We start from the raw sequence: 72,089 nt of genomic DNA on the forward strand, positions 1-72,089 counted from the left end.
TCGGATGCGGATCCTGACATAAGCATACGATAACCACTACGGTCCAGGAAGAGACTCGCGTCCTCTACAGTGATGGACGTGCAGTCACCGCGCTGTTCGCTCCCCGTAGGGTTGCAAATCGACACCCCTGTCCGACACGCCGCCCACGGGGGCGGGACGGGACATGACCACTTGCTGATCAAGTAAGAGTGTGGCCTCATCAACGCACAGATGTGACCACTTGCCTTCGAAGGGGCTTCTTGGCCTCTGGTTTTTCTCCTTTCTCCGATATGTAATCCCTGTCTCCTCTTGGTCTATAAAAGGGAAGGCAGGGCACCCCACTAAGAGGACGAAAAAACTGACAAAGAGATTGATGGACCAATCCTACACACCACGCACCACGTAACACACAGCTGAGCAGCAACCGAGCTCTCAGCGCCCGTTCGACCTTTCCATCTAAGACTTGGGACCTGTCCCTCTCTCGACCGTTTGTACCCCCTACTACGAACCTTTTCAGTGCTAATAACACGAGCAGCAGCAGCAAACTAGACGTAGGGACATTCTGCCCGAACCAGTATAAACCTTGTATCTTTTAGCACACCATCTGAGCCTAACGCGCAACAAATATAAATTTACTAGTTGGTGCTTACTCGAAACACCGACACTTATCATGAGCTGTGTATATATAATAAAACCAATAATAAAGGCACCAATGAAACTGAGTATAAATAAACGGCGCTTCATAAATAAATCTCCTCCTGCTTCGTGAACTCTGATTATGATAGTAACAGTAATTCCTTGACTCACAAAGAATAGCCAACGAATCTAATAATCTATGATCTCACGGATGTAGCCTCGTGCAGAGCAGACGTTGCTCTGGGTCGCTTCGTTCTCTTATGCTATGATGTACTCATGGTGTCTAGTTCTTGCTTTTTACCCTTGCATTGCAGTTGCAGGTGAGGGAAGTTTCAGCTTGGGCGTGTACGTCCTTCTTTCTGCTGGATTCATCGCTGGTGACGGTGACGAGTTGCTGCTGTTGCTCCTCCTCCTCCATTGGATGTCAGTCAGTGGCCTAAGAGCGAGGAGCAGAGACGCCCAAGCAGCCGTGGAAAGCGACCTGTTAATTAATTATATATATAAAGAAATCATGAAAGCTCGCCCAGTAAAAAAGACGGCATCTATCGATATAATTGTAATATAGTAATAATTCCTTGACACACAAAGAATAGCCAACGAATAATCTATGCATGTATGATATGATCCACAGCATATTCTTGTCCTGCGTCGCTTCTCGTTCTTGCTTTTGGCCTTGCAGATGAGGAAGGTTCAGCTTCAGCGTGTGCGTGTCCTGCTGCTGGATTCATCGCTGGTGGCGAGTTGCTGCTGTTGCTCCTCCTCCACTGGATGTCAGTCAGTGGCCTAAGAGCGAGGAGCAGAGACGCCCAAGCAGCCGTGGAAAGCGACCTGTTAATTAATTATATATATAAATAAATCATCAAAGCTCGCCCAATAAAACTTCAAATAGGAGTATATATATATAATATGCTAATAATCCGGTCAGACTCTGCTTTTCTGTTGTCAACAGCCTGTATACATTTGATCCAATTCTAAACACACAATTCAACTCATGGTGTGGGAAGTGAGAACAGAGAGTCCATGCGTATATGAAAACTCTAGGGAAAAATGCTCGAAGGATAAAGCGAGCAGCAGAGAGGTAGAGATGCCCAGGCAGCCATGGAGAACACAAGAGCGATATATATATATATATATATATATATATATATATATATATATATATATATATATATATATATATATATATATATATATATATATGTCAAAGAATCGTCGAAATCCAATAAGATTTCAAAAATACATATATCTGCTGCTTCGGTCAAAATTAGCACATAGTAGTAAGCGTTGAGATTTGAAATGACAGGGCAAACATGTATATATGGCGGCGTGTCCACCAAACAAAAAATGGACAGTGGCAGACACGCAAACACAAGATTTATACATGCAACCATATAAGGGAAAAATTGGTGCGTACCTTCAAGACGAGAATCTAGATACGTATCTTCCACGGGGCCGCTGTCCAGTCGCTGCTGCAGAGCCGAAGGGAGCGATTTTATACCTGGGCATCCCCAAATTCTTGTGGTTCTGGCCCACTGGGCAAGGATGCCAGGCTTTTGCAACCCTGCAGATCGAGGTCTTCCAGTGCTGAGAGATCTATGATGCATAATGATTCTAGTGATAGCAACTCTGGGCAGTAGTAAATTCGCAGCTCTTTGAGTGCATCCAGCTGGCCTGATATGAACCGTAGTTTGGAGCAACAATAAATATGTATTTCCCTGAGGGACGAGGGAAGATTGACAACCTCTAACAACCCGTCACAGCTCTCTATTGTTAGAGATTCTAGAGATGATGGAAGGAGCTTATCCGGGTCCGCCGATGGTGACAGCTTCTCCTCAACAGGTGTGGATGCTGCCACGTCATGGGTACTACTAGCCTCTTGATTCAACTGTTGCCTGCCGTATAGGGACTCAAGCTTACAACATGCTTCAACACTTATCCTCTTGAGAGCAGGGGAGTTGAAGACCTCTACGAGACTTCCACACCGAAATATTTGCAGAGACTCAAGATGGGGCAAAAGTCGGCTCCTTCCTGATGTTGCCTGCTCAGGAGCATTTGCCGCTGCGTATCCAATTAGATTATCGCACTTGCTAATCCGTAGCCTCCGCAAGGAAATCAAGCTTTGGAATACTTTCTCCGGCCAGTACACAAGCTCATCGCAGCTAAAAATTGTCAGATCTTGCAGCTGCCCATAGCAAACCCACAGTGCTAGTGCACGTGGTTGGAAGAACAAACTGCAGCTGAATAGTTTCATATCTACCACAGACGACGGATGGTCCCATTCCTCCTTATCATCCAGCTTGACGCCCTTCAAATACAAACTGGACAATGACGTCATATATCTGATTCCTCCTAGAGAAATCTGTCGATTTGCTTCATGCAAAACCAGTTCTTTGACCTTTGGTGCCCTAGGCAGAGTTGTTAACTTTTGGAATTTCTTGATAACAAGAATCTCAAGCAAAGGGAACAGTGCATGTTCTTCTTCAATTTCAAAGGCAGACTCCCATCTCTCAAAGCTATTTAAATCTTCCAAATTGAGCTTCTTCAGTTCTGGAAATGCTGAGCGGGCCACTGTGTAATCTCCACCACCATACGGTTCTCTGAGCACCGATGCTTCTGGTAATGCTGCCAAATTTTTACAGCCTTCAATGTGCAATATCTCAAGCTGAGGAAATGCTACGGTGCCTCCATGTGTTGCCTCCCAAAATCTATCAAAAACCTGAAGATTAACTAGCTTAAGATCCTTAAGCTTTCCAAATGTGGAGGATGTACAGCTGCTACACAGGAATTGCAATTTTCCCAATCCTTCCAAATGAAGGACTTGTAGTTCTGCTAGCTGTTCCAATTCAGGAAGCTGATCCGCTTTACTACAATTAGATAACCGAAGCTCAACCATGTTTTTCAACATACCCATCCATGATGGGAAACTGGTGCCTTGGTAGGAATATATTTCGAGAGCCAGCAGTCCATCGTGAGCTTCAAGACTCTGTAGCACCTCATGACATTGTTGTTCATCCTCCTTACCACTTGTCCACTCTAGTGACAGTTGTCTCAGATCCTTCTTATTCTCAAGGTTGGCTGCTTTTGCATTTCTTCTCACTGTCACATTTTCGAGCTGCTTTAGCATTAATGAACCACCAATATTTAAATCCTTTAGCTCTCCAAGACTGCTACAATTCAAGCCACTTCCCACTACAAACCATGTAATTGTTCGAAGCGAGGTGATTCGTCCAAGCTTAGGAGGCATGCACTCCAGCTTCGTGCACCCATCTGTGTATAGATGACGAAGGCTACTCATGTGCTTCATTTGCTCAGGAAGTCTTTTGAGACTGCTGCAGTTAGAAAGTTTTAGTGTCTGGAGACTATATAGGATGCTTATATCATCTGGAAGTGCTTCGATGCCAGCATTATCTGAGAGATCAAGGTACCTAAGGTGGCATTGGTGCTTTGGTTTTATTGACAAATGAGCCTTTGGTCTTGGCATAGAAAGTACTCTGAGAGAACTAAATTTTGATAAATGATGCAGCAGATCTTCATGGTGATAAAATATATCAAACATCATTGTTTGTATAGGTGGAAACTTTTCCTTCGTAGTACCAAATAAAAAATTTAATCTCTTTTTGTCCATGCTTGTTTGAAATTGTATATGCCGAGCAGCACTAGGAACCATCTCACCACTTCGAACGAATTCAACAGTTATACAAACACACTCCTTCTCTGAAGCAGAAAGTGCAACTTCATGCATGAGGTCATGGATCTTCACAAAAGTTGTAGAACTATACCCAATCCTTCTTTGCTCCTCATACTGGAAGAATGACCTTGAAACCATCTCATTGACAATCCGTTTACCCATGGTCTCAGCAGGTACCTTGTTTTGATCTGAGATATAACCATTGGCCATCCATAGTTGGATAAGCTCTTCAACATCAATTTGATAATCCTTTGGATACATAGCACAAAAGGCAAAGCATTGCTTCATGTCAGTTGGCAAGTCATTATAGCTGAGCTTGAGTATAGGTAAAATCCCGGTCTCATCATCGCATATCCTGCTTCGATGTAATATGTCCTCCCATTCTTCCTTAGTGGTCTTGTTACACAATACAGACCCCAATGCTTTGGCTGCCAATGGAGATCCAACACATCTCTCTGCAATCGGGCCAACCAACTTAACTAGCTCCTCTGGCTTAGTCTTCTGCAAACCGAAAGCTCTTGTTTCAATAATTTCATGTATGAATTCTATGTCCAAAATTGCCACATCATGGTATTTATTTTTCCATGATGAGTTGTTAGCTACTGTACCCATGAATTCAGCTATTTCTTTATCACGAGTCGTCGTCAATATGGCACTACCGACACCGCCTTGGTTAAGACATGCCTTCAACTTTCCCCATTTGTCAACATCCTTATTCCATACGTCATCCAATACCAGAAGATACCTATTAGGAACATTTTTTCTGTTAGTACCTTTCTATGTGCATGGCCCTAAATCAAGCATAGAGCCTATGTTGCAATGGAAGTTGTTATATACTGTAGACTGCAGACCTCTAGAAAAAAAAATTAGATAGAGTTAATGCCATGTTTGGATGTGCGTGGGTTGGGGTGGCTATATAATGTTCTTGGTCAATAACTCAAGCTTCCATTTTGGAGCCATGCTGTACTTTTATGGGATTGCATTGTGGTAGAACACAGTAGTAAATATTTCTTACATGTGACTATGCCCAGAAAACATGACTGAGATAATTAGACCTGTCTACTTTATTTTACAACCCACGCACAAACTTATGTTATCTAAATATTACATAGGGGTACACAATACATGACATGACGTACTGAGTGTTCAGCAAGAATAAATAAAACATAAAAGCATGATAGAAGGTGAGAGTTGAGTTAGCAATAATAAGCTCTAGCAATAATACCTCTTTCCCCTAAGATGTTCCTGAAGCTTGTTGAGTGCCTTTTCAAGGGTTGTCTCTGACTCATTACATATCTCGTTGGCAAGATTACAGACATTGAAATCCTCTGAGACACATACCCACTTTAGTAGCTGGAACTGCTCTTGGACTCGAGGGTCATTGTAGATGAGTTGAGCGAGGGTGGTCTTGCCCAATCCTCCCATTCCAACGATGGGAAGAACTAAGAGATCACCACTGCTAGCTTGATGGCTGAGCAATACCTCAATAATTTTCTCCCTCTCCTTATCTCTAGATCTGCTAACAATATTTTCGGGGTCGACGATAATGGAATCTGTCTGACGCCACTCCTTCCATGCTGGTGCCTCGGGCTGAAGCTTGTCGAATCCAAAATCTTTCATTTCCTCCACAAGCGGCCTGTTCGCTGATTGGTTTCTGGGCTGATTTGAGCTGGCTGGTGCTGGTTTGTTGTGAGAGGAAAACACTGTTGGCTGGCTGGTTTGGGCTGGCTGAAACCAACAAGCGAACATGGTGAAGGACCTTGATGGCCTCAACAATGCTGCTAAGCTTGTTTCCCATCCTGCTACGGAATGCGACACGGTTGTGAGTAGGGAAGAGTTTTACTCCAGCCATGCCGAGCTTGGTGATGTGCCCATTCTTCTTGGCTCGACGGCGGAGTGCCTCGTACTCGAACTCGTCAAAGACGTCGTTCGCTTTGTACACCACCGTCTTGAGCGCCTCAAGCCATGCCTTTACTCCTCCTCGGCGAGACGCCTGCTTCTCGGCATCGGCCATGATGTCGAGGATGGCAGGCAGCTTGCGCTTGAGGATCTCGTGCTGCTTCGCCATGCCCTCCATCACGTTGTACTGGTCCAGTAGAGAGCTGGACACCTTCTTTAGCAAGGACACCAGCGGCCCAACCACCAGGCTGGCCGCTAGTTCAGCCATTGGAGCACTCAGATCTCCCGAGAACGCACGCTCAGAGCACGAAGGGGAACACAATTGGCTGAGCGGAGAAGGAATGGTAGTCTGGGAAGGCGCCCGGCCACTTTTGAGGAAAATAAAGGGGTTCCTTCATCTCGACATCCTAGCTTGGGGCCAAGTGGCCAAGTGGATGTACACAGCCACATAGACAAAAAGTACGGCCGGTAGATCTGGGTTTATACGGTAAGCATAGTCCACGGAAAATCGGAAAATCGTCCTTCCAGCTCGCAACAGCTCAGCACCGGAAATCTTTTTGGACCTGACGCAGTAACACGGAGTAGTAAATATTTAGCTCAGCCCGTCGGCAGGGTATCTTGATTTTTTTATTTTCGGGTGCAGGGCATCTTGATTGATTGTTGTCAGCAGGGCAATAATGGAGGGCCAGGGGGTCCTGTGCTCGTCCTGTGCGTGTGGTCGCGTCGACGTTGGCAATCATGGAGGGCCAGGGGGACAAGGTCACATGGCCGGCAGCCAGCCACCCTTGACTGACTGCTATCCACTGTCACTCCGCCAGCGATGCATGGCTTAGAGACTGTCGCTGCGGGCCTTAGATGCCATTTAAATTCCGAAGTTTTTTCACTCTCTTCGTCACATTAATTTTTAGCCGCTTGTATGGAGTATTAAATGTAGATAAAAAAATAACTGATTACACAGTTTAGTTGGAAATCATGAGATGAATCTTTTGAGCCTAGTTGGTCCACGATTGAACAATATTTACCAAATAAGACGAAAATGGTACTATTCATCAGGTTCAAAAAAAAAAAAAATTGCAAAGTGAACCAGGCCTGAGATGCTCCGTCACCCGAACAATCACCGCAGTGAGGAAACTAGAGCCTTATTTAGATTGCAAAATTTTGTAATCAGGACATTGTAGCATGTTTCGTTTTTATTTGACAAACTTTGTTCGATCATGGACTAACTAGGCTCAAAAGATTCGTCTCGTGATTTACAACCAAACTGTGCAATTAGTTATTTTTTTTACCTACATTTAATGCTCCATGCATGCGTCCAAAAATTGATGTGATGGAGAGAGAGTGAAAAAACTTGGAATTTAGAGGTGATCTAAACAAGGCCTAGCTCAATTATTCATCAAATTCTCGCTATGGCCTTGTTTAGATTGCAAATTTTTGCAATCTGGACACTGTAGCACGTTTCGTTTGTATTTGACAAACTTTGTTCGATCATGGACTAACTAGGATCAAAAGATTCGTCTCGTGATTTACAACTAAACTGTATAATTAGTTTTTTTTTACCTACATTTAATAATTTATACATGCATCTAAAAATTGATGTGATGAAGAAAGAGTGAAAAAACTTAGAATTTTAAGGCCATCTAAACAAGGCCTATGTGTGGTTCCCGAAACAACAATCTCTTCCTCCCCAAAACTCCTTTTCGATCGCGGTATCCTTGCTGTCCTCTTGTCCGTAGTTTTTCTTTAGACAAACGGCCCGTGGTTTCTGGCCGGTTTGGATTGGTCGGTGCTGGTTTATTATGAGAGGAAAATACGGTTGATTGGCTGATTTGGGCTGGCTGAAACCAACAAACGAACAGACTGAAAGTCAATTCAACCATTTTTCTTGTTTTGTTTTGCCAGCACCTCGCCTGTTTGGAACACAGAAATTTATTTCTATTTCTGTGTTTTTTCCATCCGTCAATTAGCTATCACGTTCAAGGTACCAGCTGCGGGGTTCTAACAAATCGATGACACCGGGATCCAACGATTCATCACATAAGTCACCCTTGTGGGAATGAAAACAGATCAGAGCGGAGCTGATAACGTCTATCTCACTTTCTAATCCACTTTTCTTGGTCGGATAAGAATTGGAGCGAATAATATACGCATATTGTTGATGCTGATTCGAGCCACACACAAGCAAGGGTTAGCACACCCAGACCTAGCACACAGTGTGAACGCACTAGAATAGCAAGGCTGACCGGCAAGACAGAACACCTTCCGGGAACACGTCGAGGTTCTTCTATGGTCGACAAGATCATCTAGAACACCAATGAATCTCGTTGAGAGACACGCTGAATAGTAGAGGTTGAAAAAAGCTCAAGGTAGAAAATTAGGGTAGCGTCCCACTAAGGGCATCGGTTCATCACATATCGGATCAATGCATCGCGCATGGCACATCACACCACAAGAGATCAATCAACCGATAAGATCTAGCAGTAGAAGCATCGAGCAATCGAACCACAGAGACTTGTAAGCTCCTCCCTCTCTCGCCAGTTTGTAACCCCCCTACTACAAACTCAGTGCTAGTAACACGAGCAGCCCAAAACTGGACGTAGGGACATTCGGCCCGAACCAGTATAATTCTTGTATCCTCTTAGCACACCATCCGGGTCAGACGCGCAATATACAAATTTACTTGTTGGTGTTTACTCGAAACACCGACAGTAGCAGATTAGCTTTTGTCGATTGTGTGTTGGATTACCTCAATCGGTCGTGATCCTTTGGTATATATAGAGGGAGTGGCTTACGTAATAGGAAACCCTTTCCAAATGAAAATTTACAAGTCCCCACGACATTGGACTGAAAATTTACAAGTCCCCACGACATTGGACGAGTTCACATCGAATCTTACTTCTTATCTTACTATTGCTAATTACAGGCCCCAACAGAGGCACCATGTTAATTCTTACCAGACACACTAAGAAAAAAGATAAATCCTATAAGTTCTCATAATAATCAGAAACAACTGACATTTGATTTGGTAGACTCTAACTATCATCACCGATAATAGCCATTGAATCTATTGTAATTTATTAAAAAATTACCCACCACTGCCATTATGAAAAATACATAAAGTAACCCCTTATTTTGCATGTAAATTACCCAACTCTGCCATTACAAAAGATAATTTCAAAATAGCCCCCTATATATTTGTATATAAATTATCCACATCTGTCATTATGAAAATAATTCAAAATAACTACCTAAATTTGCATCTAAATTACCCATCTTGGTCATATAAAATATAATCTAAAATAACCCCTAGCGTTGCATTCAAATTAATCGGCTTGGTCACTGTGAATGATAATTTAAAATAGTCCTCTAATTTTGTACTGGTCCAGGAGGTAATTGGACTGTCCTTCAGCAGGGACACCAGCGGCCCAACCAGTAGGCTGGCCACTAGTTCAGCCATTGGAGCGAGCACTCAGCGCTCAGCAGAGTTGTTGAGAACACACAATGGTAGAGTGTGGACAAGCTGAGAGGTCTCTTTGGTAACTCGTCCTCCTATGTACTTAAGCATGAGAATCCTCCTTTTGACGATTCCCTCTCGAAAAGAACGTGTACCTAACCACTCGGAATTATTGCTTCCAAATGGTTTGGTAGCACACCGCTCTCTCGTGCTCGTCCTGTGCCTGTGGTCGCGTCGACGTCGGCAATAATGGATGGACAGGGCCAGGGCCAGGGGGAAAGGGTTCCGTTCGCTTAAAGGAATCTAGATAAATTTAAAGAAATTTATGAAAGAAAAATACTATTTTAGATGAAAAAAGAAGCGAATGAAACTAGATTTAAGGACACGCAAACGTGACAAAGGTCACATGGCCGGGAGCCAGCCACCCTTACTGCTATCCACTGTCACTCCGCCAGCGATGCACGGCTAAGGGACTGTCGCAGTGCCGCTGCGGACTGAGCTGCTCCATCACACGAACAATCACTGCAGTGAGCAAACTAGCTCAATTATTCATCAAATTCTCGCTATGTGTGGTCAATCTCTTCCTCCCCAAAACTCCTTTTCGATCGCGGTATCCTTGCTGTACTCTTGTCCATAGTTTTTCTTTAGACAAAGTCGATTCAACCATTTTCTTGTTTTGTTTTGCCAGCACCTGGTGGAACACAGAAATTTATTTGTATTTGTGTGTTTTTTCCATCCGTCAATTAGCTATCATGTTCAAGGTACCAGCTGCTGGGTTCTAATAAATCGATGACACCGGGATCCAACGATTCATCACATAAGTCACCCTGGTGGGAATGAAAACAGATCAGAGCAGGGAATGAAAACAGATCAGAGCGGAGCTGATAACGTCTATCTCACTTTCTAATCCACTTTTCTTGGTTGGATAAGAATTGGAGCGAATAATATACGCATATTGTTGATGCTGATTCGAGCCACACACAAGCAAGGGTTAGCACACCCAAGGCCATACACAACCTAGCACGCAGTGTGAACGCACTAGAATAGCAAGGCTGACCGGCAAGTCAAAACACCTTCCGGGAACACGTCGAGGTTGTTCTATGTTCGACAAGACCATCTAGAACACCAATGAATCTCGTTGAGAGACACGCTGAATAGCAGGGGTTGAAAAATCTCAAGGTAGAAAAATAGGGTAGCTGTCAGATATCTATACCTGGGTATCCGAGCCAAAGGATTAATGAACGTCACGACGGCTCATCTGATGGTTAAGGACGCAACTGCGACCTCGTCCGACCCCGAGGACTAGGTTTCCTTCTCGTCCGACCCCCAGGGGGCATGCCACGCCTCGTCCGACTACGAGGACGAGGTTTCCAACTCGTCCGACCCCCAGGGGCCGGGCCACGCCTCGACCGACTCTGAGGACGAGGTTTCCGCCTAGTCCGACCCCCAGGGGCCGGTGCCATGCCTCGTCCGACTTCGGGGATGAGGTTTCCGCCTCGTCCAACCCCATGGCGTGGGCTCCGACTCGTCCGGTCCCACGGGGAGGGCTCCACCTCGTCCGACCCCCGAGGGCCAGATTCCGTCTCGCTCGTCCCCCAGGGCAGGATTTTCGCCTCGTTCGTTCCCTGAGTGTCGGATTTGCTACCGGACAAAAGCGGTGGCCCCAGGGTGGGACCTGAACCGCTTCAACCACTACGGCATGGAGACGCACGCCCGGGAACACGTCTCGGGCGTGTCCTGATGTGACTGGCGGTCCCATCAGTCCATGCTGGGAGACTCACGTCGCCCATCGCGTCAACAGGCCGGCACTGTGCTGCCAACTCCCTGCTTGACCACCATCTAACGTCAGTCAACCAGCGTCAGTTGACTGGCACTGTACCGCCAGCCCTCCGCATGGCCTCTATCAGGGGACCCTTTGACCATTTCGTCCGCTCAGATGGGATGGAAGACAAGAACGACGCACAACGCCCGCACATATGCTGCAGCGGCCAACAGGACCCCGGTACGACGCCGCTGCCACCACGATCTACAAGGTCAGCGGGACCCACGCGAAGAGGAGGATGGCACACCTCTAGGAGCCTTATTTCTCTTTCCTTTTTTCCCTCTTCTCTTTCGTTGTAACCCCTGCTTTCCCTTGGCCTATAAAAGAGAAAGCAGGGCGTCCCACTAAGGGCATCGGTTCATCACATATCGGATCACTGCATCGCGCATGGCACATCACACCATAGGAGATCAATCGACCGATAAGATCTAGCAGTAGAAGCACCGAGCAATCGAACCACAGAGACTTGGGAGCTCCTCCCTCTCTCGCCAATTTGTAACCCTCTACTACAAACTCAGTGCTAGTAACACGAGCAGCCCAAAACTAGACGTAGGGACATTCGACCCGAACCAATATAATCCTTGTGTCCTCTTAGCACACCATCTAGGTCAGACGCGCAATATACAAATTTACTCATTGGTGTTTACTCGAAACACCGACAATTGGCGCGCTAGGTAGGGGCCTTTTGCGCATCACGACATCAACACCAAGCCTCGGATGGCTAATCGCAATGACAGCTGGGTCCCGGGCGCGCGCTTCGGGGACCTAAACTTCATCACCACGGCGAAAGGGGAGGTGGCGCGGGCTCCTGCCGCCGTCCAGCCTCTCCACTCCACCGGTCTCATCGCAATCGCCGAGGTGCCGGAGGAGCTGCAGCTGCACGCACTGGAGATCCGCACCGCCGGAGGCGACCAGCTCCTCAACTTTGACTATGGGAGGCTAGAGCGCCTTCCTGGGATCCCGACCGTCCCGAGAGGGCTTGCGCCACCTCACTTTTTTGCTCACCAACATCATGACGCGGCTTGCCAGAGGAGAGCCGCTCTCTCCAGAATACCTTGTCTGAAGCGCCCCGACCACGCTCCCATATGGGCCGCACACCGCGGTTCCGGTGCATGAGCGCCTCGGCCCCCACTGTGACAAACCCGACACCCTCAACGCCCACAGGCGTGACGCGCCCTTAGAATAACCTGATGAGGACGTGTCGATCCACTAGGCATAGCAAGGCAGCAGGCCACGCGTCGCGGTTCCAGTGCATGAACATCTTGGCCTCCACCATGACACACGTGACATCCTCAATGCCCGTAGGCGTACCTATGGTGAGGCAAAGGAGGGGGCGAGCCGCGGCTACCACCCACGTCGTGGCGGACGCTACGACAGCGACGAGGACCGAAGCCCGAGCCCTAACTTACTGAGACCTCCGGCCTTTGGCCAATGCATCCTCAAAGGCAAGGCGAAGCGGGACGAGGACGCCGGCAAAGGCGCCTCCAACCGTCCCATCAAGAAGAAGAACAAACAACGACGCAAGGGCTTGCTCGTGGCCAACGCCAACCGCAAGGGGGGCCGAAAGCCCACGGAAGGTACCTCAAACCACTTTGAGAAGCTGCTTGAAAGGCCATTCCCGAACCATGCTTTCCCCGTCAAGCACCTGTACAAAGACTGTGTCCTTTTGAAGCGGTTCTTGTCCGGGGGCTCCAACAGGGAAGAGCACATGAAAGAGACTAGCTAGATGAAGCGCGCAATGTCGTCCTCCTCCGCTCGGCCAAGTACCAGCAAGCATTGCGCCGGTACCATGGCCGTCGAGTGCGAGATCGGGTCTTCAACATCGGGGACCTACCACTCCACTTCGTCCAGAACAACAAGAACAGTCACAAGTTCTCTCCACCATAGGAGGGACCGCACGTTGTTGCGAGGGTGCTCCGACCAGGCACCTACTAGCACAATGCCACCGATGGCAAAGTTTTTGTCAATGCCTGTAGCATCGAGCAGCTACGTCACTTTCTACCCTTAATATACACATACTTTCTCTTATCAGTTTCGTTATCAATGCCCCGGTCTTTAGGTGACACTCGACCCCAGCAACGGTGGGGGATCGAGCCTCACTCGGGGACTAATAAGAGCATATCTATCCGGTAGACAGTCTCTACATCTGACCCTTTCTCACGATTAAGACCCAAAAGCAAAGTTTGCGGAAATAAACCCTGAGTAAAACTGGTCGGACTGCGAGAAACATACGCCGCAGTGGCTACGACTCCTTTGCTCGCCAGCATAATCAGAGTTTCTTTTCCGCACTCAGGGCCTTTTGGCCTCAGCCATGGAAAGGGTCGGTACGTGTTTAAGAGTTTATATGCCTAGCAAACATTCTCTATGCCCGACCCCCTTTCACATTAATACCTAGGAGCTAGGTTTGCGGGAACAAGCTCTGTGTATAACTGGTCAGACTACGGGAAACCTACGCCCCAGCGGGTACGGCGTCTTTGCTCACCAGCGTGATCAGAATTGGCGCACCCGCACCCCGAGCTTTTATGACCTTAACGATGTAAAGGGTCGAAATGCACTAACCTTTTTATACAAAAAGGGGAGAAGAGCTAAAAAAGTTGTTTGATATAACGAAATTTAAGAGCTTGTCCATTTATTACAAGATCTCTACCTAGCTTATCTGCATAACTAAAATCTTGCACGGGATGTTCTCATCCTTTATCTCCGCAGGAAAGTCTTGTCTCAGCAGGTAACACAAGTCGATCAGACGGCTGGGCCACTGTACGAAAATAGGTAGGGAGCAACTAGATGCCCCGCGTGGATTATGCTGACCCCATCAAGAATGACGGACCCAGATCCTGCTCGATCATGTCTGGTAAGGGCTCCCCGAACCCATCACTCTTACCATCAAGTTAAATCCTATACCCAGGTCAATGGAACGGCTCCAGGCCGCTGCCGAGAGACAAGCGCATGCCTACCCAAATCTTCCCCGCCAAAGAACCGTCGAGCAATGGTTCACCTTCAAAAGCTATGGGCCACCGTAGGTAAGTAGGATACGGAGCTGAAAATGCTCCTACTGCCCATTAACGCCTAGGAGTTCGAAGGCTGGCCCACCAGTGGGTTCATGGCCGCTCTAGGGCACCATAGAGTGAGGAGAGGTTAAGGATGGGCCTGCTAGCGGCCAATACCTGAGGCGTGCGAAGCACCACGGGCATCCTGTTCCTCATTTCGAGTCTTAGATGATGCAAGGTCCATGGTTTTTCCCTGAAGAAAGGCATCGAGCCCTCGGACCGGTCGAACGGATCCGAGAACTATATGGACCGGCCACCAAGAATCTAGAGTCAGTCACCAGCTGATCTCGAACCGGCCCCCCGCAAAGAGGATGCCAGGGCTCCACTCAAACAAGCCCGTTAACAACTCATCGAGCACCGTGCTCCATCCAGCGAGGAAAGCACGGCACGGCTCAGCCCCTCCATTCTAGCAAATGGACGCATGAGGGATGACGATCACAAGACAAACTGACCCCCGACTGGACCCCTGCTATGCGCGGAGGCTCGGGGGCTCAGCATCGCAAAGAGACCGAACACGCGGTCGTAGACAAACAACGAGTCGCCCCCGGTTACGGAAACCATGGACGGAGTGATGCAAGAAACCAGGCAACCAACCCCGACTGGCCCTTAGTGGCTTAGGGGCTCGAGCCGCCCGACCCTAAAATAGGGAGACTGGGGTTGCGCGCCACACTGAAATCCTACAGCATTGCATCCCCACTGAGTAGGGGAAGGACTTGCTGGAAGACATCCATGGAGGGGTCTATGGGCATCATGCCGCACCTAGAACCTTGGACGAAAACACATTCCGGCAAAGTTTCTACTGGCCAACCGCGGTGGCTCACGTCGAGCAGGTCGTACGCACCTATAAAGGATGCCAGTACTACGCTCAGCAAACTCACCTGTCGGCCAAAGCGCTCCAGACGATCCTCATCACGTGGTCATTCGCGGTCTGGGGCCTCGACCTGGTAGGGCGCCCGAGGGCTTCACGCACTTACTTGTCGCCGTGGACAAGTTCGCAAAGTGGATAGAGGCTTGGCCGATCACCGTGATCAAATCCGAGCAGGTCGTGTTGTTCTTCACGGACATCACCCACCGATTCAAAGTCCCAAACTCCATCATAACCGACAACGGCACATAGTTCACAGGGAAGAAATTCCTCCGGTTCTGCGATGATCACCACATCCGCGTTGATTGGGCTGCCGTAGCGCACCCCTGCACAAACGGGCAGGTCAAGCGTGCAAATGGCATGGTCCTCCAAGGCCTCAAGCCTAGGATCTTCAACCGGCTCAACAAAGTTGGCGGACGGTGGGTCGTGGAGCTCCCCTCGGTAATCTGGAGCCTAAGGACATCCACCAGCCGACCAACCGGTTACACGGCATTTTTCATGGTCTACGGCTCTGAAGTCATCTTCCTGACTAACCTCGACTACGAAGCACCGAGGGTTAAGGACTACAACGAGCAGGGAAATGAAGCATCTTGTCACACCCAATTTTAAGGATAAAATTGAATGCACAAAACTCGTGTGTGCCCAGGAATCAATCACACACACAAGCTGACAAATTACAAATAGTATCATCATGGTGTCTCATACATCAGAGTTATAATAAAACTTAGTCTTATACATCACAGCGGAATAATAAAAAGATAATAAACTCTCGTGGCCGTCATCACAGGGAAGGTCAACTGGTTGACCACAAGCCTAATAATCCTCCGGGAAATCCTCATACCCGTTGTCATCTGTTACCCATCCGGGATTTTTATCCAAGTAAAGAAAATAAACAAGTGTAAGTACATTCCGTACTTAGCAAGCTAACATGGGGTTATGAAGCTCAAAAAAGATAGACTCTGGTTTACTGCAGTTAGCATTTTTAATAGGTCAAACTTTTATTCTCAAGTATTATCAAGTTATGCTTAAGCTCTCATTTAAACCCATAAGAACATATATCAAGGTCAGGTTTACCATATTTCATCATAGAACAACTTAATTGATCATCATCAAGTATCCAGTTATTCTGTGAGTTTTCTGGGCCGCTCGTAACCGCGAGCACGGCTGTTATAACAGTTTGTTACCCTCTGCAGAGGTGGTGCACATTCACCGTGAGTCGTGATCCCCATATGCCCGGGTTAATTACTCCCATGTCACTACCAAGGTGAGCGGGCAGGGTACACTATGAAGCCATTTCATAGGTTTCCCTAACAAGTTAGGGCCGCTAGGTTTCCTTGGCAGGCAGATGTAGGGACCCCCCTTTCCTATGGCACAAATCCATCGCGGCTATACTCATAGGAACAGAGGCAGCCCTATACCCAAAGTGGCAAGCCCCATTTGCGCCAAAAAGGTAACCTCTAACCAGCTAGGAAAGGTCCTATTACTGAGCTAAAGTCAGAGCCATATGACTCTCCCGGTTGCACTGTTAGTCCCAGCTTTTGCCGACAGATAAGTCCTTATGGAGGGCCGGGAGCAATATGAACAAAGGTCATTTGCACTTTCGCCCTATGGAACAGTTGTTATAAATCATGTTACTCACTTTGTTCCATAGTATCGTTCATCAACATGTATGTCAAGTTCAGTTAGAGCACTAGCAATCTACCCATATGCATTTAACCCATAGGAGACAAGGAACAGGATAACAATCACTAGGATGTCCTTACGGGTATCAAAATTAGACACATGCAAATGAGTAATTGATTAAAGTGAAATAGGACATCAAGGAAGGCCCATGTTATACTTGCCTTGGTTCACAAACTCGTGCTGGTCCTGCTGGTCGTCGAAGAGTTCTTGGTCTCCAACGTTTTCCTCACCGTCTGAACGCGACCAACACGGCAACATACAACATTCCAAAAGCATTCATGCAAAGCAAACATTCCTATCATTAGAACAGTACACCAATAGTATTGAAATCAAGATAAAATGTTTGTAAAACGAATCTACGTTTCGCTACGATCACGTCAACGCGAAGTTCACGAAAAAAGGAGCTAAAATGCGAAAGTTATGATTTAAACGGGTTTTCCTATAGCCATATATTTAATTAAATCTAATCATGAAATTAAAAAGTTCCAAACTTGACTAACAGTAGCTCCAACATGTAGCTTATGAAATTACGAAGCTAACGCGATTTGAATGGATCAATTCGGAGTTAAAACGACAATTTTATAAGCGATATAGTTCGAATGGCATTTCTGTAAATACTGAAAGCGTACTTTTGACCTAAGCCGTGGAGTTTACGCTTTCTAATCGAGATTGCGCATTCGGGGAAATACGTTTTGGACTGCGGGTTAGGACTTAGAAAAGTCCAGGGGCTCTTATGCAAAATCACCCGCGAAGGGGTATCTTTCACTGGTGGCCGTTGATCTCGCGATGGACGGTTTGGATTAGACGTGGGGGGGGAGAGAGAAGGTTTGGCGGCCGGAACAGTGGCTCCGGCGAGGCTCAGCCATGGCCGGCGGCAAAGAACACGCCGGCGAGCTCGGTTAGGGGGGCTAGGGTTCGCCAAACAGGAAACCGAGTGAACCGGGAGACGCGGGGGGAGAAGGGGGTCGCGGCCATGCCGTTTCGGTGGCCGGAAACGGGGGCTAGCGCGGTGGCCGGCATGGCCGGCGACCATGGCCCGCGGAGCTCACGGCCAAGGCTCGGGAAGCCAACAAAAACGAGAAAAAGAGCTACCAGGAGATAGAGGGGAGGACGGCGAAGCTCACCAAGGTTGAAAAGGAGTCGGAGGCAGCTCAGAGGAGGCTGTCCGCGCGGAGGGGCGGTCAACGGAGCTTGGAGATCCCGGGGCAACGGCTGCGGCCTTCTTCGGTGCTCGGCAAACGCGAAAATGAGAGCGGGGGCAGCAGGGAGGGGCGGTGACGGCTCGGGGCCGATTTAAAGCAGCCGAGGCGCGATGGGGGGCACGCTCCCACGACGCGGAGTGGGGCGGCGGTTGCGGCCTCACGACTGGACCGACGCGGAGTGAGCGGGAGGTTGGGGGCGGCGCCGACAGGTGGGGCCAGGCGTCAGCGGCAGGGCGCGGGCGGTTGCCTGGTGCGGGCGCAAGCGCGGCTGCTGGGCTGGCGACGCCGAGGCGCGCGGCTGGGCTGCGGTGCCGGGCTGGGCGCGGCTGCTGGGCCGAGCAGCTGGCGGGCCGAGCGGGGAAGAGGGAGAGGAGAGTGAGCGGGCCACGCGGGAAAAAGGGCCTGCAGGCCGAAACCGAGGATGGGAGTGGAGAGAAGAAATTTCCTTTTTTCTTTTTATAAATAAATTTTTCAAATCTCATTTTCAAGGTAAATTTGAATTCAATTCAAATTTTAGTCAAAGTTAATCACTACAAAAACAATGTACAGCAGCATGAATGCCTCAACTTGTATCTATTCCTTATTATTTATTTTAATTTCACCAAAAATATTATTTTTCCTATATTTGAGTGCTCACTTAATAACATAATAAGTCAAATTTACTTATTTAAAAGAATGAAAAATTTGGGTGCTACACATCTTTGGAAGACGCCATGGACCTGCTTGACGAAGCACGTGATGTTGCTCTGCTCCGTTCGGCACAATACCAGCAGGCGCTGCGATGGTACCATAGCCGACGCGTGCGGGGTCGCTCCTTCGGTGTAGGTGATTTAGTCCTTCGCCGCATCCAGAGCAACAAAAACTGCCACAAGCTTTCGGCACCGTGGGAAGGACCGTACATCATCACAGAAGTACTCTGACCCGGCACCTACAAGCTCAAGACTGATGACGGCAAAGCCATCGCCAACACCTGGAACATCGAACAGCTACGTCTCTTTTACCCCTAGCTTTTCTGTTTCGAAGCTTTCAATATGCTTATCAAACTAAGCAATGTTTCTACAAAAAACCAAAAAATGTTACCTCCTATCGGATTCGCTTATGATCTAATCGGTCTTCAGTAAACACCCGCCCCGGCAACTACTTGGGGTCAGGTTTAGTCGGGGGCTAATAGGAGTACATTTACTCAGGAACATTTTCCCCATCCGACCCTCCTTTTTTATGATGAGACCTAGAAATAAGAGTTGCTGAAACTAACGACGAGTAAAATTGGTTGGAATGCAAAAAGCCTACGCCCCGACGGCTACGGCATCGCTTGCTCACCAGCGTGATCATTACTTAGTCAATCGCAACTTAAGTTTCTAATGCCTTAACATAAAACAACGGTCGGATCGCAACAAACTTTATATGTATATAGAGAGAGAGGCCAAACAATGTTTCCGGCCATCATAAAAGTCTTTACAAAAGACTGATGCCTGACTCAGCTATCTAACTAAACACTCTTGGGTAGGATTTCTTCTTTGACCTTCTCTGCCAAGTCCTTCACCGGGCAAGCCGCTTCCTTCTCAATTTTGTCTAGCTCAGTGTCAGTGTAGCCAGGCGCGAAGCCCTCACTGATCATCGGCAGGTCAATGTCGATGTAGTGGGAGTGGGCGATGGCGATCGTGTGATGGACGCCGGTGTACAGGGCCTCCCTTGCGAGCGCGCGCACCCGATCCATGATCTGGGTAACCCGGACTACGAGCGAGCTTGTCTCCACGGTCGGGGCGACCTTGAGGTCATCGAAGACCAACCCGACAGAAAGCACGCAAGGCGTCATGGTCGTCGCTCTCTGACTAGAGTAGACCCCGCACCTCAGAGAGTTGCCTTTGTAGGGATGCCCAAGCCAAACACCAAAGAGCATCAGAAAATCGACTGCAAACATCAAGTAAACAGGTAACCAGAGCCTCACCTTTCACTTGCTCCTCGAGGACCGTCTTCTCCCTCTAGAACTCACCAACATCCCCGGCCAACGTGGTGGCCAGGCCCTTGGCTTCTTCCTTTGACTTCTGCTTGTTTTCGAGCACGCACCGAGCAAGGTCGAGGGCCGGGCGGAGTCGTCCAAGCTCCGCGGCATCTTCCCTGGCCTTGGTGACCACAACCTTGAGCTTGTCCTCGGCCTCGTCAGCGTGTTGATGGGCTTCTCGTTCTTTGGTCTAGAGGCTCGCCACTTCCTCCTGTAGCCACGATACTTTGGCAGCAAGCCCCCAGACCTCCCTCTTGTAATGGAGGAATAGGGACTTCTCTCGGCTACACATCGCAAGGGATTGTGAAAAATCAGGTTAGAATTATATAAACATCGCTTGAAAATAGAAAATGTGAAGACACGACAAACCTAGCCGGCCGGGGCGATGTCATCCTTCAACACCCCCATTGCGCCGGTCAGAGAGTGGACTATAGACTCAAGTCCCGAACGCACGCTCGTCTAGTCCTTCTCCTCCGCCGGGTCATCAAGGGTGAACACCGATTCGCTCGGGTCCAGCCGCCTGGCCCAGTGGAGCTGGTTTCCTCCCCACGCGAGTGGATTGTCGCCTGGCTAGACTAGGGACTGGGAGCTTCTAGCCCCAACCAAGGGGTTGGCCATGGCAACCGTCGGGGTCGGGCCGATGGGGGCCAATGGTACCCCCTTCGTCACCGGTGCTCCGACGGGAGTGGACCCTCCGATGGCAGAGGAGGCTCATAGCTCGAGCTTCGAAGTCTGAGCCATCACTGCGTCTGTAGGGGACACCTCGGTCACGCCTCCTCCTGTCTGCCCCACCTCGACCACATCGACCGGCGCAGGCGCCGATTCCATGAGTGCCTCCCCCGGCATAATCGGCGCCTCCGCCTCCGCCGCTTCCTCAGGCGGTGCTGTGTCCTCCTTAGCACCATCACGGCATGCCCCCGGCACCACACGTGCCAGGATTTTCTGCGGCGCCAATGTCTGGGATCTACGGGGGCCGGTCCTGTGGAAAGCACCAACGTCACACAACGAAATTCAAGAACACAATGAGAGGACGAAAAAGTCATTAACTCACCTCGACGCCATTACCTGATATCATTTCGGGGGCTGGCTGCTTGACTTCGACTCCACCACGTCGGTAATTGGCCGCTTCGATCCCCTAGTGGGGTCGGTCGGAGTGGGGCAGACTTGCTCTACCAACCTTAGGGGCGCGTCCTCTCCTGCTGATCTTGGAGGCGCATCCTCTTCGGTTTGCGTTGGGGCGTGCTGCAGAATCGGGGTCAAGTTGACTTGCCCCACGTCGGCCTACTCATCCTCGGGCGCAAGCACGCCCCATGGGATGTTGGGGTCAGACTCATCCTCCTCCTCTTCCTCCTCCTCGTCGTTGTCGCTCTCCTCCAAGCCTTGCCGGCGCCTTCCACGCTGGAGCTTTGCTCGCTCCTTCTTCTGCTCCTTATTCACCTTCACCGCGGCACGATTCACCACCCTCCACGCCGCGTCCTCTGGCAGTGGTGGGTTAGAATCACGGGTGATGAGGCCGGGCTGCCAACCCCGACGGTTAGAATATGAGAACTAAGGAGGGTTGGCCAAAGAAAGAAACACGAAGGCTTACTAGTTCGATGAAACCCATGTCCGACCGCATGGCGGGATGCCCTAGGACCGGGTACACCGGGGTGAGATCCACCAATGGATCCGCCAGGCACTCCATCGCTTCCTTGATGCGCTGTGCCATTTCACCGATGCTTAAGGCCTCGCCGGCGACCATCACCGTCCCTTTGGGCATGGAATCCGGCGTCATCTTATACATCAGAAGAGCATGCGCCATCAGTAGTGCTAGCCTCCTAACATGGTATGCTCCGATGACGCCGGTCCCACGAAGACCGCAGTGCTTCAGAGTCACGATGGCCTTGAGAAGGTCGCTGAGCCTCTTCTACTCCTTCCCGATGGGCCCGCACCTCCACACGTCCGACGCCTCCTCGATCAAGCGGCCGGTGAAGATCGACAGGGGGTGGCGTTGTCATTCCTCAGGTAGAACCAGAGCTTATGCCACCCCTTGTTAGACTTCGACAATGGGATGGACACATACTCCGATGCTTGGCTGCCCCACAGACGAATGCTCACGCATCCCATCGGCACTGCCAGGTCTGGCTTCTTCTTCTTCTCCTTCTTCTGCAGCTCGACTGCAAAGATGTACTTCCATAGCTTGAATTGGGGCTCGATCCCCAGATACCCCTCGCATAGCGTGACGAAGGCCGAGATGTGCTGAATCCTATTGGGATTCAGATGCTGTAGCTCAATCCCATAGTAGTGCAGCAGCCCTCAGAGGAATCGGTGGGGAGGAGTCGTGAACCCGCGCTCATGGAGGGGGACGAAGGAGACGATGTAGCAGTCGTGCGGCGATGGCTCATCTTCGCCACCAGGTATGATCCACTCCATCGCCGCGGTCCTTGCGCAGAGAAGGCCCTTCTTAACTAGACCCTCCATGCGCGCGTGGAGAACATCGGAGCGATGCCACGGCTCCATCGAGGAAAGGGGATGGCAATGCAGAAGATCCGTCAGTGGCATAGGGCTGGAGAGTGAGAACTTCGCCGATGGTGAAGCAAAAATAGGGGAACAAAGGCCGGAACTCGAGAGCGAAAGGTAGAAAAGATTGGAGGGGCAAGGATGCGACTGCGCGTACGGAAGTTGGGGAGAAATGGCTCCGTTTATAAGGTAAGGGTGGAACGGGCGAGGGGCGAACCGTCCACCTAAATTAACATGTCCCACGCCTCGCTAGATCCGTTTCCTTCGGGGCTCGCGCCCTTATTATTTCACGCTGCATCAGTCGCATCGCTGCCTCGAGAGACGAACGCATGCCTATCCAAATCTTCCCCGTGAAGGATCCACCGGGCGATGGTTTGCCTTCAAAGGCTACGGGCCACCGAAGGTAAGTGGGATACGGAGCTGAAAACGCTCCTACAGCCCATTAACGCCTAGGAGTTCGAAGGCTGGCCCACCAGTGAGTTCATGGCCACTCCAGGGCACCCTAGAGTGAGGGGAGGTTAAGGACGGGCCCCCTAGCGGCCAATACCCGAGGTGCGCGAAGCGCCAAGGGCGTCCTGACCCTCATTTTGAGTCTTCGATGATAGAAGGTCCATGGTTTTTCCTAGAAGAAAGGCATCAAGCCCTCAGACCAGTCGAACAGATCTGAGAACTATATGAATTGGCCGCCAAGAATCTAGAGTCAGTAACCAGCTGATCTCGAACCAGGCTCCCGTGAATGGGATGTCGGGGCTCCACTCGAATAAGCCCATTAACAACTCACTGAGCATGGAGCTTCGTCCAGTGAGGAAAGCACGGCATGGCTCAACCCCTCCGTTCTAGCGAATGGACGCATGAGGGACGACGATCACAAGATGAATCGACCCCCCGAACGGACCCCTGCAATGCACGGGGGCTCGGCATCGCAAAGAGACCGAACACGTGGTCGCAGACAAATGATGAGTCACCTCCGATTGCGCCCTCAATAGACAAATCGCCAAAAGCGTTTTGCAGGAGTGTCTCACTCCTACAAAAGGTTCGGGGGCTACACCCACCGGGTGCACTCATGCGCACCCATTGTCGAATTGAAAAATCCCCCAGGCGATTCTACCCAAATCGCCCGGGGCTCGGGGGCTACTGTCGGATATGTATACCCAGGTATCCGAGCTAAAGGATTAATGAGCGTCACGTGAGCTCATCCGATGGTTAAGGATGCCACTGCGACGTCGTCTGACCCCGAGGACTAGGTTTCTGCGTCGTCCGACCCCCATGGGCCAGGCCACGCCTCATTCGACTCCGAGGATGAGGTTTCCGCCTCGTCCGACCCCCAGGGGCCGGGCCACGCCTCGACCGACTTCGAGGATGAGGTTTTCGCCTCGTTTGACCCCTAGGGGCCGGTGCCACACCTTCTCTGACTCCGGGGATGAGATTTCCGCCTCCTCTACCCCCAAGGCGTGGGCTCTGACTCGTCCGGGGATGGCTCTGCCTCATCTGACCCCCGAGGGCCAGATTCCGTCTCTCCCGGCCCCTAGGGTAGTATTTCTGCGTCGCTCATTCCCTAGGGGTCGGATTTGCTACCGGACAAAAGCGGTGGCCCCAGGGAGGGACCCAAACCGCTTCAACCACTACGGCGTGGAGGCGCACGCCTGGGAGCACATCTCGAGCACGTCCTAATGCAACTGGCGGTCCCATCAGGCCATGTTATTAGACTCATGTCGCCCATCGCGTCAACAGGCCGGCACTATGCTGCCAACTCTCTGCCTGACCACCGTCCAACGTCAGTCAACCAGCGTCAGTTGACTGGCACTGTACCACGAGCCTCCCGCATGGCCTCTGTCAGGGGACCCTTTGACCATTCCGTTCGCTCAGACAAGAATGACGCACGACGCCTGCACGTATGCTGCAGCGGCCAACAGGACCCTGGTATGATGCCACTGCCACCATGATCTATAGGGTCAGCGGGACCCACGTGAAGAGGAGGACGGCACACCTCCGGGAGCCTTATTTCTCTTTCTTTTTTTCCCTCTTCCCTTCCATTGTAACCCCTGCTTTCCCTTGGCCTATAAAAGGGAAAGCAGGGTGTCCCACTAAGGGCATCGGTTCATCACATATCGGATCACTGCATCGCGCATGGCACATCACACCACAGGAGATCAATCGACCGATAAGATCTAGCAGTAGAAGCATCGAGCAATCGAACCACAGAGACTTGGGAGCTCCTCCCTCTCTCGTCAGTTTGTAACCCCCTACTACAAACTCAGTGCTAGTAACACGACCAGCCCAATACTGGACGTAGGGACATTCGGCCCGAACCCGTATAATCCTTGTATCCTCTTAGCACACCATCCGGGTCAGACGCGCAATATACAAATTTACTCGTTGGTGTTTACTCAAAACACTGACAGTGGCAGATTAGCTTTTGTCGATTGTGTGTTGGATTACCTCAATCGGACGTGATCCTTTGGTATATATAGAGGGAGTGGCTTACATAATAGGAAACCCTTTCCAAATGAAAATTTACAAGTTCCCACGACATTGGATGAGTTCACATCGAATCTTACTTCTTATCTTACTATTACTAATTAGAGGCCCCAACAGAGGCACCACGTTAATTCTTACCGGACACACTAAGAAAAAGGATAAATCCTAGAAATTCTCATAATAATCAGAAACATCTTACCTTTGATTTGGTAGACTCTAACCATCATCATCGATAATAGCCAGTGGATCTATTGTAATTTATTAAAAAATTACCCACCACTGCCATTATGAAAAATACATAAAGTAACCCCCATATTTTCCATGTAAATTACTCGCCTATGCTATTACAAAAGATAATTTCAAAATAGCCCCCTATATATTTGTATATAAATTATCCACATCTGTCATTATGAAAATAATTCAAAATAACTACCTAAATTTGCATCTAAATTACCCACCTTAGTCATATAAAATATAATCTAAAATAACTCCTAGCATTGCATTCAAATTAATCGGCTTGGTCACTATGAATGATAATTTAAAATAGTCCTCTAATTTTGTACTGGTCCAGGAGGTAATTGGACACCTTGTCCTTCAGCCGGGACACCAGCGGCCCAACCAGCAGGCTGGCCGCTAGTTCAGCCATTGGAGCGAGCGCTCAGCAGAGTTGTCGAGAACACACAATGGTAGGGTGTGGACAATCTGAGAGGTCTCTTTGGTAACTCGTCCTCCTATGTACTTAAAGCATGAGAAACCTCCTTTCGACGATTCCCTCTCGAAAAGATCATGTACGTAACCACTCGGAATTATTGCTTCCAAATGGTTTGGTAGCACGCCGCTCTCTCGTGCTCGTCCTGTGCCTATGGTCGCGTCGACGTCAGCAATAATGGAGGGACAGGGCCTGGGCCAGGGGGACAAGGTCACATGGCCGGGAACCAGCCACCCTTGACTGACTGCTATCCACTGTCACTCCGCCAGCGATGCATGGCTAAGGGACTGTCGCTGCGGACTGAGCTGCTCCATCACCCGAACAATCACCGCAGCGAGGAAACTAGCTCAATTATTCATCAAATTCTCGCTATGTGTGGCCAATCTCTTCCTCCCCAAAACTCCTTTTCGATCGCGGTATCCTTGCTGTCCTCTTGTCCATTGTTTTTCTTTAGACAAAGTCGATTCAACCATTTTCTTGTTTTGTTTTGCCAGCACCTGTCCTGTTTGGAACGCTGAAATTCATTTCTATTTCTGTGTTTTTCCCATCCGACAATTAGCTATCACGTTAAAGGTACGAGCTGCTGGGTTCTAATAAATCGATGACACCGGGATCCAACGATTCATCACATAAGTCACCCTGGTGGGAATGAAAACAGATCAGAGCGGAGCTCATAACGTCTATCTCACTTTCTAATCCTCTTTTCTTGGTCGGATGAGAATTGGAGCGAATAATATACGCATATTGTTGATGCTGATTCGAGCCACACCCAAGCAAGGGTTAGCACACCCAAGGCCATTCACAACCTAGCACGCAGTGTGAACGCACTAGAATAGCAAGGCTGATCGGCAAGTCAGAACACCTTTCGGGAACACGTCGATGTTGATCTATGGTCGACAAGACCATCTAGAACACCAATGAATCTCGTTGAGAGACACGCTGAATAGCAGGGGTTGAAAAATCTCAAGGTAGAAAAATAGGGTAGCTGTCAGATATCTATACCTGGGTATCCGAGCCAAAGGATTAATGAACGTCACGACGGCTCATCTGATGGTTAAGGACGCAACTGCGACCTCGTCCGACCCCGAGGACTAGGTTTCCTCCTCGTCCGACCCCCGGGGGGCATGCCACGCCTCGTCCATTGTAATTTATTAAAAAATTACCCACCATTGCCATTATGAAAAATACATAAAGTAACCACCTTATTTTGCATGTAAATTACCCACCGCTGTCATGACAAAAGATAATTTCAAAATAGCCCCCTATATATTTGTATATAAATTACCCACATCCATCATTATGAAAATAATTCAAAATAACTCCCTAAATTTGCATCTAAATTACCCACCTTGGTCATATAAAACATAATCTAAAAGAGCCCCTAGCATTGCATTCAAATTAACCCACTTGGTCACTATGAATGATAATTTAAAATAGTCCTCTAATTTTGTATCTAGATTACCCACGTCTACCATGAAAGATAATTTCCAATACCTCCTAATGATTTTATAAATTATCCACCTTTATTATTATGAAAGATAATGTAAAGTAATATTCTAAGTTTGCATTTAACATATTCATATATGTCGTTGTGAAAGATAATATAAGGTATTACCTTTATATTTGTATGTACCATAGCCATTATAAAAATAAACAAAAAAGTATCTAAAATCTACACATGAAAAAATAAATATTTCATAAAGTACGCTAGAATCATGAAGTACGATACATATATTATTACAAAAAAATTAATCAATATCCATAAGTACGATATATATATATATTTCTAAAGACTTCTATAATCATGAAATAAAATAACTATAATGCTATATTCCATCACGTATATTAGATAAACATGTATAATAAATATTTATTTTAACAACCTACAAAACGTAAAAACGTTCACTTAACAAACCACATAGTAATAACACTTTATGTTAATACTCCATGATAATAAATTTTAAAAGTTATTATTTTAAATAAGTTTATACGCCTTTACTAAAACAATATGCCATACCAATATTATTAATTTAATTTTATGCACTCTATGATATATAAATAATAGTTAATTTTATGCACTCTATGATATATAAATAATAGTTCACATATATTCCTGTGATATAACACATTCAACATGTTTAGTGTCGGATGCAATCCGAGTTTCAACTTATGTGGAAAACAATACTACTAGGACCTAGACTCTTTTTAACAAAAACAATTTTTGAATAAAATATAAAGAATACTAGAAATTCTACTTAACATGTGCAAAAATTGCAACAACTTGATTAAAATTTAAAAGATAAACTATAAATTTACGAAGTCGAAAAAGGATTGTATCAAGAGTTTATATATCTTAAGACTAGATTTCAACTAAATAGATACGCGTATCACACTAAAAATAGATAAATACTAGAAATTCTAACAAAAGGTCACCACTGGATCCTGCATGTTAACCCTCTCAAGACTTGACAGAAAAATAAAAGATAGACCTTAGAAATTTTCATAAAAATTAGAAACATTTTACCATCAATTAGGTATAACCTAATCACCATTGATAATAATAATAGCTATTAGATCTATTTTATTTTCTAAATAATTATCTACTTTTTCTATTGTGTAAAACAATATAAACTAACTTATGACTCTAATTTATATTACATGCATATGTCATTAAGAAACATGATCTAAAGTAGACCTAGATTTGCATTTAATTGCCGACGTCCTCTTATTATGATCGATTACATAACTCAATTTTCATCTCATTATTAGAAAAATTAATTACCCCCTCAAACCTACATCTAAATTATCAACATCTCCTATTACGAAAAATTTCTTTAGATAACAAGAGCATATATATGTTTCTAAATTACCCCACCTGTATCAGTATTAATATAGTAAGTTTTAATTAAAGTAAATATACTCGTTGTGCCAACATATATGAGCAATAAAATACATATGTTTTGTTTCATCACATAAAAACTATTTTCTTAACAACTCAATATTAATGATGCTAACAAATTATTTAAAACCATATTAGTAACCATAACATATAATCTATATAGATTGTTACTTTAGATATATTTATGTATTTTACCTAAAATGTTTGATATGTCTATATTGATAGTACAACCATAACTACAAATATATTTTCTTCATAGAAAAATTCAACCATCTTGAACAGTGTGGGAGACCACTGATGGCTATATTTTTTTGGCCCTTTAAAAATACTTTAGAGTAAAAAGTCAAGCACTATATAAGGTTTAAGTATTAAAATTCTCTTGAGGTTAGCACTAAATCTCACTTCAAACTCTATGACTTATGGTGCATGTTTCAAATAATGGCTTATATGCTATTGAAGTATTTAAGAATATACTCTATGACCTTAAATCCTTAATTTAACAAAGTGCAAAAAGAACTGTTAACGAAAGATACAATAAGAACAAAAGTTTCAACTTAACTTGAAGAGAGAGAAAAATCCATAGCAGTCGATAAGAATAAAATTTGAAAAAAAACAAAATTTAGATTCATGACTTCAGAAGACACATGATGCAACAAGAGCCACCATGATTAATGGTAACATTTCAAAGTAATTGCATATTTTAAATATATAGAGGCGTCATGCAAAGAAAAGGTTATGAATATGGATAGATAAGTATATAGACTAGTTCCTTGAAAAAACAGTAATTAATAAGTTTATGATAACTATATGTAGACTACAGAGTGTCTTATGTTAGAAAAAAGAAAAAACATATGATCTAATATATATTAGTATCCCTCCATTTCAAATTATAAGACGTTTGAGTTTTCTAAATACATAGTTTGCTATACACTTAGATGTATTGTCTAGATACATAGTGAAAACAGTATATCTAAAAACGTCAAACCTCTTATAACTTGGAATGAAAGGTTTATTAATCAGTACCTAATACTTATATCTCCTAATATTCTAGCCCGTGCGAGGGCATGGGTTGATGGACTATTTTGATTCAAATTGAGCTCGGATCAGGAAACCCGGCTTAGCCAGTTTGTGTGGTGTGGGGCAAAAAAAAAAAAAAAAAAACTATGCGAGACCGTAATTTCTCCATCCAAACTTCAAATTGGTTGACTATATATATTTCCCATCATCCCAACTAGGAATGCCATGGTAAAGCCCATTCTTCGCACCGCGGCGAGATGTCCGCTTCTCGGCATCGGCGATGACGTCGAGGATGCCAGGCAGCCAACTGATGAGGATCTTGTGGTGCTTTTTCGTGCCCTCCATCACATTGTACTGGTCCAGGAGAGAGTTGCACACCTTCGCCTTCACGAGGGACACCAGTGGGGCGACCATCAGGCTGGCCTGACCACTAGTTCAGTCATTGGAGCGAGCACTCAGCAGAGCTCGATCTGGATCGAGAACGCACACTCAGAGGAATAGGAGCGCGCAGGCCACAGGCATAGGGGATGGGAACATTACACAATGGCGTGGGGGAGTGGAGAAGATAGAAGAGAATGGTCCGAGCAAAGCGATTTGGTGGAAAACAGAGTAGGGCTGGACATCCACTTACTAGCTTTGCCCGTCAGCACAGCAGGCAGCTTTGTTTGCTTTAATCAAATCAAAGAAAAAGCAATGCATCTATTCCTTCATGTCCACGGTAAGAACATTTATCGCTAAGGGCTTGTTCGTTTAGGACTGGTTCTGGGTAGGAATCAATCCTGGTGAGCACTTTCTATATAAATTACACGAGCAATCCTGGCTGAAATGATTCCAGGGCACGAATCCATGTCAACCGAACGCAGCCTAATGGATCTCAGTTGCAGAAATGGAATAAATCCACTCTCTAGTGGCAATGGAATAAAGTGCAGTTGCACAACGAAGGCACCTAATGAGAAAATTGAAACCGGAATAAATCTTAACAATTTGTTTTGGAACTGTATAACGTTCATCATCTCACTCTGACTCTGACAGTGAGTAAAAACGGAGCATCTATCTATTCCTTCTTTCCTTCCTTCATGTACACATTAAAGAATCACCAACGAACTGTCTATGTATAGTGCTACACAGACAGTTCGCTGGTTGGTGCTGCTGCTGGTGCTGGTTTGGGCTGGCTGGTGCTGATTTTCTATGAGAGGAAAACACTGTTGACTGGTTGAATAAGCCTGGCTGAAACCAACAAACGAACATGGTGAGTGAGCATGCTGTAAGTACTGTATATTCTTCCATAATTGCTTTAAACACACAAGAGAGAAAAAATAAAACCTAATCAAGCAGCTAATATATCACTAAATTTGCAATTTTTGAGAGGTAACTCGAGATCCCCTTCCTTCTCAGGTTATAGTAAATGTCCCAATGTAGAAGAAATGGGTCTGTTATATATACCTAGTCATTAGCAGAGGCAGCTCTATAAAAATCCTTTTCTAGAAGCAGCAGATAATACTAGCTGCCTCTCAAAATAGACATTTTCAGGCGTACCAGCCACCTCTCAAAGAGGATTTGTATAGACAATGGTCTCGGGGCCGACGATGTGCCCTGTAGAGGTGGCTCCTGATTTTTTTGAAACAAATAGAGGTGGCTCCTGATTAAGTCACATCTATCCTAGTACCCTAAAAAAATTGGTGTCTCTACAAATTATTTTTGTAGTAGTGAATGATCTGTTACATCCACTAGTATAGAAATGATTTCTAAAGGTGTCTTATCTTATCCTATCTTAGCCATGGTTGGAATCGCCCTAAAATGGTTGCAATCCTTTATTTTTAGGGGCATGCAGGTAACAACTGGTTCCACAAATTGAATTTCTAGAGGTGGATGGTAATCTGACATGGCTGCAAAAATAGATGCAAAAACAAATAATCATAATATTTTCAAATGAAGTTAGATGAAGACGAACTTTACATCAAAGTTATAGAGCTCATAGAGATCTAAGCTTTGCAATTGATGAACTTTTTTCATACGAAATAGTTTAGGGTCCGAAATATATGTTTTAAAGATTTTAGACTAATTTAAATTTTTGAAAATTTTAAAACAACCACGGATGGAGATCCGCTCTATACCAAAATATATAGTGCTCAATGAGATCTAAAGCTCAATAGTTCAAAGTATTTTCATTTGAAATTGTTTAGATAAAGCCTTGTAGTTCGAACTATTTTGCATTTGAAATGGATATAAGTGATAGTTTGGTTGTAATGAAAAGTACCGGTACGGGAGCGGAGATGGCCACCACCCCTCTCCCCCACTGAGCTCCACCACCTAGCCCGCCGGCAGCGGCCAATCCCCCCCCCCCACCCTGCCCCCCCCCCCACCGAGTCTACGAAGGTAAGGGACTCATGCTCTCGCCACACGTGCCACTCCTTCTACCCCGATAGAACCCCTGGTCGCCCCAAGGCCATGCCGTGGACGGAAATCTTTGACTACTCAATCTGACTTGGACTACGAATCCATCTCCTCTCCCACGTCGCCACCCTCCGACCTCGACGCCATCGGCCGGGGCTCTCTGACACGGGTGGCCATCCTAGATGGGGCGGGTCCCAGCACTTAGCCAGCCACCTTAGGCTAGGGAACTGGGTCGACGACTGCTCCCTCGTTAGTGCCGAGCGCGTCCCCGCCCACCTCAGGCTCGGCCATCGAGTGCCTCCACGATGACGTCTCAGCATCTCAGCCCTTGACGCGGAGGGTTGGAGGGAGGTGCTGCCATAGAACCCAGAGGATCAGAGGAACACCACCATGCACACCCCAAGGCCGATGCGATGGTGCCGCATCCCGGACGCGCTGCACGACAGGTGCCTAAACTGTCTCTCCTACACTCATAGGCTCACCACCTACTGCATGCCTCTGTGGTGCCTGCGATGTCATGCATTCTAGCACCTCGCCAGAGACCGCAAGTGGCCCAGGTCACCGGAGAACTCCAGGAACGACGTCGGTGCTGTAAGGAAAATGGACCCTTGGCCCATTTACTTTGGATTTTGGTGTTTGATGACCAACACAACCAAATTGGACTAATGAATTTGCAAGTGATTGTTTTGTAAGTTCAATAGGATGCAAGACGTGATTTGGACGATGGCGACGTGATGATCCGATGATCAACACCATAAGCAAGACCTTAGAAGCACAAGAGAAGACCCAAGATATCAAGCAAAGTCCAAGCACGAAGATAGGAACCAAGCCGCATGCAAAGATCGCGGAGAAACGAGCTCACAGAAGTGACCAGACGCTAGATCGGACGCTGGACGAAAGTGACTGAATGCTCCGATCAAGAGGCTTGGCAATAGGCGTGACCGGACATTGGCGGCAGATCGACCGGACGCAGGACAACAGAGTCCGGTCGAGTACAGGAGGTTCTAGAGCGGCGAAAATATGACCGGACGCGTCCGGTGGCATGTGACCGAACGCTGGTAGCCTCCGATCAGTGGATCACAGCTCCAACGGTCGGGACGACTGGACGTGTCCGGTTAGGACGTGATCAGCGTCTGATCAGTAGCAGAAAAGCGGGATTTCGTCCCAACGGCTACTTTCTCAGTGGGGCTTATAAATACAACCCCAACCGGTCAAATAAGTGGGGTGGAGATGAGGAAACATACCAAGGGTGTTGATACACCATTTTAGTGATCTCCACTTGCATAGTACTTAGTGATTCATTAGGTGATTAGCGTAGGTGCTTTGCGAAGTGCTTAGGTTGATTAGACCATCGCTTATGCGCTTGCTCTAGGTTTGGGCCTAGTGTTTAGTGAGGTTTGCATACCTCTTACCACTCGGTGGTTGCGCGCACCATTGTTGTACATTGGAGGGGCTTGTAGTCTTGCGAGATCACACCAACCGCGTTTGTGGTGTGGCCACCACCGTGTACCAGAGGGAACAAGGCCCACGGCGTTTCGGCCAGAAGCTTGATAGTGAAGACGGCGGGGAGCATCCGGGAGAGGCTTGCCGGAAGGCATGTCGGAGACTCACTTGCGTGTGGGGAAGGCTCGAGGCTATCCATGGAGTTACCCGACCGGGAGCTTGGCCCTTGCGAGGGGCTCCAACGAGGACTAGGGGGAAGCTTGCGCGCTTCTCGATACCTCGGTAAAAATACCAGAGTCGTCGATGAGAGTTTGCATATCTCTACCTTGCTCTTTAGCTTCCGCATTTACATTGTTTGTATTACTACTTTTACGGTAGAGATAGCAACACACTAGCAAAATAGTAGTTGCACATTTAGATAGCTTATCTTTTGCATAGGTTTTGCTAAGGTTAGAAAAAGAGGCCATAGTTTAGAGTTAGAATTTTAAGTTGCCTAATTCACCCCCCTCTCTTAGGCGTCACGGTCCCCTTCAGGTGCTCTTCTGGTCAGCTACGCTTCGTTAGGGAGCGGCGGCTGAACAACCCTAGAACGCTGGAGGGCTCGTAGGCTGGCCGACCAACCCCTCCCAGCAGCCCGCCGTGAGCCGACAAGAACGACCCTATCATCTGCGACCATGAGCCGTTGCCGCCCGGACATCCGATGGATAGACATGTGGAGAGCGCGTGCATCATCCAACGCACCACCACCATTGATGACGCCGAAGATGGACTGCGACACACTATCACGGCATTGGCAGTGGACGCAACTATTGTGGTCACTGCAGTGCATCAATGGCGTCTAGGAGGGCGCATTCATGGTGGTCCCGTTCTTCTCGGAGAACTTCATCGTGCTATGCCAATCCTGTGATCCACGACACTCTCCTCATAGCTTCCATGGTGCTGGTGGCCGGCACAACGCTGGTGCTACACCCCTGGACGTGTTTGGCGCACGCCGAAGCCGCATCCATGCAATTCAAGGCGTCGCTCGAGCTCGAGGGCATCCCGCCGCACGCTTGGGGGAAAGACACCATAGCCAAGATCCTGGCTCCAAGCTGTTGGGTGCACCAAGTCAACCTGATGTCGGCATCCAAGGCGGAGATCCATCCCCAAGGTCGTCTGGCTACACATCACCGAGAATGAGATAGCCATCACCGACGAATATGCCACGGTTCTCTTCGGCAACTACAGCCATTCATCTGTCGCAAGGACGTGCTCGTGTACCGTGTCATCATCCACATTCGTAAATAGGGCCTTAACAAGGTTATAGAACTAAAATTTGACTTTAGGAGTTGGTAGACCTAAGTAGCACATGGCCATAAATTAAAGGACAACCAATGTATTTGTCATTTTAACTCTTTAGTTTCTCAGTCCTAGAAAGCATATAATTTTAGATTTTACGCAGCCTAGACTTTCTTTGGTATAATTAAGTTTATAAAAAATTGCATAAATATTTATGTCACCAAATACATTTACTAAAAAATATATTTTATAATTAATATAATTATTTTGTATCATAAATGTTAGGTATTTTTGGTATAGATTTGGTCAAACTTTACATTGTTGGACTACTATAAAAGTGAGAATTACATTTTTTGGAGACAAAGGGAATAATTTATTGACTTTGGGTAGAACTCTAGGGTGTTTAATATAATATTAACATAACCTTAAATCACTACTTGAAACACCATTATTCCTCTGTACCATGTTATTTTTTTGACGGGCACAAAAGTACTCATAGAAAAATTCGATTAATCCTGTCGGTTCCCTTGGCACATAGAAAAATTTGGTTTAACCTGTCGGTTTTTATGGAGCACACAGAAAAATTTGGCTCACAGGGTAAATAAATTAATATCCTTGTGTGCTTTATATTTTTTTTATGTCGGATCACACACAGGTTAATTGGCTTGTTCTTTTGGTGCCGCGAAATCCAGTAGTTGCCCGCGTGTTTTGGAACGGAAAAAATTTATTCCCGCGTGTGGCACGAGTTTTGGTGCCTCACTTTCGAAAGGAAATAATAAAAATTAAAAAATACCACCTTATCCTCCCGACCTCCCCCTTCTCCCACGTGCAGTTCCTGCCACACCCGTCGCACACGCCTCTGTTCCCTCGCAGGAAAAAACGTCGCCACCCCCTTCTCGATAGCCGCCGCCTTCTCAGTCACCGCCCCACGCTCTCAGCTGCCGCCGCCGTCCCACGCTCTCAACTGCTGCCGCCGCCAGATGGAGTTGGAGACCCCATGCCGCCGGCTTCTCTGAGCTTCGCCCGACGTCTTCTACGGCCGGTAGATGCGGGGCGCCGCCCACCACCCCTTGCAGGTCGTCGCCCACCTCCCCCTCCTGATCTCCCCATAGCTGGTACCATCTCCATGCCGTCTGTAAGCAGCCGGCATCCGGTGTCTCTTCTGTTGAGCCCGAGCCCTCCCTCTCCCCTGAAGATCCATCTTGCTGGGGAGGACGAGATTCACAGTTGAGACAACCTCAATCCAAGCTGTGAAGGCATTTTCTAGATCTGCCAGGTAGTAGATCTTTTTTTTGGTTTCATTCATAGAACACATGATTAATATAGGGAGTAAATAAGTGGTTGTTGGAGGAAAGGGATAGCAATGGTTCTAGAAGCACAGAGAGAGCAGTGGTGCCATCTCGGGGTTTGTTTCATTGATAGATTAGAGGGTTTGTTTCATTTATACAGTGGGCTGGTTTTATGTCTGTTGCTTTGCTTTAGTTTGACATAATATATGTTTCTGTTCTGTGGATGTATGTTGAGCGGCAAATTGAAGGCATCTTGTGACATTTGTTGATTACACACTGCTGTTATCTTGTGATTGGTATCGGTTACCACTAGTTAATTTGATTGGCATGCTTTTATTACACATTGCTGCTATCTTCTGATTGACACCAGTGTACATTTGTTGATTTGGTTGGTATACACATGTCTTCTGTTATGGAATGATAGATATGCCACATTCCTAGATATGTTGTATGCCGGTGTGTGGTCGCAAGGTGGCCCTTGAACCACTTGGTGATATGTGAGTACACAATCATCTCTACATTTTGTCTCCCAACTTTTCAACCCTTTTACTAACCGTTGTTTACATGTCTTGCATCTTGTACGGGTGAAAAGGCAATTTACTTATGTTGATTATCGTGAGTCTGGTTATAAGTACACTACTCAACTTGGGGTTATTATTAAGAGAGAATACCCTGGCCTAGTTAATGAAAAGGATCAAAATGGTGTAGTTCTTAACACCCGCCCAACACTGGAGTGGGCTGATTATTTCCTAACAGTAAAGGATAGATCGGGACAGACTGCTGGAGATCGTGTACTTTCTGAATTTTGGGTAAGTAACATGAATTTTGTATAAGTTGACACACCTGTACCCTAACTACTATGGTTACTATATGTGTAATGACTTCCTTCGCATGATGAAATGACTTTCTTCGCATTCCTACTTGTTCTTTTGCATGTAGCGTTTGTTTCAAGTCAAAAGGGAGGATCAGCAAGAAGCAGACCGTGTTTTGGAAAATTATGTTAGGAAAAGAGTCAAGGACATGATGAAGTCTGGCATGAAAAATGTGGATGACACTGGCCGACCTGGTGCAATCAGCAGCCGCAAAGCACAAAACATTGTGGTATGTATCTGACAAGCTGCTACATGTAGATTCTGACATAATGCTTCATGTTTAGTCTTGTTTGTTTTTTAGACATTAGAGTGGTCTATCTAGCAGAAAATGCAGCCATTATTGGAGTGCTCGTCTTAAAATAGAATTTTGGTCTGTTGTATACTTGGCTTGATTTTTTAGACTAAATTGTTGTGTTTAAAATCTTCGGTTTGTAGCACCTTGCCAACTAGTCCTGAACATGGCTGATTTCTTGAACAATACTATTTGACCTATGTATAGACCAAGTGCTGAAACATGGCTGATTTCATTGTTCTTGAAAATTGACTGAATAATGTCTTTTCCTTTCTAGGATGAGTATACAGCAAAGTCCCAGGCTGCTCATCCAGAAGGGCTGGAACAACAAGAGTTGGATGGCTACTACACAGAAGGAGAGGACACGGAGGAGGACACGAAGGAGGACATGAATGAAGAGGACATGTATGAAGTGGACGAAGAGGACAGGGATGAAGAGGACATCAACGACAACAATGACTTCTGTGATTTGGGATATATATGGTAAGGTTGCTATTGGCACAAATAGCACATGGGTTGTCAAAGTGACTTTTGTCCATTGATGAACAACATAAGCTGGTGGTTGTCTTTTGTCTTTTGAACATGTATGGCCGTGCACGGTTAACTTAGTAGTAGTTGAATGTTAGATGGACTTGGCTAAAACTAGGATGTGGTGGTAGGTGACATGGCTGTACATGTATAAATTAGGAGCAGCAAATGCTGGTGGTAGTAGTAGAATTTTAAATGTAATTTGTGAGGGCAGAACCTTTGGTATGTTGGCTCGTGTTGAATGCTTTGTAAGCACTTATGGAACTTCTAATATATATGCTTTAATATTGTGATATGCATATAACGTGTTGTTTGGTGAACCAGGAACATATGTAATTGTGATATTTTTGTGTCTCCTAATTTCTCTGGTGGTAATTTGAGAAAAAAATATGATTTCCTTGACGGGAAACCATCAGGAAAATTAGGTTGAAGAAATATGTTTACTTCCTTGAGGGTTGACTGACAGAAAAAATTACTATAGCCCACAAAGAAATTAGCAATATCCCTGACGGTGAGCCTACAGGGAAATCAGTTAACCTGACGGTTCCTGGCGCCGCACTAAACCTCCGGACGTTACAATATTTTTGTCAGACATCCATAAAAAAATTACCGTCAGAAAAATATTTTTCTCGGTAAGCTCACAGGCAAATTTGATTTCCCGTCAGCCTATCCTTCCTTGACGGTATATGCCTGTCGGGCTCCCAACATAATTAATTTTTTTGACTGTTTTCCCTGTTTTCTTGACGGTTTTTTGGCACACGGGAATAAATGTAGTTTCCAGTAGTGAATATATATGCAGCCTCCCTTTCGTACGTGATACCATTTCGAAAATGTCAAGTCACAGGGACTGCCCAGCGCGCACTAAATACAATGACAAAACTGCAAAAGCACTTGAACCACCCAGTACTAATAATGCCCTCACCCTCGTTTAATTTGGAAGTTTTGTTGCACGTACTGCTGGGAGTCTATTTAATTATCATGTAGACGTGGGGTCAGAATGGACTAAAGTGTGTCCCGTTTCGTGGTCACTTGGGGTTAGAGAAATACTTGAAACTTTATTTGAAAGTTTAACTGCTCCTACTCCCAACAGAATTCCGTGTAGAAACGATGTTTGCAGGAAAAATGATATGCAACCCCACTAGTACAGAAACCATTTCTAAAATTGTCTTATCTTATTTTCTCTTCGCCATGGTTTGACAAAAACTATCCTTAAAAATGGTTTTACAGCAACTCCGTTAGATTCAGAAAACCAATCCCCTTTTCCTAAAAACTCTCCTATAGAGGAATCAGGTAAAAAAGACTTCTCCAACAGATCTTATTTTTCAATTCTTTTTTCTATATTTTTTCTTAATTTCTCGAAACCTCCCATTAATCCCTCAAATGGAGGAGAGCAAGCAACATTTTTTCTCAATCTCCTGTGCTCCCCCTTCTGTCACATTGACATCTCAGGCCCCATCGGACCACGCTATCTCCTCGCTTTGCGCCAGGCTTTCCTCCACCATGTTGCGCTCCGTCACCACCCTGACATTGCTCCGGGCAGCGAGCCCAACCGCGCTAGCCGACCCGCGCCGTTACTACGGGCCAGTGAGCCCTGCGCCTCGTCAGTCGCCGCGCCCCACATGCCGTTGCCGTGGTTCTAGGCTGCCGCGCCCCATGCACCGGCTACCGCCCCGTGATGCTGCTTTGATCCAGCGAGCCCCGCGCTGGTCGCTGCTCCAGGCAGCCCAACGCCACCCGATGCCATGAGCTCCAGCCTCCAGGCTAGTCACGCCGCCTCAGGCTAGCCGTGTTGCTCCCAGCTGCCGTGGACAGGCAAGCGATAGGGGAGGAAGAAGAGAAGTCCCATTGACATGCGGGGCCAACCTGTTAGGAGAATAAAGGTGATGAAATTTTCCTCAATCTGCTAGAGCACTGTTCCCCTATACTCCAAAAGTTTGTTTTCTCAATCCTCTTTAGCTATATATAGGGGACTGGATATCCTCAATCTGGTGATGTTTTTAGTCCTCTATTTTTAGGAGCATGTAACAACCTGGTCTAAATTGAATTTCTAGAGGCGGTTGGTAATGTGATCTGTCTCCAAAAATAGATGTAAAACGGTTAATCATACTCACTACTACACAAACTTTAATGGAGGCGGGCGTTTTTGATTTTCCGCGGCGGGCAAAGCCGTCCGCCGCGGCCTAGAGGCCACGGTAAATCGTGGCTTAACCGCGGCGGGCGGCTTTGCCCGCCGCGGTTAACCGATTTACCGCGGCGGGCGGTGTAACGTGCCCGCCGCGGTAAATATACTTTTACCACGGCGGTCACGTTGAATCGCCCGCCGCGGTAAATTATTTTACCGCGGCGGACACGTTACACCGCCCGCCGCGGTTATGTTCGTTAGCCGTGGCGGGCATTATTATTTGCCCGCCTCGGTAAATTATTTCCTGAATTAAAAAAAATACAGCAGGCATATAATTAAATTCAAATTCAAATTCAAATTCAAATCACATCCAGATTTCACAGATTAAACTTAAAAAGTATGCAGGCATTACACATGAGATAATATACATATATATACATTCACTTAGTCGTTCTTGTCATCGTTAATTCATTACATTTACATATTAAAGTCGTTATACATGCCCTAAGGAGTAATCTTGCGGACGCATCATCGTGGGCCATTTCCTCAGCCTCTCGTACTCCAGTAAAATCGCTAGCTGGCTGTTCTCATTGAAGAACGTGCTCCCTTCAAGCACGCATTTGTCTAAGACAAACTTACATATGTCCGCCTTTGTCTGCTTGAAGGAGTGTTGGGTGCTCTGCACGTCTCTCCACCAGTTCAATCCATTCTTGAGCACCCTCCAACTGCTGCTGTACTGCTTGCACTCCCTCAGGTACTCACAGACGTAGAAGCCACAGGTTTGTGATCCTACCGGTTGTTTGGCACACTGCATGATCGATACACAAGCATTAGAATACAGGCATTAGAACGCTTATGAACAGAAATCACAATTAAACCTTTCAAATACTTACCGGAAAGTTGCGTCTGATTTTGATGCGGTTCTTATGCTTAGCCTTAAAATTCTCTGTTCTTCGATCATAGCATTCAGGATCCTTCACGTACTCCTTATAAGCGCTATACGAAATGTACTAGTATTAGGCAGGGCATTAGAACGCATATGAGAAGACAGTTCAGTCACTTACACTCTGAGGCAATCTTCAAAGGCCTTGTACCCTTTTAAGTTTGGCATTCTCAACGAATCAAATACGCATGCCCTGCCATCCTGAGGGTAGATGATAAATGCAACCCAGTGACCCTCGAGGCCTTGGCTGCGCCATTGAAACAAAATACAGGTTACGATGAGAAATAATAATACTAGCTAGCTACCCACTTATCTCTACAGGCATGTCTTCGACTTACCCAAAGTGGTAGGCAGCTACGATACACCCATTTCTCCTGATCTTCTTCATTGCTCCTAGTATGTACCTTGAAATGTTCAACTTCTCATTGTCCATCAGTTTCTTCCTGTGCGCCTCTCTCTGTCGCTTGGTCAAGTCTTTCATGGTTGGATGATTGTCATCTAGGTGGTAACCAATGATGACTCTTTGAGCAATATGCATTGGAGATAGATAGATAACATCAAGTTTTAGTTCCTTGGATATATAGGCCATCAACCTGCAAGGACAAGCCATCGTGGCATATATAAGTAGTCTTGACCGATTCAAAGGCAGGTGATATGTGAAACTCGCAATTCATCACTTACATAGAGAACAAGGTGACTTGGGCGATGTCAAGGTCTTGTTCCCGTAGTAGTCTGTACATGTCGTGGAAGTCCACGGGGAGTTCTACATCGTTGCCGGGCAAGTGGAAGTACTCTGCCACAACCTTGACTAGAAAACCATGTAGGCCAGCTTTTGCCGCTTCCATGTACCAGAGATGAAACCTCCTTGTCTCCCACCTTTCCTCGTCGACGAGCTGGGCCTTGGTTATCATGAACTTCCCATGCTCGTAATGGCCGGGGCAGTCATCCGATTCAGGAAATAGATGGAAAGGTGATCTCGGCCTGGGATAGAAATGTTAGTACCATATTATGGCAAAGAAAAGTTATTAGCAAATTATGCTCGCCGCTACCATACCTTTCGAACTCAAGTGAGTATGTGAGATGCCCTTGGTCGCCTTTAGTCTTCGCCGGCGGTGGAGGACAGTGGCTTGTGCTCGCAATGGCAGCAGGCGGTGTCTTTGCCCCCGGTTCCTCCGTGCCTCCCGGTCCTTTGCTTGTGCCTCTTAGACGTACTATCGGAGGTGGAGGTGGACTTGTTGTTGGAGGAGGAGAACAAGGGTGAGGGCTTGTGCCTCGGGGTGACTTCCTTCCCTTGTCATCCCCGCCATTGCCTTCGTCATCGCCGTCGCCGTGATCCGGATCATCGGGGGGACAAGATCCGGCAACGGATGGTTGTGATGCTGGTGTCGCCATCGGCGTAGAAGTCGGCGTCGAGAGAATGATCTCTATGTCGTCCTTGTTCCACAGGACTTCGGAACCAATGGCAGCTCCAAGGATCGTTACCCCTTGTGCAGTTGGATATTCCATTTCAAATTCTTCGTATTGGGTCGCATACCATGTAAGTATCACAGCAGCATAGTTGGCAGGGATCTGGTCTTGGTTGAAATCTTTGATATCTTCTTTGGGGTGCATGTAACCCTCACCCACAGGTCAACTTTTTCGCCCTGCCGAACGGGATGTTGAGGTGGACGCGCATGGGTTGCCGGATGTCGTCGACGGGGTGCCTTGGGCGATCCTCAATCATCGGCAGTGGCTGCCCTTGTGTCTGCCCTTGTGGAACTTGAGGCACGGCCACGCCAGCCTGGCGAAGCATCTGTGACCTCATCGACACCATATCTGGGTCATTGCTCGTGAAGGCTTCTTTTATGGACCGACTGATCATTTCGGCCACGCCTTGATCATAGCCCTTCTGAAAGATGCCCTCCTTGTACCTCTGCCTTGACCGGTATGTGGCAGCGTCGGATTGCCATGACTCCACTGAGTTCCAGCTCATCTTCGACGACATGCCACGGACGCGGCCACGGTGCTCGGGGGTTCCCAGCGCCAGGGTCAGCAAGTCCTGGCCCCTGCGAACCTCGAAGCTGTCCTTGGATTTAGCGGCCTCGATGAGAGCCCTCTCCACCTCCTCGAACTTGGGCTCATTGAACTTGCTCGCGCCCTCCTTGAGCTTCTTCGGCTTGCGGGCATAAATGAAGTCCTTAGCCCTCAAGTCTACACCGTCGTACGGATCGGGAAGCCCGGCGGCAGCTCTAGCCCTTTCTTCCTCCCGCCACTAGGGGCCTCTTACCAGCAAACCCAGTCATGCCCAAGTGGTGGGGGTGCAGGTTCTTCTTCGCGAGTGCGCTGAACTTGGCGCTCTTTGCCTTTGCTTCTTCTGTTGTTCTTTGTTTGTAGAACTCTTCCCAGTGATGTTCCTTCACCATAGTGTATTTGACACAGGGTGACTTGCCTAGCTTCAGGTAGTACCTGGTCAGCATGGACTTGAAGTTTCTAAAGGCTCTTCCTGCCACGTGCATGACCCACTCCCTGCACTTGTCCAGATCGGCGTCCTCGGGATAATGGAAGCTCCTCGTCACCTCACCCCAGATATGTGTCTTGTAGTCGACCGGGACATTGTTCCACTCCTCCCAAGTGATCTCCACCTTGTCCTTGACTATACATGCCACCTGGTTGCTGAACTTGGCAAGGACCGTGGGTGGCGACAACGGGTTTCCCTCTGGTCCCACCTCATGGATCACATGGACTTCGCCGTGGATTTCCCTCCGGTGCCTCCCGTGTTCCCCCCTTCTCAGCTTTGTCCTCTGACCACTAGACTTGCCTGAAGTGGTTGGAGATGGAGCGGGGGGTTCTTTGTCACTGACTTGTTCCTCCTCGAAATTCAATTCTCGAGGCACCACCGGCATCTGTTCAGGGTTTGGAGACCGCGCACTTTCAACTTCGTCGTCCCTCGGTTGGTAGGTCGGATCATCTTCGTCCTCTGTACGACGTTTCTTTGTTGGCCTCGGGGTCACGGACACTTGGCTCTCGAGGCTAGTTGATGATGATGCACTAGGGGTAGGGTCGCGCCATTCGCTTATCGGTTCCTCCGCCATTGGAAAGCTACAATGAATACATATTTCAGTTGTATAGACACAGTTATAGAGTAGTAAAGTAGAGTAGTACTAGAGTAGTAAAGTAGTAGTAGTTGGCTCAGATTTGCCCCATTGTCATCACATCGCTTTTAAACTGGTTGCTTGTATCTGGTATACAAGCCATCCTAGTTTAGCGGGGGCACTCGATCATCATCGCCGCTGCCTCAGCATAAAAGGGTTCACATCATTGCATATGCCACTGCCTCAGCAATAAGTTTAAAAGTTCATCATTGCATATGCCAAAAAAGGAACCAGCCCCATTAAACAAAAACCTTTCACAAATCAAAAACAGGAGCAGCAGTAGTAGAATAGTAGTATAGGAGGAGTAGAGGAGTAGAGGAGGAGGGAGTAGTAGTAGGCAGTAGTAGTAGTATACTAGTAGTAGTATACTACTAGAAAGTAGTAGGCAGTAGTAGTAGTATACTAGTAGTAGTACAGGAGGGAGTAGAGGTAGGCAGTAGTAGTAGTATACTAGTAGTAAAGGAGGGAGTGACCAATTCATCTCAAAATTCTCACAAATTATATCAAATTTGGCAAAATTGCAGCAGAGTGACCAATTCATCTCAAAATTCTCACAAATTTAGCTCAGAATTAGTTTAAAGGCAAGGTGCATCATAGGCAGTGGCATATGCTCAGAATTTTGTCATAAATTTCTTTGGCATCATAGGCAGCAAAAAGAATTGAATTCAAATGCTACGGTTCACCAAAAGCATCATAGATCAGTAGTATAGCAGTTCAAAATTCACCAAGTGTAGTATAGCAGTTCAGTTGAATTCAGAGTAGCAGCAGCAGTAGTAAGACAACAGTGGTAGAGAGAAATAGGTAATACAAGTACCATTTTGCATCAAGCAGTAGAGTAGCAGTAAGGGGATAAGTAGTAGCTAGCCATCTCAAAAAACTTTCACAAATCAAAAAATTTGCATCAAGCTATAGAGTGTAGGCAGTAGACAGTAGAGTGTAGGTAGTAGAGTGTAGGCAGTGGATTAATGGGCATCATGGCAATTGGCAATGCCAAACTGCCAATGACAAGCAAGAGAGGCAAATGCCAAAAAAGTTCATCATTGCATATGCCAAAAAAGGAACCAGCCCCATTAAACAAAAACCTTTCACAAATCAAAAACAGGAGCAGCAGTAGTAGAATAGTAGTATAGGAGGGAGTAGAGGAGTAGAGGAGGAGGGAGTAGTAGTAGGCAGTAGTAGTAGTATACTAGTAGTATAGGAGGGAGTAGAGGAGTAGAGGAGGAGGGAGTAGTAGTAGGCAGTACTAGTAGTATACTAGTAGTAGTATACTAGTAGTATTATAGGAGGGAGTAGAGGTAGGCAGTAGTAGTAGTATACTAGTAGTATAGGAGGGAGTAGAGGAGTAGAGGAGGAGGGAGTAGTAGTAGGCAGTATACTAGTAGTGTTCACAGGCAAAAGCTATAGCTGTGTGTGTCCTGTCAGATTCAAGTGAAATACGATGAAGGTCATTCAGTAGTTCATACAACTGCAAAATAACCTCACAGTATCTATGCCCCCAATTGGAGGTCTGATTACTGAAAATATATAACTGATAGCAGATTGAATAAGTATTCACATGAAAGGAAAAAATATGCCATTTAACTGTACTAGAATATAGTAAAAATATCTTAGATACATGAGACATGCAAACCAAGCAGCAGGATTATACAGACATGTTTTATTTCATTATTTGTAGACATTCCATATGCACATTACTAATCGAAGTTGTCAAACTATTTTCATGAACAGTTATTTCATAATTTTGTCTGTAGTAGTCGAGCACGCAAACCATGCAGCAGGGTAATACAGAAATGTTGCTTAATGTGTAGACATTCCATATGCAAATATAATAATCAAACTACTGAAATTGTTTTCATAGTTTCAGTTCATAAATAAAAAAATGAAATCCCAAATGCTATGTTTACTCATTATACAAAATCCAACCTTGTACACAAGAATGCAAGTCCACATCACAGAAGTTTACTTAGACATCAGTCCTGATGCGGCACAGCACAGTTTTGACTCTATCCGAAAAGAGCCAAGTATAAATTGGCACTTCTAGTTAAAATCATGTATTTGTATGCATTACTAATGCCAATTGTGTGTAGCTTATTGTACAACTGTTTATTTCACTGCGGAAACCATGGACATACAAGTCAAAGAGGCTAGGCCCTAGGGTCTATGGCCCACTGGATATGGACAGATCTAAAGACCATCCAAATACCATGTTCAGTTCAAGAAAAAGGAAAATATCTTAGCACGAAAAACCTAGTCAATTGTAAGCAGGGCTACAAGTTATCTTAGAAGTTGAGAAAATGTGTTCCCAAAAGTTAGCAATGCCAAAACTAAAGAGAACTATTTCTCAATACTAGGAAAACTACCAGAGGATCCATAACAGTAAGCGCACAGAAATATATTAAGACCAGACTATACCTCAGTAAAGGGGAAGAAATAACCAATTCAATCTTCTCTGCAAGCCCACTTTTCTTCACATGCTCCCGCAGAGTGGAGGAGCTCAGGCGGCGGCGCGATACTTCTCAATGGCCGGCGCTAGGGTTCCGGTGACGGGGCGCCGGAGGAGCACGGGGGCGGGGCGCGGGCAAGGGAGAGGAGGACGGGGGCGCGGACCGGGCACGGGGAGGAGAACGGGGGTGGGGGTCGGTGCGCGGAGGAGCTCAATCGGCGGTGGAGATGGCGGCGGCGGCGTGAGATTTTGGCAGCCCTTCAGGGGTAAAACTGAACCGCAGCGAAAGACTTAGAATGTTGAGGGTGGGGACGGCTTATATAGGTTGCGATTAACCGCGGCGGGCAACGTAACAGCCCGCCGGGGAAATGTTTACCGCGGCGGGCGGTTACGTTGCCCGCCGCGGTTAATCTATTAACCGCGGCGGGCTCTGTTATATGCCCGCCGCGGTAAAGATCATCAGTTCAGAATTCATTAGCTATTTTAAGTCTCATGAAGATGAAACTAGTCTATACTAACATAATTCATTAGCTATATTCATTAGTCTATACTAACATAATGCATTAGAATTCAAAATCGAATACAAATATAAAAATAAATATAATATCAATGATATCCCTCCATATCCGATATATTTGCATCCCTAACAAGTAATAGGGACATTCGCACCAACACTCAACAACCACCTATCTATAAGCGCTGAGTGATAAAAAGAACCCTTGGCTTTTTATTACATATATGTCTCTGGGATACATATAGAGTCCACTACATTATTACATATATATATATGTCTCTGGGATACATAAATCATTTTGGTGCAGGTGCTTTCACCGTCCTCTTCTCACCATCGGGGCGGGCCCACGGCATCATCCTGGACTTGTTGAATCGGTCCTCGACGGCCTTGATCTTCTTTGGATGATCGGTAAAAAGCTCGAGCTCTGCGTAGTTGTTGTATTGTTCGGGACTCTGCACCCCATCAGCTCCCACAATCCGCTGCTTTCCGGACACAACCACATGCCTTTTTGGGTCCTCTGCATATATATAGTAGGCCACTTGTGCGACATTGGTTGCTAGTACCCACGGGTCATCTTTGTAGCCGATACTTTTGAGGTCCACGGTGGTTAGCCCATAACTGTCCACTGCAACCGCATTCGGTTTGACCCACTAGCAACGGAAGACGGTTATGCGTAGGTTCTGGCCGTAGTCAAGTTCCCATATTTCTTCAACTTGCCCATAGTATTGCCTCCTCTGGCCCGTGTACTCTTCTTCGCCCTCGTATCGAACACCGCAGTTCTGTGCCGAGCTCTTCTTGTCCTTGTCTTTCGTGTGGAACCTGTAGCCCTGGACGTCATACCCTTGCCACGTGGTGATTTGGCTGGATGGGCCTAACACAAGCCTCTTAACGGTCTCCGTATCTTCATCAGGGCATCCTTCAAGGGGTATGTGTTGCTCTTTGAGCCACTCTACGAAATTGCTCTTGTGATGGTTCTGGACCCATGCCTCCGTGCGTTGTCCATCATTAGCGGCGCGGATCTCTTCTAGGTTCTTTTCAATATATTTCTCCATGCTCACTAACTGATGAAGGATGCTGTAATGAGCTTCTTGCACCATTCGGTTTGCCACATCGGTGCGCACTTTTCGGCCTGTGCACCCCATCCCTGAGGTTTTGCCTTCGTGGTGATGGACAGGCAACCCAATCACCCTCCCATCTCTTATGTACCTCATACACCAGTTCACGGCCTCCTCCGTTGTGTATGCCTCGATCATAGAGCCCTCCGGGTAAGCGCGGTTATGGACGTATCTGTTGAGGGTGGACATGAACCGCTCGTACGTCCACATCTGGTGTAGGTACACGGGGCCTAGTTGATGGATCTGATCGACCATATGCATCATTAGGTGTGGCATAATATCAAAGTAAGATGGTGGAAAGCACATCTCGAGCTGGCAAAGGGTCTCCGCGATGAACTCCTTCAGGGCAGGCAGCTCAGCCTTATCAATGACCTTCTGGGTGATGCGATTAAAGAAGTATGACATCCGTGTGATGACCATCTTCACGTACTCTAGGACGGATAGCCCTAATCGCAATTGGTAGGAACACCGTCAGCATGACGTGGCAGTCGTGTGAGTTGTAGCCGGTCATTATGAGGTCTTTCATGGAGACCAGGCTCTTGATGTTGGAAGAGAAACCAGTCGGCACCTTGATACCCCTAAGCAACTTAAGAAAAGCCGTCCTCTCGTCTTGCGTTAGGTTGCAGGCCGCACCCGGGATATCGACTTTACCGTTCTGAGGCGGTCCCGGGTGAAGGTTCCGGCCTGATGCCCAGATTGACAAGATCCGTTCGTGACTTAATACCATCCTTTGTCTTGCCCTTGATGTCCAGCAGGACACCGATCGTGCTTTCGAAGACATTTTTCTCTAGGTGCATGCAGTCGATGGCATGGGGTGTATTCAGTGTTTTCCAATACGACAGGTACTTGAAGAAAATTGACTTCTTCTTGAAAGGAACGGCGGAGGGGACTTCCTCCGTCTGGTCCCGCTTTCGCTTCCTTGTCTGCTTGCTCCCCTCTTCAGGCGGCTTCTTCTTCTTTCCAAACTCCACCTGATCCATGTCCTTGACCATCTCATACACCTTTGTCCCCCAACTAGTCTGCGTCGGTTGATCACGCTGCGGCTCGTCCTGATTGTCAAAGTATTTGTTCATAATACTTCTTCTATACCTGTGATTTTTTGCGAGGAACCGTCTGTGCCTCATGTACACCATCTTATTGGATCCCTTAAGGTAAGTGTAGCAGGTCCCGTCGATGCAAATTACGCAGCCAGGTCTTCCCTTTGATCTGCCCCGACAGTGAGAAGAGACCGGGGTAATCGGTGATGGTGACAAAGATGATTGCTTTTAGTGTGAACTTCTCCTTGCGGGATGCATCCACCATCTGGACCCCAACATCAAATAGTATCTTCATTTCCTCCATGAACGGCTCCAGGAACACATCTATATCAGTTGCCGGGCTGCTTCGGTCCAGAGATAAGCATGGTCAGCATAAGGTACCTACGCTTCTGACATAGATGGGGAGGTAGGTTGTACATGGTGAGCACGACGGGCCAAGTGCTGTGCGAGCTGCTAAGCTCACCGAACGGGTTCATCCCGTCGGTACTTAGCGCGAACCTAACATGCCTGGGCTCCTTGCCAAACTCCAGGTAGGCCTCGTCGAAATCCTTCCACTGCTTGCCATCGGATGGGTGCCGTAGCTTGCCATCGTCGTTCAGGCGGTCAGCTGATGCATGCCAGGACATGAGCTTGGCATCGTCCGGGTTCCCGAATATTCCACGCAGGCGATCGGTCACGGGCAGGTACCACACCGACAGTGCTGGACTTTTCCTGTGCGTGTAACCCTCTTCTTCATCGTCCTGCTGAGCTGAGATCTGTTTGGCCACACTGCTCTTCTTTGCCCCCTTCTTGTTCTTCTTCCGACCACCCCGCAAGCCTCCCTCGTCTTCTGCATCCACGCGACAACCAGCATTTTTCTTGTACCGACTAAAGCCGCAGTGCAGACAACTCGTCAAATTCTCATACTCATTGCCCCGATACAGGATGCAGTGGTTACGGCATGCATCAAACTTTCTAAGCTTCATCGCCACTGGCCGGATCAGCTTCTTGGCCCGATAAGTATTGGCGGGCACCTTGTTAGCCGTTGGGTACATGGTGGCATGGTAGCTTAACAACTCATTGAAGCTAGTGTCAGACCAACCATGACGAGCCTTCAACATCAACATATGGAGGTTAAAACGGAGCGTCGTGCACTCCTTTGGACAATCGCCGCCGTCCTTATAGAGAGGATCAACTGCCGCCTGTTTCAACTCTCTGAAATTCTCCAACCACTTTGGGCAACCCAACACAACGTCGTCTTTATCGAAGTGTTTGACTAGATCTTCAACAAGCTGCACATCCTCGGGTTGGCTCACAGTATCCTGACCATCACCACCGTCGCTGGCTTCATCGGCCATGTCTTGCATTAGATCATCCACCGTGATGTAATCACGACAACTGCTTGTCACTGTCGGCTGGCGCAGCTGCTGCGGAAGGATCTTTATTCACCGGTGGTGCTGTCGTCGTCGGCGTCGAAGAGCTCACTCCAGATGCACCGCCACTCGCACCAACTCTTTCGCCGTGAAATGTCCAGACTGTGTAGCCCTCGATGAAACCATACATGATCAAATGAGTTTGCACCTCGCTGTCTCGGTGGGCTTTCAGGTTCTTGCAACGAGAACATGGACATATGGTTGTCATCCGCTTCAGTCTCTCACGGTGAGCTTTACCAGCCGCAATAAACTTCCTTAATTCAAAGAGGTACCGCGGATCATTCACTCTATCGATCCGGTACATCCATTCCGATCTATCCATCATATCTGCAAACATTATCCATCACAATCAACATTAAATAAAGAAGAATTAGGAGAAATTGATGATTTTTACGTCCAAAATCATGAAAAAGAGAGGAAATGACGATGTGAAAGATGAAGCATGCATCTATGATGAATCTAAAGTTAAAGAAATACATGACATCATTTTTTCCATTAAAATTGATCTAGATCTAGATGTAGATCTAAAGAGAACTCTAGGTGATGGAAATAGAGAGAGAGGATGGAAGGAGATGGAAATAGAGAGAGAGGATGGAAGGAGAGAGGGAGAGCCTTTATGAACCTCTTATGATGTCCTCCTCCCTCAAATCCAAACCCTTCAACTCAAATTAAAAGTTTCCTCAAATTTTAGGGCAAAGCCTCCCCCCATGAGTTTTGAGAGAGGAAGACCCGTGGAGAAGATGGAGGGTCTGTGCTCTGTATTTGTACAGGCTTTACCGTGGCGGGCAACATAAAACGCCCGCCTCGGTAAATCAACTCTTTACCACGGCGGGCAGTTTAAAGAGCCCGCCATGGTAAACCATATTAACCGCGGCGGGCGATTCATACCGCCTGCCGCGGTAAATAACTATTTCCTGCGGCGGGCAGGTAAGGTTGCCCGCCGCGGTAAACCAATTTCCCGCAGCGGGCGCCCCGGTTAACCGTGGCGGGCAAAAAAGGTGCCCGCCACGGAGCGTATTTTGGCCACGCTGCGCAAATTGATTCCTGTAGTAGTGACTATAAACAAATGAAGTTGGATGAAGATGAACTTTACATCAAAAAGTTGTTGAGCTTGAAGAGATCTACCTAGCTTTGTAGTTGATGACCTTTTTATTCGAAATAGTTTAGATCGGGTCCCAAGTATATGTTTTGAATTCTTGGATTAATTCAATTTCTTGAATTTTTTTGATACAACCTTGGACGGACACCCACTCTATATCAAAGTTGTAGTGCTTAACGAGATCTGAAACTTTGTAGTTCAAACTAGTTTCATTTGAAATCGTTTAGACACTGAAATTTTCAACACAAGATACGTAACAAATAATATGAAAGGATAGCATGCTACAGTGTCACATGTTAGTGTATGATACAGTGGTATGGTGCTCTCGTCAAGCAGGAGCCCATTAATGAATACTATTTAATTTGTTTTACTTGAAGTTTCAAATTGTTATAAAAGATAGTCACAAGTTGATTTGAGTGAAGGCCTCTAAACAATTGAATGGGAAATGCTGAGTTCTTTTTATGCAAATTTATTAAGCTAGGACAAATAGTCCATTTTTCAGATGTATCTGTTTGCATACTGCGAGCTTGTGACTAGTGCGTGTGTAGGCCTCGCCTTTTTCAAAAAAAAGAGGACGGAGCGTTAGGTACGGTAGAGTTGCACCGCCCCGCCTACCAGGTTATCTCTAGCCATTTTGTCTAGGTTTTAAAATTCACGGTATAAACTACACATTTCTGGTGAGCGCTAGGAATACAGCCGAAGGCAGGACCGTCCTAACACACACAGATTCAAGTTTTGGTATTACACAAAAAAGTAGATAACCGAGATATGGACAATGATGCAACCTAAGAAGTGGCCTTGCGTCTTCGCTGCTGCCTGTGTGGCCCATTTTCATCCGGGAAGAGCGTAGGCTGTGCTTCGACGTTAGACGCGTTCGGCCTAGCCTCGAAGAGCTGGTCGTAGGCCTCCCTTCCCGATACAGTTGGCGTTGATAGATTAAGATCAAGCCCATACGCTGCATGATTAGGGTCTCACCTCGTCCAAAAGCAGGCATTCGAGAGAGACTATGAGCCACCAGACGTTGGCTCTGTAGTGGTAGCATCGGCTTAGCCGTCGACGGCTGCTTGGGAGGTTGATGAATTAGTGGGGATTCCACATTTTGCAACACTCGCTTGATGAAGTTCTTGAGGCAGCGTGCGGCGGAGGTGTCACTGACCAAGACCGGATGGTGGTCCCACGGCGGTATGCTGAGTAGGTCAACGTTCGTCGTGGGCTTGGGCGGGCCAAAGTCTGGTGGATAGCCCTTCTCGTCCTCCGTAGATACATCAACACCTGAGGGATAGGTGGGATGGAGGATTGCAATTGCACGCGCGGATGGCCTCCGACGGGGCCTCATCCGGAGAAGCGGTCATCGGAGTTGTAGACCGGCGCTCTGGTGAAGGGCCTCTCACGGTCCGGCTGACAGTGAGCGAGACTACGAACTCCTCTAATATTGGGTCCTCTGTGACGTCAGGACCAACATGTGTGGCATCCGGGCACGACGTTAGCGCCAACGGATCAGGCTAAGAGAGGCATTAAAGCGTACAAACAACACATATTATAGATTAGCTATATATTTATAGACATTTCACAATTATATTGGGATGACATGACATGGTTAGAAGATTAACACCAGGAAATGCTTGTGCTCCTACTACTGCTGGCGGACCCAGCCGAAAATATGAGCTAGGGCCACTAGTACAGAAACAAGTTGTACTCCCGGTTGGGAAATCCCTTCAGCCCCGATTTCCCAACCGGGAGCACGAATCCGGTACTAAAGGGCCCCTCCTTTAGTCCCAGTTTCTCGCCCGGGACTAAAGGTCCACCTTTAGTCCCGGTTGGTAATACCAACCGGGGCTAAAGAGGCCTCCCGGCCTGGCCACGTGGGCCGGCCCTTTAGTCCCGATTGGTATTACCAACCGGGACTAAAGGTTTTCTTTTTTTCTTTTTTTTGTTTCTATTTTCAATTGATGATTCATTTTGGTTTTCGAATAGGTTTTCGAATACGCATTCTACGCTGCTAATAATATACGTATTCTACACGCTTATAATGTTTGAACATTTTGTACAAACTAAAGTATGAAACTAACGTATATATTACAAGCATATACATATATTGTACGTTATTTTATGTACATATAATATGTATATATATATTACAAATAAAGCTTGCATTGTATATTCTATCATATCCTTAGGATAACAAATTCACTCCATCTGGTTTGGCTTCCATGTTTCATTCATGTCATTGTAGAACTCGTCGACGGGGTTTAAGACCTGGTCATTAAGAAATCCTGCTATGGTCTCTTGAATTGCTTTCAGTTGGTCACGTTGTATGACTTTTTCCTTCAACCATAGAGTCTTCAATAAAAGTTAAAGGAAAAGTATTAATATATATATATATATATATATATATATATATATATATATATATATATATATATATATATATATATATATATATATGTGTGTGTGTGTGTGTGTGTGTGTGTGTGTGTGTGTGTGTTGGTCACGTGATTACTTATATATATGAGCAATAAAAGAAATTGTGAATATATGAATATATTTATATAACGTACTTTGAGGATCTCTTCAGGAGTTCTTTATGCGTACGCCATGATGAACTTGCAAACATAGTATCCGCAGTAGTTGGTCCCCTGTTCTTGCCTCAGAACCCACTTTTACGAGAAAAAAGATCTGGTGAATTGAAAGCATGCATGGTGTTAATTGAATTATATATATATAAATGTAGCTAGTACTTACTTTGTGTGCGATTACATCCAGTGGCGCTTTGCAATGTTTCATGTGGTGTTCCTCAATGAAACTTTTCCAAATACTGCGTCCAATAAAATAAAAAATTAATTTGGCCTTTAATAATTGTTGCAGTTAAGAGATCGGGGTATATATAGTTGCTAGAGAGACCAAATTACCCTTGGATAATATCTATCATGTCTTGGTACTCTGTTTGCTCTTTTCTTAACGAGTCTAAGATGCTCAACCGACTATTGACCATATCGATGACCATCAATATCCAATGATTGCTGCATATGTTTTTATACACAAATATGACCGACATTAACTAGAGTCAACATATATATATATATATATATATATATATATGGGAGATAGCTTAGCTAGTAAGCAAATAATTGAACAAATGTCCATATGATCGACATTAATTATTTAACACTCACTTGAAGTTGTAGGGGAAGAGTATGTCCTTGTTTTGTTGGTTCACTAAGAACCTCATGAGATTTTTCTCGAGTTCAGCTTTCCATTGAGGTGGGGGATTAGGGTGTTTAAATACGACATTTGGATCAACGAAACCAACATCATTATCCTTTCTCTTTCTGAGTTCTGTCATCTCATATCTGCATATATAAAAATATAGTGTGAGGATATATAATTTATATATATACATGTAGCTTTATATATATACACTTTAATAGTAGAAAATAATCACACTTACAGACAATAGCAGCTAATGAGACTTTTGTCGAGAGAGTCCAGGTGGCATAGTTGGTGTAATTCTAAAAACTCGACATATATAACGTCATCGCCACGGAAGTAATGTTGGTTTCTAACTCTGATAGAAACAAAGGTCTCTCCCCGTTCACACGCCGCCATGTACCACTTGTTTAGCAGGTATATTTGCGTACCCAGTTCACCTAAGGCCTCAGGGTTGTATAGACTCTTTCCATGTTCAAATTTTTTCCAAGGATCCACTTTCGGAGCAGATGGTCCTTTAGCGAGCACTTGGGCAAGGTCCAAACCAGTATCCTCGTAAAACTGAAATAGGTCCTCAAAATCGACATCTAGTAAGTCTAAGTTTGAACCATATTCATTATGAATGACAAGAGGGGGACTGATTGTTGCGATTGTTGTCCGAGTTGTGCAACACCTTTCTCTGCTCTAGCCTTTTTCTGCACCACCTCAAATGACTTTGTGAGAGAGCGGTCATAGTCCAATTTTGGCAGGGTCTTTTGAGATTCCTGCTTTTTCTGGTCCACCTTCTTTCTTCGAAGATCTGGAGATAGGTAGAAGTATGGTTTCTCCAGGTTCTCCCTCGCTTCTCGTTGCTTTCTTACTTTTTGAAGAAACTGTTCATATCTTTTTATACTACAGCATTTAATTCCTTTTCACTTTTCTCGTAAGACAAGTTTTTGGGGAATAACTAGATTAGAGGAGGCTTTCTTCTTTGCCGGTTGGTGGGCCAACAACTTCATTTGCGGGGCGGACCTCTTAGGAGCTAGCTGCTTCTTGGTCATCAAGGGAGGCGGGGCAGCCGATTGGAGACCTCCTTGGAGGTGGCGGCGGTGGCGGCGTTGCATAATCAGTTGCCCGGAGCACTATGATGATCTGGAGATTGAATAATTGGACTTAGGTTGGTGGAGGCCCTGCTGTGTGAGTACAAAAAAGAATAATTAGGTATAAGAAATTGTTATTATTAATCATGCATGTTAATAGAAAATTAGTGAAAAAATTGTTTCGTTCACTTTTGTCCGCACCTATTGTCTGATAGTTGAGGAAAGCGGCGGTGAACTAGAGACCCCGGGAATAATGATGTAGCGCTTGCGCCATAGTATGAATGTCTTCTCTACTTCTCCTAGAGTCTTCTCCCCATCACCTCCTGGAATGTAAAGAGCCAGATCACTAAAACCTTTGTTAACTCTATCCACTGAGACGCTAACATATCCAGGTGGTATTATTGCCCCATGGATTCTTGGTGTCTTAGGTAGGATCTAGGAGGAGAAAAAACACCGAGAGCCACCATGATTGTGGCATTCCCTTATGGAATATGTAGCTCACATGATGTAAACGGTGCAGTGATGTCATCCACGGGGAAACGTAGCATTGCATCATCTTGATTTGGTAACTCCGTGGAAGCGTAGCTGCTTTTCAACTGATCAGGGGGCTAATATTAATGTTGATTCCTGGATCTGATGCCTGCCTTTGGGCACTCATTGCTATTTGCACTTGCTTTATGATTTCATCCTACATTCTAGCTTGCATGTCTTTTTCACGCTCCTGTGCTTGAAGCAACGCCTCCCATGACTCACGAAACATATTCCTCCAACCTGCTGATCCTGCGTTGCTTCCTCATCCTTCCTTCTCTGCCGGCTTCTGTAGGTATCTCTGTCGTTAGGGAAACCATGCTCCCAAGAAATGTTCCGTCCTAAACCTCTCGTTCGGCCACTGTGTTCAGCAGTCCCGATGGCATACGTCAGTTCATCCTTCTCTCTATTGGGCCTGAACGCACCAATAGCTTTAGCTTGTAGAGCATAAGAAAATCTTTGTGTTGCTCTTTCGAGTTTTGGGCCATGAACCAGCTTCCCGGTCTCTAGGTCCAGTCTTCCCCCATGAGCGAAAAACCAATTCTTCATGTGTTTGGGCCAATTGAGTGATTCTAGGTGTGATACCCTTGGCAAGAATGTCCGCTTCCATTTTTTCTCACTTGGGAATGGCAGTCGTGTAGCCACCTGATCCCATGCCATGGTGGTATACCTTCTGTCGGGCCATTCTCTTGGTTCCTTCTCACCCGTTCCTCACCCTCTTCTGATGTCTTGCTACTGTACAAAATCATTCTAGTAGGGCCTCAACTTCGCGAGCGGGCCCTCTAGTATTGAAATTGGGCGTTAGGTTCTTCTTGACGTATTTCATGTATAGGGATTTCTTCCAAGTCTGGAATTGTGTGGCCATCTTCTTCATAGCCCACTTTCGAACTAGCTCCTTCAATTCATCATCGTTGATATCATCATAATCATCCGCTTGCAACGTGAAATGTTGAAGGATATCATCCCAAATTAAATTCTTATCAAGATCAGAGACAAAACTAACATGAGGCTCGTTGATCTTTTGCTTCCATTCACTGGGCACTGATCGGAAGTCTGTCCCTTACAAGGTACCCACAGTGTTGCACGAATTTCCTTGCATGTGGACCAAGTGGTTCGCCTGTCTCGATATTGAATTCCTGATATTATGTAGCGCCCCTCCAATGGCTTTTTCGGGCCTCGAATATTTTTGCTTTTCGCCGTTGTGGTCGTCGATCCAGAGGGCTACGTATAAAAAAAGAATAAATAAATATCATGTGTACACATAATAGATGATAGATATTCAAATATATATATAATATTAAATATATATATAAATATATATACCTCGCCAGTATTTTCTTGCATAATATTTTCTTGATTATTTTCAAGAGCTAGGTATTGACTCCCGTCATCTACATCCTGCTGGTCACCATCGGCAAATTGAGTGCCGGTGTTGATAATATCCATCATTTCTTCATCCATGTTGTCTCTCGGGGAAGCCATCTAGCTTTTACACCACTAGATATATCTATAAAAAATAAAAACCATATATCTATAAAATGGATCGAGTCATGTGCTTAAAATTAATTAAATAACTACACTCGAAATTCAAGTCTCCAAAGCATAACTTTGATTTCTTATTTTCTAGAAATATTTATTGGCAAGTGATATATATAACAAATTTATATATATAACAATATAAATTTAAAACTCTCTAATATGTATAACAAATATATATATATATAACAATACAAATTTATAACTCTCTAATATGTATGTATAACAAATTTATATATATAACAATGAAAACCATACACTAGTCATGCATATGCTATTTAATGGATAGAGCTAGGGGATTAAACTTAAATAATTATAGAATTTAGGGTTATTATTTACGCCGAGCTCTGGTTAGGGTTTGCATGCGCGGAACTTGATTAGGATATATATAAGAGTTTGGAGTGGAGCTCGGCCGGGTTAGGATTAGGAGCGAGTTCAGGATATTAGGTTATATATATCCTGATCTACATTGGTGTATATAAATATATCAAAATTCATGTCACCCTAATTATGAAGAATCAAATATATATAACTATAGAATTCAAGGTTATTATTTACGCCTTTGTTAGGGTTTAGAGCGGAGCTCGGCCGGGTTAGGGTTTGGAGCGGAGCTTAGGATATTAGGATATATATCAACATTAATGTCAATATATCAAAATTCAGATATATATACCAAAAAATTCATAGCACTAATAAAAACAATCTTTTCAATTGTGACGAAGATTCTAATATATTTCTACAACTATATATTGTAGTACACTACTACATTTTTCTACAATTCATCCACTCAACATTTTTTCTATATATATATTATATTTAAGTAAACTACTACATTTTTCTATTTTATCTACAAATAAAATCTATCTATTTTTTCTATATTTTTTCTATGTGCACACACTCATACACACACTGTTGCTCACATATAGCACGGCGAGCATAAGCACGATGGCGAGGACGAGCATGAGCACAAGCACGATGAGGAGATCGAGGATGACGAGTGTGGAGGATGATGCGCGCGTGGAGCTGGCTAGGACGAGGCACGCGTGCGCGTAGAGCCAGCCGCCGAGGACGAAGGACGAGCTCGAGGCGTGGTGTTGGCCGGAGGTGATCTCTCGACGACGAGGATGAGCGCGCGGTGACGAGGACGACGACGAGCGCTCTGACAAAGGGGATGACGATGAGCGCTCCGGTGAAGGGGACGACGAGCGCACGGCGAGGTGTGCGAGCACGTGGAGCTGGGGACAAAGCTGGCGATGTCGAGGACGAGGATCGACAACGGCGATGAATGCGTGGAAGATCCAAATCAGATCTGGGTGAGGGCGAGGACGATGGCGATCGATCCGGGTCTGGGTGCCATGCACGAATGGGAGAGGCACAAGTCGGGCCGCCAGCGGAGACGGCGAGAGATGGGAGAGGCGCGTGGAGGCAGTTGGAGCCGATGAGGAGCGACGACGACGTGGTGGCTCTCGGGCGATGGATGAAGATGATGGAGGCAGAGAAGAAGACGAGGCGATATATATTTAGGGGATCTTTAGTCCCGGGTGAAACCATGGCGCGGGACTAAATGACCTTTAGTCCCGGGTGATGGTAAGAACCAGGACTAAAGGTCTGACCTTAAGTCCCGGGTGCAGCCATGACCCGGGACTAAAGTTATTTTTTAGCGGGCTGCGAAAACGTAGCCCACCTTTAGTCCCAGGTGGTTGATCCACCAGGGAGTAAAGGTGGGCTGCAGTTGGCTTTCTACCAGTTTTTAGAAGTTTTTCCTTTTTTATATATTTCTTTTATATAAATATGCAGAGAGTTATTAATTGCCTAATAAATAAAATATTATCCAAAAAATTATAAAAAAATTCCTGGACTTGGTTTTGCATTATTATACACAACAAAAATTTGTAACCTAAACTCTTTTGTTTTACTGTATAAATATTTAACATAGTGTAAATAATAATTACAATTTGCACCATGCAAAAATATACTACTTGATTAAAATCATTAAAACTATTGCTTTTCGATAGGAAATTAGTTTTCACATCTTATTAACGTGGATCATTTGTTTTTCATCACACATTCTCCATGGGAAATCCACCATCAAGCAGAAAATTCATTTAAACCGTAGAAAATATGAAAACACGACAAAAAAATATGAAGTCACAATTATTACATAATAGGTCTAATACATCACCATATCAAGCCAGGACTAAAACAATTTTTTCACTAATTTTTTCATATCAGATGCATTGCTTTTGCTTTTTGCTTTGTGCGACATGGAAATCCCACCATCAAGCACAAATTTAATCTGAACATAGAAAAAAGGAAACACCTAATAAACATCTCTGAATTCACAATTATTACATAATACCTCTAATACACACTACTAAACATCACTATATATATCAAGCGGGCACAGTAGTGAAACTTCTTCTTAACGTATATCCCTTGGTTATGATCGCGTCGTAACCATGGAGTGTCATCATCATTTAGCTGGATGCTTGGGTCTTTGTTCACTGTGAAGGGTGGAATTCGGTCATCCTTTTCATAATCTTCTGATATGTCTGACTTATCTTCAATTCCGACGATGTTTCTTTTCCCTGAAAGAACTATGTGGCGCTTTGGCTCATTGATTGGGTCGTTGTTGTTTTTCCCTCTTCTGTTTTGTAGACATGTCCTTGACATAGAACACCTGATTCACATCCTTGGCAAGGATGAACGGTTCGTCTTTGTACCCAATATATTGTTGAGGTCCACGGTTGTCATTCTATACTGGTTGTCGACTGCTACCCCGCCTCCAGTCACCATTACCCATTGACACTTGAACAAAGGTACCTTAAAAGTAGGTGCATAGTTTAGTTCCCATATCTCCTCTATGTGGCCATAATATGTTTGCTTATTTCCATTAGGGTCGGTGGCATCTATGCGGACACCACTATTTTGGTTGGTGCTCTTTTATCTTGGGCTACTATGTAAAATGTATTCCCATTTATCTTGTACCCTTTGTATGTAAGGATATGCCACGATGGTTGCCTAGCCAACAAATACAATTGCTCATCAATACATTCATCACCCTGACATTATTTTCGCAACCAGTCGCTGAAAGTTTCCATGTGCTGACGCGTAATCCAAGCTTCAGACTTCCCTAGAAAACTCGGATCGGAGCAACTCTTTATGTGTCTCGATATACGGATCCACCAAGGAGGAGTTTTGTAGAACTGTGTAGTGTGCTTTATTAAAATAATTGTCCTGCGTACCAATATATGGTTTCTTCCCTAGTATCCCCTTTCCACTTAGTCTCCCCTCGTGTCACGATTCAGGAACACCAATCGGGTCAAGGTCGGGAATAAAGTCAACACAAAACTCAATGACCTCCTCTGTTCCATAGCCCTTGGCGATGCTTCCTTCTGGCCGAGCACGGTTGTGAACATATTTCTTTAGGACTCCCATGAACCTCTCAAAGGGGAACATGTTGTGCAGGAACACAGGACCGAGAATGCTAATCTCCTTGACCAGGTGAACTAGGAGGTGTGTCATGATATTAAAGAAGGAAGGAGGGAACACCAACTCAAAGCTGACAAGACATTGAACCACATCATTCTGTAGTTTAGCTAGATCCATTGGATCGATTGCCTTCTGAGAAATTGCATTGAGGAATGCACATAGCTTCACGGTGGCTAGACGTACATTTGGAGGTAGAATTCCTCTTAATGCAACTAGGAAGCAATTGCGTCATGAGCACGTGGCAGTCATGGGACTTTAAGTTTAGGAATTTCTTCTCTAGCACATTTATTATACCCTTTATATTCGAGGAGAATCCAGATGGTACCTTGATGCTTGCTAGGCATTCAAACATGCTTTCCTTCTCTTCTTTGCTAAGAGTGTAGCTGACAGGACTTAAGTAATGGCGTCCATCATCTGTCTTCTCTAGATGGAGGTTGTCTCGTTCTTTCAAACATCGCAGGTCCCTGTCATGCTTCAAGTGTGTCCTTAGGCTTCCCATACACACCCATGAAGCCTAGCAGGTTCACACAAAGATTCTTCGTCAGGTGCATCACGTCGATCGTGCTACGGACCTCTAGGACTTGCCAATAGGGTAGCTCCCAAAATATAGACTTCTTCTTCCACATGGGTGCGTGACCGTCGGCGTCATTCAGAACAGGTTCGCTACCATGTGCCTTTCCAAATACTACTTTCTTGAGTACATCCTCGACCATATTGAGTACATCCTCACCAGTTCGGTTGCCCGGCTTGGTCTGGTGGTCTGCCTTACCATTAAAATGCTTGCCTTTCTTTCTTAGGGGGTGATTCACAGGAAGAAATCGACGATGGCCAAGGTACATGACCTTTCGACATTTTTTCAAAAATATACCTTTAATGTCATCGAAATAGTGCGTGCATGCATTATATCCCTTGTTTGATTGTCCTAAAAGATTACTTAGAGCAGGCCAATCATTGATTGTTACGAACAACAATGCTCGCAGGTCAAAGTGCTCCTGTTTGTGCTCATCCCACACACGTACACCTGGTCTGTTCCACAAAAGTAGAAGTTCTTCAACTAGTGGCCTCAGGTACACATCGATGTCGTTGTCAGGTTGCCTTGGGCCTTGGATGAGCACTAGCATCATAATAAACTTACGCTTTATGCATAACCAGGGAGGAAGGTTGTAGATACATAGAGTAACAGGCCAAGTGCTATGACTACTGCTCTGCTCCTCGAAAGGATTCATACCATCCGTACTTAAAGCAAACCTTAAGTTTCTTGTGTCATTTGCAAACTCTGGGAATTCTCTATCGATTGCTCACCACTGGGACCCATCAGCAAGGTGTCTCAACATATTGTCTACCTTGTGGTCTTCTTTGTGCCATCGCAACAACTTTGCATGGTCTTTGTTTCTGAACAGATGTTTCAAGCATGGTATTATAGGAGCATACCACATAATCTTGGCAGTGATTTTCTTCATGGGACGTTCGCCCTCAACATCACCAGGGTCATCTCGCCTGATCTTATACCGCGATGCATGACATACTGGGCATGCATCTAACTTCTCGTACTCCTCGCCATGGTAGAGGATGCAGTCATTAGGACATGCATGTATCTTCTGGATTTCTAATCCCAAAGGGCAGACTACCTGTTTTGCTTCGTACAGTAGTGGCGGGCAATTCGTTATCCTTCGAAGCATCTTCTTTTGGATTTTTAGTAACTCCCCAAATCCCTTGTCAGATACACCATTCTTTGCCTTCCATTGCAGCAATTCCAGTGTAGTACCCAACTTTTTCTGCCCCGCATCACAAGTTGGGTATAGCAATTTCTTGTGATCCTCTAGTATGCGCTCGAACTTGATCTTCTCCTTTTCACTTTCGCATTCTCTTTGTGCGTCACGAATGGCCTGACCAAGATCATCAGCGGGCTCATCTTCGGCCCCTACCTCTTCTTCAGCTTCCCCCATTGCAGTATCATTGAAGGCACCATATTCAGCAATAATGTCATCATCGTCCTATTGTTCTTCTTCACCTTGTTCCATTACAACCCCGGTTTCTCCGTGCTTCGTCCAACAAATATAGTTTGGCATGAAACCTGACTTCAACAAGTGTGAATGAAGACTCCTTGAGCTAGCATATTCCTTCAAATTCTTACATATGGCACATGGGCAGCACATGAAACCATCGCGTTTGTTTGCCTTGGCCACACGTAAGAAAGAATGCACGCCCTCAATGAACTCTTGGGAGCGGCGATCAGCATTGTACATCCAATACTGGCTCATCTGCATTACATGACATACATACCATATTAAAACCTAGAACATAATTAGTTAATTATACGACATGCATGCCACCACATAAGGTATTAATTTATGAAAGTTTCGCTACAATGTAGACAATCCCAACTACCACTAAAAAAACTAAAGCGAAAATGCACTTCAGCGGCATAAGGATTTCGCGACCAATTCCAACTAAAACAGACAGATCATGCATTTGTTCAATATCTATGGGCTTCTTCCGCAGGATCACTGCCTCATCAGCCGCCGTACTGCCTGTGCAAGAGAGTTTTGCACGTGTTCAATGTACTCTTCCTCCCAGTACCAGTCTGAACATCCAGTGCCATCCCACTAAAATTAAAACAAAAAATTAGAACTTTAATCACAATCATCATAAAAATAAGTATAAATTAACCATAATCATCAAATACGACAAAATAACTCACATTGCGATCCGAACACTTGTAGAAGATACGGCCCTTGTTGGGACACTCCTTCCTCACCCGGTACTCCATCACAATCTTCTCCTCACACTTGGCGCATGCAATGAGAGGGAGGTCCGGCCTCAGTCGCTTTGGAACCCGATGACTGGCCGAGGACCCGGAAGCAGTTGCCATCTACTCTCTATACTCATTTTTAATATAATATAAATTTCTCATTTTATAAACAGATAAAATTAAAAAACTCTAAAATTCTCTATATCTCTAAACCATGAAGTGTGCTATGCATGCTAGAAATGAAAGCTGAATACTAGTTTTGAATAACTACTTTAACCTTCCTTCATCCAAATATGCAAACTTTAAAGTGATTTTGAGCTTAAATGGCTTACAAATAAAAAAAATCCACCATAAAAAACCACATATATCTAGTCCACAAAATGAGATATGCTACTGATGAAACATGAGAGTATAAAGTTTGTAACCTTTAGAACCGAAGAATCGATGGAGGAATCGAAGAAATCTTGTGATTACCGGCGATGAGGAAGAAGAGAGGCCGGCAATGAAGCAAGAACACTGAGCTCGAAGTGGCTCGGGCTCGGGGAGGAAGAAGGGGTACATAGGAGGGGACCTTTAGTCCCGGTTAGAGACAGCAACCGAGACTAAAGGTCCCTTTCTAGTCCCGGACGGAGCCTCCAGCCGGGAGTAGACTTTTACTCCCGGTTGGAGGGACCAAGTGGGAGTAAAAGTTAACCTTTAGTCCCGGTTGGTAGCTCCAACCGGGACTAAAGGTCCCCTGCAGCAAAAGCCTGCCGCAGTAGCCGTTGGGTAGGGACCTTTAGTCCCGGTTGGAGCTACCAACCGAGACTAAAGCCAAAATTCGAAGTGGATCAAAAGTCATTTCTCTACTAGTGGGCAAACCGCTATATACATATAGTGAACTTCGCCGATGTATCGATCTAACTATGTATGTATACCGTATATATATTGGTATATCACATAACAATTATATTCTAACATGTAATTCAGAAAACAAATGGTGCATTAGAAGTTTGAACATGATTACCTTTCATATGAAAAGCACATAAGGGGAATTTTTGTTCCATAATCCAAATAATTTACCATACATGAAATGATCAAAACAAAAAAGTATAAACAACCTGCAATTAAAATAAAATTTAGTAATGAGTAAGTGATAAATGAGGAAATATGTAACAAAAACTGTCAAACATACCAATCCTCAAACTCTAAGAGCATGGAGGCCGCTTTGGAGGTAAACTCATCTTCCCCCAATCCTGTGTTAAACCCATCACCGTCTCCAGCTTCATCTCTTCCCCCCCATGGCTTCATCTCCCCCATTCATAGCATCAGCATTCAACAACAACAATCACCAAAAAAACAAACAAAACAAAGCCGCCCAGGTCCAGCCGCCAGGGGCAGGCCACAGCGAGCAGCGGCGCAGGCGCGCTGGCCACCGGCGCGCCTAGCCAGCTGCTGCTACCTACGGCCGTCTGCCGAGCCTGGCCGCCCGTCGTCGTTGGGATTAGGGAGGTAAGAGCGGGGTTTGGATCCGGGGACGCCGGGACGAGGAGCACTGGCTAGAGCCGTCGCCACGCCGCCTGACGGCCTGAGGCTGAGGGATGAAAGTCTAGGATCGACAATCAATCATGCTGTATAGTGGATGGATCAAACACACACAAGAAACTGAACGCAGGGCGATCACAGATTTGGAAACTGTCACCGGATGACAGGGTGACAGCGCCCCTTTTCGCTTTGGATGGTTCAGGATACAAATGCCTAACCGGCTTACCAATTACCACGCCACACACACTAAGGATCCAGCTACTTATACCTACAGCTAATGGACCTCTTTTACAAAGCAATAACCGCACAAACTCGACACCAATGCACTGAAAAACACAGAATGCAGATAACTGCAGAATGTGGGCGCGGTCACCACCACCAACTGCTGCCCCGGCTTGTCTGCCTCAGTTTGAACCTAAGCTTCCCGCCTTGCCGCTGCCAGCTTGGACATGCCACGTTGCTGCCTAGTGTTGTGACAGGATTACACCAACAGAACTCCCCCCTAAGCCTGGCACACACTGGGATCCCTAACACCAATCAGGTGAGTCATGACACTCAGCTTCACTGCTGCCATAGACTTAGTCAATACATCTGCCTTTTGTTCTTCAGTCCGCACCCTTCTCAACACAATCTGCCCCCTCTCAATGCATTCCCTAATGAAATGATACTTCAAATCAATGTGCTTACTTCTACCATGAAAGACAGGGTTTTTCATGAGAGCAATTGCAGAATTGTTATCAACAAACAGGGTGACTGCCTTTGGCTTCTCTCTTGTGATCTCACTGATCAAATTTCTGAGCCACAAAGCCTGTTTAGCTGCAGCTGTAGCAGCCATAAACTCTGACTCACATGAAGACAGTGAAATAGTCTTCTGTTTCTGTGAGCACCAAGTGACCAAGTTCTCATTCAAATAGAATGCCATTCCTCCTGTGCTTCTCCTTTCAACAGCATCAGCACCATGATCACTATCAGAGTAACCCACAAGCTTGTCTGCACACCCACCTTGAACATACACCAGTCCAAGATTAATTGTGCCTCTCAAGTATCTCAAAATCTATTTGACAGCTTTGGCATGCATCACTGTAGGCCTTTCCATGAATCTGCTAGCAACTCCCACAGAATAAGCTAGGTCAGGCCTGCTGTGCAACAAATACCTCAAGCATCCAATCATCTTCCTGTATTCAGTAGCATCAACCTGCTGACCTCCTTTATCTGCATTCAGTTTGCATCTAGGTTCCATTGGAAACTTGGTAGAGTTACACTCACTCATCCCAAACTGTTCCAACACCTTTCTTGCATATCCACTTTGCTTTACAGTGATGAAATCCTCTTTCTGATCTACTTCTATTCCAAGATAGTAGCTCAGCAGCCCCAAATCTGTCATTTCAAATTCTGCCATCATCTGCTTCTTAAACAAATTGATCTCTTCTGTATTGCTCCCAGTTACAACAAGATCATCAACATATACTCCCAAGATCACTGCACTGTCACCAGTACCCCTAGTATACACTGCTTGCTCACTCAAACATCTTCTGAAACCAAACTTCTTCAGGCTATTGTCTAGCTTGACATTCCAAGCCCTAGGAGCTTGTTTCAGACCATAAAGTGCTTTGCTCAGCTTGAACACTTCTTGTTCCCTGCCCTTCACTTTATAGCCCTCATGTTGTGAGACATAGACCTCTTCCTCCAGTTCTCCATGTAAGAAAGCAGATAATAGCCCTCAGGTTGTGAGACATAGACCTCTTCCTCCAGTTCTCCATGTAAGAAAGCAGATTTGACATCCAAATGATGAACTTTCCATCCATTATTAGCTGCAAATGCAAGTAGCACTCTCACTGTGTCTAACCTAGCAACAGGGGCAAACACCTCTTCAAAATCTATTCCATATTTTTGCACATATCCTTTTGCAACTAATCTAGCCTTGTATTTCACCACTTCACCATTAGAGTTCCTTTTCAGTTTCAAAACCCACTTTAGCCCAATGGGTTTCTTACCCACAGGTAACTTGACCAGTTTCCATGTTTTGTTCCTTTCTATGGATTGCATTTCCTTGTCCATAGCATCCTTCCATTCTTGATGAGCAGTAGCTTCTGCATAACTGGTTGGTTCATCAGCTTCCACCAACAGTGCTTCCACATCGGAGTCTACCAGTTCAACCTCTGAGGTGTCATCATAGATATTATCTAGATTTCTAAACCTCATGGCTCCACTTTCATTTACTGATGATGGTGTGAGCATCTCACTCCTAGAGTGTTCCTGTTGTGGTGTGGAGAAACCAGCTCCTGAGAATTCTACAGAGGTATCATTCTGCATTTCTTGATCAGTTGGTCACTGTAGCTCATCTGGCACATTTTCTGAATCTTCAGGTACCATATCATTTCCATGTTGCATCTGTTCACTCTGCCACCAGACCTCACTATTTTCACCTCCACTACCAAAATAATCTGTTGATGATTCACCATCAACTATAAAATCCACATAAACTTCTCCATCCCAGTCCCACACCTTGCTCTCTTCAAACACTGTATCCCTGCTGACAACAATTTTGTTTGAGGCTGGATTATACAACCTGTATGCCTTGCTTCCATCCTCAACCCCAAAATACACTAGCTTCCTGCTTCTATCATCAAGTTTCTTCAGGTGTGGTGTAACAACCTTGGCATGAGCTGTACACCCAAACACCTTCCAATGTCCCAAACTTGGCTTCCTTCCAGTCCAAGTTTCATGTGGTGTCTTATCACCCAATACCTTGGTAGGTAACCTGTTGAGAAGATAAACAGCATGCCTAACAGCTTCTGCCCAATATCTCCCTGGAACTTTCATGCTCTTCAGCAATGTTCTAGCCATATCCATGACTGTCCTGTTTCTTCTCTCAACTACTCCATTTTGTTGGGGAGTAAATGGAGCAATAAAATGTCTCTTGATCCCTGCTTGTTCACACACCTCTGCAAACAAACCAGATAGGAATTCCCCTCCCCTATCTGACCTGAGAGTCTTGATTCTGCACTCTGTTAGGTTTTCAACTTCTACCTTATACTTTACAAAAGCAGCAAGTGCTTGATCTTTGCTCTTAAGCATGTGCACTTCCATCCACCTTGAGTGATCATCAACCAACAGCATGAAGTATTTATTCCCTCCTACTGTTTCTGGTGAAATTGGACCACACAGATCCACATGGACCAATTTGAGCTTCTCTTCTGCTTGCCACTGAGTAGCTCTAGGAAAGCTTGTTCTTGTTTGTTTGGCTGTCAGACAGTCACTGCACACTTGTTCAGGGTGACTAATGACAGGAACCCCAAAAGCCATTCCTTTCCCCACCAATTGTTTCAAGGATCTAAAGTTGACATGTCCTAATCTTCCATGCCACAACCAAGCTTCATTTTCTATGCTAGCCATCAAACAGACAGGTTCCACTGTATTCAACTCAATTTTGTACATCATGTTTACTGTCCTAGGAACTTTCATGATCAGTCTATCAGATTGTTTCTCTACTACCTCTAGCTCATTTTCATCAAGCAAAATCTTATGTCCTATTTCTGTGAATTGACCAAGGCTGATAAGATTACTTCTTAATCTAGGAATGTAATAGACATCTGACAGAATCCACTGATCCCCAAATTTTCCCTGGAAAACTATTGTACCTTTACCATGAATTGTAACAGTGGAATCATCACCAAACCTCACCTTGCCTGTTATGCCATGATCCAGATCCTTGAATTTCTGAAGATCACCAGTCATGTGGTTACTAGCTCCATTATCCAAGTACCAAATGTTCCCTGTAGGATTGCCTCCTTCAGCAAGATGGAGTTCAGGCACTGTCTCTGCCTCTTTCAGAAGCACCCTTGGAGCCCTGTTGTCAGATGAGTACTATAGCTGTCCCGGCAAGGCCGTTTCAGCCAACAGCACTGAATGCTCCTTCTCTTCTGCTTTGGCATAATGTGCCTCCTCCTTCTTCTTCTCACCAGGGCATCGGTTGGCATAGTGACCATAGCCATGGCACTTGAAGCATTTGATGTGACTCTTGTCATGCTTCAAATTGCCATCCCTGCCTGCATCAACACCACCTCCACAGCCACTGCTGCTGCCTCCCCGGCCACGACCTCTCCCTCGCCAACTCCTATCACCTCTCTTCCCCTTCCCCGAGAAATCTCCATCAGCATTCTTCTGTCTTGCTTCCCACTCTGCCTGAGTTAGCAAGACTTGGCCTTTCACCGATCGAGAGCCACTGCTTCCCCGCCGTGTGCGCTCCTCAAAGGCCTTCAGGCGCCCCACTGCTTCATCGAACGCTAGGGTCTTCAGATCATAGAACTGTTCAATACCTGCCACGACGGTGAGATACCGATCGGGCACGATATCAAACAGTTTCTTCACCAAATCTGAATCTCCGATGCTCCCCCCCAAGCTGCTACTCCTAACTGACAACGCTGTCAGTTTTCCCACAACCTGATCCAGGGATTCATCTTCCTTCATCTCAACTGCATCAAATTCGCTTTTTAGCGTTTGCAGCCGAGCGTCTCTGACCCGATCCGCGCCGACGAACCGCGCCTTCAGTGAGTCCCACACCTCCTTCCCCGTCTTCTTCTTGGCAACTTGCATCAAGATGTCGTCGGGGATGCACTGAAGTAGATGGGCTTTCACCTTCTTGTCCTTGGCGGTCAGCTTCGCCGCTTCCGCCGCCGTCGGCTCCGTCGCCGATGTGCTCTCCTCCGGCTCCACAACCTCCCACTCCTCCCGATCCTCCATGATTGCCTGAACACGAATACACCAACTGGTATAATTCGTGCTCGTCAAGGTCGGATACACCTGGCGCGCTTTCCCGCTGCCCCGCGCACCATCCCCGCTCCCGCCGCCGCCGCCACCGGGAACGATTGACATGGTCCTAGATCTAAGAGTGGCTCCGCATGAGATTGACGGCTCTAATACCAGATGAAAGTCTAGGATCGACAATCAATCACGTTGTATAGTGGATGGATCAAACACACGCAAGAAACTGAACACAGAGCGATCACAGATTTGGAAACTGTCACCGGACGACAGGGTGACAGCGCCCCTTTTCCCTTTGGATGGTTCACGATACAAATGCCTAACCGGCTTACCAATTACCACGCCACACACACTAAGGATCCAGCTACTTATACCTGCAGCTAATGGACCTCTTTTACAAAGCAATAACCGCACAAACTCGACACCAATGCACTGAAAAACACAGAATGCAGATAACTGCAGAACGTGGGCGCGGTCACCACCACCAACTGCTGCCCCGGCTTGTCTGCCTCAGTTTGAACCTGAGCTTCCCGCCTTGCCGCTGCCAGCTTGGACACGCCACGTTGCTACCTGGTGTTGTGACAGGATTACACCAACAAGGGAGCGTCGAGCGCCGAGCGTCCGAGAGAGCGAGTGGTCGCGTGCATGGTTCCTGCTTCTGCTTGCCGACTGTCCCTAAGGGCCAAAGCCAAGGGGCCTAACTGGGGTGGGCCTAGTTGGCCAGACGAAAAAAGCAACGCTGGTGCATCTTCAACCTCCCGTCGCTCGGTCGCTGTGACCAGCGCTCACACCTGGGGCTTGGCGGACGCCGTCGCTGACCGGAGGATAGCAGGGTAGGGACCTAGGGCGGCCGCCCTTGCCTGCCCTATAGGTCGGCTCGCCTCTCTCCTAGTATAGAAGCGCTCAGCAAGCTAGAGGAGACTCGTGCGGAGTGGATAGGAAAGGTCCAGGCCTGGTAAGGAATTTATTTATTTTGTTTCATTTGCAGAGAAATGGGCTGCGTGCATGGACCTTCTTATGACTTTATATTAGGCCCGACAACCATATGGGCCGCCATCGCGGTTGGATTGGCAGCCTTTCTGCGGCGGGCTAACGACTGTACGTACTCGTTTCCTTGGATGGAAAAGCAGATGGAGGCAGCTGATAGTGATAGCAGAAGCAGATGGTTTTATTACTACTCCGATCATATGCGTTGCTTGACTCACCTGCCTGAGCCTGCGGCATCCGTGTTCAGCTTTTTTAGTCCATGCAAATGCAAAAGCATCCGTCTGGGGGTCACATCACATGGTATAAAAGGGAGTGCCTGGTTAGCTGCAGAGCGGACCCTTTTAGATTTGGATCGCCGGTGACGAGCCGCTGCCGTTGCTCCTCCATGTCAATCAGTGGCGACGGCGACATTTGGGTTGGGGTCCTTACGTA

At 46.1% G+C, this 72,089-nt stretch overlaps 3 protein-coding genes and 1 long non-coding RNA gene across 4 annotated transcripts; 1 reads left to right on the forward strand and 3 right to left on the reverse strand.

The window, feature by feature from the left end:
- Window positions 1-675: 675 nt before the first annotated feature.
- LOC136484199 (putative disease resistance protein RGA4) lies at window positions 676-6,631 on the reverse strand. The gene is made up of 4 exons (XM_066481421.1): window positions 6,051-6,631; window positions 5,529-5,926; window positions 2,030-5,048; window positions 676-1,443 (listed from the first exon to the last, which is right to left on the reverse strand). The coding sequence occupies exons 1-3, from the start codon at window positions 6,468-6,470 to the stop codon at window positions 2,108-2,110; spliced, it is 3,759 nt and encodes a 1,252-aa protein (XP_066337518.1). The 5' UTR covers window positions 6,471-6,631; the 3' UTR covers window positions 676-1,443; window positions 2,030-2,107.
- Window positions 6,632-34,544: 27,913 nt separating this feature from the next.
- On the forward strand, window positions 34,545-38,101 carry LOC136480774 (uncharacterized). Its single transcript, XM_066478231.1, has 4 exons — window positions 34,545-34,863; window positions 36,989-37,089; window positions 37,220-37,381; window positions 37,722-38,101. Exons 1-4 carry the CDS (start codon window positions 34,545-34,547, stop codon window positions 37,929-37,931), a joined length of 792 nt encoding a protein of 263 aa, XP_066334328.1. The 3' UTR covers window positions 37,932-38,101.
- Window positions 38,102-41,478: 3,377 nt separating this feature from the next.
- LOC136482824 (uncharacterized) lies at window positions 41,479-42,225 on the reverse strand. The gene is made up of 3 exons (XR_010765211.1): window positions 42,092-42,225; window positions 41,719-42,018; window positions 41,479-41,630 (listed from the first exon to the last, which is right to left on the reverse strand). It is a non-coding gene; the product is annotated as an uncharacterized lncRNA (long non-coding RNA).
- Window positions 42,226-69,773: 27,548 nt separating this feature from the next.
- On the reverse strand, window positions 69,774-70,781 carry LOC136480775 (uncharacterized). The gene has a single exon (XM_066478232.1). It carries the CDS (start codon window positions 70,779-70,781, stop codon window positions 69,774-69,776), a length of 1,008 nt encoding a protein of 335 aa, XP_066334329.1.
- Between the last annotated feature and the right edge of the window lie 1,308 nt (window positions 70,782-72,089).

The sequence above is a fragment of the Miscanthus floridulus genome, chromosome 9, assembly GCF_019320115.1.
Source record: "Miscanthus floridulus cultivar M001 chromosome 9, ASM1932011v1, whole genome shotgun sequence".
Lineage (NCBI taxonomy): Eukaryota > Viridiplantae > Streptophyta > Magnoliopsida > Poales > Poaceae > Miscanthus > Miscanthus floridulus.

Bases quoted from the DNA above. Each gene is read 5' to 3' on its own strand.
- LOC136480774 (XM_066478231.1), top strand. From the start codon at position 34,545: ATGGCGTCTAGGAGGGCGCATTCATGGTGGTCCCGTTCTTCTCGGAGA. The intron at 37,090-37,219 runs GTAAGTAACATG...TTTTGCATGTAG, and splicing joins GTGTACTTTCTGAATTTTGG to CGTTTGTTTCAAGTCAAAAG. The intron at 37,382-37,721 runs GTATGTATCTGA...TTTCCTTTCTAG, and splicing joins GCAAAGCACAAAACATTGTG to GATGAGTATACAGCAAAGTC.
- LOC136480775 (XM_066478232.1), bottom strand. From the start codon at position 70,781: ATGTCAATCGTTCCCGGTGGCGGCGGCGGCGGGAGCGGGGATGGTGCG.
- LOC136484199 (XM_066481421.1), bottom strand. From the start codon at position 6,470: ATGGCTGAACTAGCGGCCAGCCTGGTGGTTGGGCCGCTGGTGTCCTTG. The intron at 5,927-6,050 runs GTTCGCTTGTTG...CCGCTTGTGGAG, and splicing joins CCATCAAGGTCCTTCACCAT to GAAATGAAAGATTTTGGATT. The intron at 5,049-5,528 runs GTATTATTGCTA...TGTTCCTAATAG, and splicing joins GAACATCTTAGGGGAAAGAG to GTATCTTCTGGTATTGGATG.